At 44.1% G+C, this 72,089-nt stretch overlaps 1 protein-coding gene across 1 annotated transcript; it reads left to right on the forward strand.

The window, feature by feature from the left end:
• The first annotated feature begins 24,882 nt into the window (after positions 1-24,882).
• On the forward strand, positions 24,883-41,792 carry LOC306932771 (C-type lectin domain family 4 member M-like). The gene is made up of 6 exons (XM_079514691.1): positions 24,883-24,947; positions 36,045-36,134; positions 39,239-39,391; positions 39,495-39,628; positions 39,809-39,912; positions 40,731-41,792. Exons 3-6 carry the CDS (start codon positions 39,250-39,252, stop codon positions 40,888-40,890), a joined length of 540 nt encoding a protein of 179 aa, XP_079370817.1. The 5' UTR covers positions 24,883-24,947; positions 36,045-36,134; positions 39,239-39,249; the 3' UTR covers positions 40,891-41,792.
• Positions 41,793-72,089: the final 30,297 nt, after the last annotated feature.

Consider the following 72,089-nt stretch of genomic DNA (forward strand, 5'->3'; position numbering starts at 1 on the left):
CCTTTGTCCTGCGTTTGGGTCCTAACCCTCTTGATTCACACCGTGACACCTACACACTATTATGTATGTTTTTCATTTATACTGTGCATCCATTGCACCAACAATCCATAATTGTTATATTACTAATGTTGCCAAATAATTCACATTTTATTTTTATGATAATTTTTTTAACCATGGAGGCCCAGGGCGGAGATTTCCGTCAAGTTCAGGGTCATGGTCAAGTGCCCAAGCCGGAGATTGATACATAGGACGGAGATTAATGATATCAAAACCGATCGCTTCGCTCCACAGCCTATAGGAACGCTTGTTGCCCAATCCGATGACGTGACAAACAGTGACACGTCCTCGAAAATGTTCCCTGCCTGTTTAGCTGACGAAAACGAAAATCTTAAAACGATCATAACTCCCGATCTAAATCATCCCGTCAAATTCTGAAAAAAGATCCTGTGTTTGACGGCCTTCCGTGGTCCAGTCGCTAGTCGCGATAGATTTATTCTTACCTCCCGTTGTCGATCGACTCTAGAGTGGTGTGGCTATTGTTAGCTGCTACACAGACATGCACAACATCTAAGTCTCACCTGCACAACCCAATAATATGTTGTTGTTTCAAATGTGGTGTTTTTAAAGGTGCAAATAAACAATAAATGAAAATAATCCTACAGGTTAACTGAATTAATATCCCACCTGCCATGGCTGTATTGTCTGCAAACTGGCACAGCTGTGCCCAGGGAAAGGCCCTCTTCCTGGCACACACTGCAACATGTCATGGAGGGCGTGGGCCAGAGCATACACAGCCTTGTATATATTATACTGTACCCTGAGATCAGACACATCCAACAGGGTCGTTTCTGCCGTTCCCAGGTCCTCTTGTCCACTACACACCCTTCCACCAGCGTCCACCCACTCTGGTGGAAGGGGTGAAAATTTACACCGAAATGTGTGTTCCCAAAACTGCCTCACCTGAAAGAACACAATTAGCTCACAAGTATACCGGTAAATACAATGAATTGATTAATGTATTTATTATTCACAGTTTGCAAACACTACAGTGGTACAATTATACAGTGGTGCAAAAAGGATAACACAAAATGTCCTAAGGGCTTGTGTCCATTGTGGTCCTGTGTATTCAATTAATTGAGACATTTAAAGACATACAATTAAATAAATATCCAATCAAATGGAACAAAAATACTTACTATGTTATCCTCATGGTCATTGTCAGGACGTATTTTTAACAAAAAGTCCTTGAGACCTGGCATCTCTCCACGACGGATGGCAAAACCCAGGGTGCCTCTGAGGTATGGCAGGTAGTGAGGAGCCTGGAGATAACCGTCTCCCCACCAAGCTGAAGTGGCAGGTAAGATCCATAGCAGACCTGTCACATTCTGCTTAACCACCTGTTCATCGTTTCGAAAGAAATGAAAGGCATGTCTTTCTTTCAATACATTCTCATTTTAGATTCTTCTAATTACGAATCCCTAAATTAACATCCTCCACAGATGTATCATAACACAAACCTCATCCAAGACATTATGAATATACGGCCCATATCCAAACACAAAGACAACACGAGCTGTGGACGTCTTCATCACAGTGACAATCCTCTGGAGTTTATCCAGGTCATTGTGGAAGGGCAGAGCCTCTGAATAAGCCACACAACCCAGCCCAGACTGGTCCAGGCCAGACTGGAACAATCGGGCGGCGTCACGGCCAGCATCACCATCACTGAACAACAGTCCTACCCAGGTCCACTCGAACCACCTCATAGTCTGGAGCATAGCTCGCACCTGAGTGGACGAAGAATGGACGGAAATGTACTTAGGTTAGATCATACAGTACATGGGCAAATGGCGGCCCAGGGGCCACATGCGGCCCCCGTGTTCACTTATGTGGCCTGCAGGTTAATATTGGAATACTGTTATATTATTGATTTCAGCTCTTACAATTCCAAACACGCAAACATGACCCGCTTTAATTATATCTATAATGGTCAATATTAGTAGCATAATTACAATTTCAATTGTCTTTTTATGTCCAATGTATTTGAATTTAATTATGTTTAATTTAATTTAAGTATAAATACATTTCTTTTCGAAAAAAAAAAAAAAATGTTAGGCCTACTTTTCAGGATTCCAATTAATCTTAGCAAAAATAGCAAATAATAATTCAGGAGTCTGTTAAATAGCTAAAGTAGAAGATCACAAACTCAAAACGTGTCGTGTGTTGAGCTAGAATGGAGATAAGATATTTCTACCCAACGGTATACGCAATGTGGCCCTCTGGAGTCAGTGCGGAAATACAGTGGCCCTCTGGAGTGAGTGTAGAAATATAGTGGCCCTCTGGAGTGAGTGTGGAAATATAGTGGCCCTCTGGAGTGAGTGTAGAAATATAGTGGCCCTCTGGAGTGAGTGTAGAAATATAGTGGCCCTCTGGAGTGAGTGTGGAAATATAGTGGCCCTCTGGAGTGAGTGTAGAAATATAGTGGCCTTCTGGAGTGAGTGTAGAAATATAGTGGCCCTCTCCTACATCAAAGTTGCCCACCCCATGGGTTCGAGTATTCCAGTTTGTGAAACATGAACTATTAGATACCAACACATCAATATTGTTATAGAAGTTCACCTGGAAGACAAAACTTGGCATTGTTCTGAAGAAGGATGGGAACTGAGTCCGGTCGCTCAGACAGGAACAACCAGCAGAGTAACTTATCTGTAAAAATAGAATAAAAACAAATACAAAATATCTATTCTGTAATATGTACTAGATCATAGGTATTCAACAGTGCGTCTGGTACCCTCAGGGCAGTGCCCGCGGCCCCTGCTTAATGTATCTGCGGCCAACAATGAAAATATAATATTAGTTTTGAACAAGATTTTAGTTATTGTATTGTAAAAAGTTGTATGGCCTGATGTCAACTTAATATTAACTACTTACTTTATCACCTGTGATAATCTGTTAAACGTGCAATATTTAAATACGTTTTTAAATATTCCTAAAAGAAAGAGAAATGAAGTTGGGAACTTCTCCTTTGGTCCGCCCATTCCTAAGTGAGAATGGATTTTTCTCTATCACACTATCACTAAACACGGTGAAATTCACCCGAACACCTGCCTGTAGAAAGAAAATCACACCTGTGTGAACTGAGTGGTGCAACTCCCCTCTCCCCTCTCCCCCTGCCTCTCTCTCTCTCTCTCTCTCTCTCTAATTAGCACTAGGCAACAGTGCAAAACTATCTCTCTCTCTCTGTTTCTGGCACAACAGCGCCACTTTTGCCCCTACTGGTACTCATAGTCACATAGCCACACACATAGCCACACACATAGTCACATAGGTTAACACGGACATTGCTGTTGGTTGCACCACTCAAAAACAGGGATGTGGGCAGGGAAACAAACCTACCTTCTATGATGTCACTGAGCATCATGAAGGCACTGAAAGACCCACACACCTCAGACATCAGCAATATGAAAATTGCAAAAATATAATCGTCCGGGTGAAAATCACCCGTGTTTAGTGTTCTAGGGTTAAAAGAAAGAATGCACTGAAACAGGACCTAGAACTGTCATGAAAAATGATGTCATGGTCATGGCCATAATTTGATGACACTTTCAATAGCTGCTTTTAACCCTCCACTGTGTGGATTCAGAATGACCAGGTCATAAGCGTACATAAGGTGATTAATGATAGTTACCTATAAGACAGCCTGTACACAATGTGCTTAGATATGCCACAAGCAGCTTCTGAAACAGTTTATCCTGTCAAAAGCTCAATAAGTTTCAATTTAGCTCCTTAATTGCAAAAATGCATAACACTGTGCCGGGTTTCTTTTTTAATCTGAACTGGTTATCTGCAGAAGTCCAGATGTACAAACATGATTCTTTCTAATACTGTGGAGAGGATTAGACGCTGGCCAGAGAGATTCGGGTTTGAGAACTTCACATGTCCTGCCATTGGCAATTCAGTAGAATGCAGTGCATTGTCAGAAACAGAACAGTTCAGTAGATTGATCAGTGCATTGTCAGAAACAGAACAGTTCAGTAGATTGTCAGGGAATTAAACCTGCAGGGAAAACATGCATTTTCAGAAACCTTCAAGAAAAGATCAGTAAAGTGTGTAGAGTTGGAATGGCACATCTGTAGGTCTGTTTAGTTTACCTGCCTCGTCTTTAAGGACAGGCTCTAATTGTACAGAGGTGATTGACTCTGTACCGTGAACCAATAAGACATGTAAAACACAGGCCAAGGGCAGTTACTTACCACTTTCACTTAAAACAAAGGAGAAAAATTGCAGACTACAAGCTCAGAACATGTTACACTGTGACCTTGTGTTGATCGGCTGTGTTTGATACTTTTGTCTAACACTAGCATAATGAAGAAATAGGGCATTGAAAAAGCATTACAAGTTGAAATACGGAGACACAAGGTTTCTTCTCGACAGCAACGATTATGCTCTATGTCTTTCAAACGGCAAAAAATACCAAATTTAATATTTATCATATTATAGATTTGCAAATAGCCAAGTAAGCAAAATTAAATAAAATAGGCTATGGTGAAAGGGGATTGGAAACTTACCATGGGCACACTGTATACACCTAATATTCTAGAGAGGGTAATTGAACTTTTTGAGCTACTAGGACCCACAATTCCAAGTACCGGAGGAGACCCAACACAGCTCTGATCCAGTGTAAACTGCTCCTCTCTCCCACTGATCAGTGACAGCGCTGCAGGGACTGCAACTCCAAGCGTTAAACAGGTGTCATAGCAACGGTATCCCAGAGTCACATTGGGGAGCAGGCTGGGGTCTCTGTTGATCTCACTGATGGTAAAAGGCATGATCTGTGCCATTCTGAACGCTGGAATGGAAAAACTAACACACACAATTACACTGTAGCCTTGAATGTCATCGCTGTCGGGCAGAAACCTTGTAACTCCATATTTAAACGTTCTGTTTTTGTTTAATAAATTACTTAATTTGTCATACTACAGTGTGACAAAAAAAAAGTTGTGCTATTTTTTGAAGAAAACATTTAAGTGAAAGTGCTTGTGACTAAATAATAACTACCCTAGATCCATCCAAACACATGTTCTGAGAAGGTTTCCACCCAACATATATCATGTTTCTATACATCAAAACAAGGTTGGTGTTGTCTTGCTGGCTATCCGTGATACCCACCGACTGCAGGAGGGCTTCTGTTCCTTGGACTGTGTGAACGTCAGCTCGGGGAACACAGAGGCCAGGTGGAATGGAAACAAGCCACCCAGAATCACATCTCCAGCCTTGTACATTCTGCCGGGATTAAACGGTGCCTGTAACTCACAAGAAGAGGAAGAGGATGAAGACAAAGGAGAGAAGGAAGAGAACATCATCAAGTATGGAAACAGTTGTATGTCTAAAGAAGCCCTCATGACTGTCCTCCTCTGTCTAACAACCCCCCACCCCCCACCTTCTCCATCCATTGTCCAGTTGTTAGGTTTTATACACAGTGCAGTGCCATCCCCTGTGCCAGATATACGTACGACATTATGTAATCTTTCACAACACCGATCTGGGCACACACAGAGGCAGGGCTTAACATACATAGGTATCAGTGGTGGAAAGTAACAAAGTAGATGTACTGAAGTACTGTAGCCTACTTAAGTTCAATGTTGAGCATTTGTCATTTCCAATGCTTTTACTTCCACTCCATCTCGAATCCCAATATTGTACTTTTACTCCTCTACATGTATTTGGAAACTTTAGTTACTTTGTAGATTTTGATTATTATTACAAAACATGCATTAACCACTTCAGCCTTATATACATTTCGGCCATTTGAAAATAGCTGATTGCGAGTACATTTTGATGCCAATACTTTTGTACGTTACGAGAGACAATGAGATCTGCAATAAACTTGCAAATCGGTTCGCAACATGTCGCCGACATGTCCTGTTTGTGATTTTCATGGACAGGATCTCGAGGCGAAGTCGTGGCGGAGAGGGTATTCGGCGCGGTGACCTAAGGGTTGCATCACTGCTTTTTGCAGATGATGTGGTCCTGATGGCACCATCGGTCCAAGACCTTCAGCTCTCACTGGACCGGTTCGCAGCCGAGTGTACGGCGGCTGGGATGAGGATCAGCGTCTCTAAATCTGAGGCCATGGTTCTCAGCAGGAAACCGGTGGATTGTGCAGTCCGGGTAGGGAATGAGCATTATCCCAGGTGAAGGAGTTCTAGTATCTCTGGGTCTTGTTCACGAGTGAGGGGAGGACGGAGAAGGAGATCAGCCGGAGAATCGGAGCGGCAGGGGCGGTATTGCAGTCGCTGTACCACACTGTTGTGACGAAAAGAGAGTTGAGCCAGTAGGCAAAGCTATCCGTCTACCGAGCAATCTTCGTTCCTACTCTCACCATGGTCATGAAGTGGTCATGAAGTGTGGGTCATGACCGAAAGAATAAGGTTGTGAATACAAGCGGCCGAAACTCAGCTTCTTCTACGCAACGGTAGAGTCTGTTCTCCTATACGGCAGTGAGTGCTGGACACTGAAGCCTAAAGCCAACTCTGCAGAAGTCTCTAGACGGGTGCTACACCAGCTATGCTGCATGCAGTACTTAACATCAGTAAGAGCACACATGTTACCAACAAGAATCGAATGCCAAGGGTGAGCCAGAAACTAGCAGCCAGGAGAATGAGACTAGCAGGACACTGCCAAAGACACCAAGAGCTGCCAGCCAGCAAACTAGTGCTGTGGGAACCAACACACAGGCACCGGTCACAACGACGTCCCAAATTAACATGTGGATGTACTCAAGAACGACGCAGGAGCACCAAGGAGCACTGCAAAGCACCAACGAGCTGGCCAGATGTATGGAGAACCGGGATGACTGGAAGCAACAATGGAGGGCTCGTCTGAGGATGACCTAGAGATAGAGGCAGGTTGGCGGTCAGTGGCAGGTTGGCGGTCAGTGGCAGGTTGGCGGTCAGTGGCACCTGGAAAATTTGGGCACCGTAAAAACTGTTAAGCTCTGAAGTTGTTAATCAGAGCAGTGGTCAGTCCTCCCCACTTCTCAGGTGGCCACTCCTGATTACCACTGAAGTGTGAGGGAAAAACAAGAGAAAAGCCCAAGGCATCTTCAACTCACCAGTTGTGTCCCAACTCCCAAATGACAGTGCCTTAGTTGAGTGGTGTCATGCACGCAGGCCGGTAGGCACACAGGCAGGCACACAGGCAGGCAGGCACGCACGCACACACACACACACACACACACACACACACACACACACACACACACACACACACACACACACACACACACACACACACACACACACACACACACACACACACACACACAATGATGTTATTTAATTAACACAGGCCTTAGAGGCAATTAAAATAATACAAGGTTGAAACATTGCAATAACACCAATTAAATGTCACATGGTTCAATGCCTTGGCAAGTTAGCTGATCTTATCGTGTGTTTATTTGGCAAGACTGTCAATCTTCAGACAAGCGTAAATTGAATGCCTTTAATCCTGATGTCCAGTTTCCCAGTTTCCATGTCACAATGATGTGACATGAAGAGTATAATAATGTAACTTTATGTTCACAGTAAATGCATGCATGTGTTTTCACATACACACCAATTTGTCATTTTATGATAATGTAATAATAATAATAATATCTGGGATTTATATAGCGCTTTTCTTGACACTCAAAGACGCTTTACATGTGTTGGGGCCAGGGGGGGAACAAGAAAAGGACAACTTTATTAGAAAAAACAATTAATGAACTGGTGAGCGTGTCTTCATTTGTTAAAATGAAATTTTAACAAATACTGTACACTTTTTTGAAAAAATTATACCTCCTTATATAACAATAAGACCTGATGATCTTGTTTTAGTGTGGAAAAAAATCATGGCACTCCATATTTAAATAGGGTTCGCTTGCCATCCGTTTTGCACCTGCTTGATGATTTTCTTCTTGTCGACCCTCCCAGCGATAATTTGGGCGCTTCTCTAGCCAAACTAAAGTCCTCATTCGCATATCTGGGCATCCCTCTGTCAGATTAGAAAACTACCGGCCCTGCCACCTGCCTCGAATTCCTCGGCATCACACTGGACAGCCGCGATATGAAGGCCTCTTTACCAGAGGAAAAGTTGCAGAGCATTCGAGAGATTACCCAATCTTGCACTTCCAGCGCTTCAATCTCAAAACGCCAACTGCTATCCCTGCTAGGTCATTTAAACTTTGCCATCCCTCAAGGCCGTTCTTTTATTTCTAGGCTGTTGTGCCTGGCCTCCTCCGTGCCCAATCTATTTGACTCTGTACAGGGCAGTATTATGCGTGTCTTAAGTACCAGGTCTTATGACTTAACCTAAGACCTGGAGGCGTGGTCAATGCCATTTGGCTATTCTGAGTGGCCAAATGGCATTGATCACGCCTCCAGGTCTTAAGTTAAGTCATAAGACCTGGTACTTAAGACACGCATAATACTGCCCTGTGGGCCCAATTAAGTAGGTCAAATCATATTACAGTTTTAAGAGGTGGAGGCCAATGTCATATTGCAATTATAGGCACGGTAAGAAGCGCTTTAGACACCCGTGGCGTGCGCAAAACGGCCTTGAATTAGTCAAGGGAGTGTTTAAGGAGTGTTTAAGGCGTACCCAATCAACATGTCCGTACTATTCTCTTTGCAGTCAACTGATCTCGCCCTTTGCTGCGAGTGGTATTACATTTATGCAGGCATGGGAACCATAGACATGACATGACTTTGTCACATTTGGGTTAATTATTCCTATTGCACTGCATGCTGTCACCTTTATGCCTCAAAAGAACAGATCCACAAGCTGTCACAGCCATGATGTGCATAGCTTGTAGGCCTATGTCTCTATTTTGTTAAGTAACTTGCAGTGTTAATTGGAAAGTCATTACAGCGGCGCAGCCAGCCATATGCTATACAAGGGAGGGAGATATACGCACATCATCACTTCATTTGTTTCTGTTCCAAGCATGAAAAACAGCTGTAATCTTGTATTCTTTATTCTAGTTCATTCATAAATGAATAACTAAGCCTTTGAAATGGCACCTATCTATACCTTTCAGATCGGAATGGAACTACGAGTAGATACGCAGCATATGGCTGGCAAATTGGCAATCCATGTAATGTACCCAGAATCGTCTAACCCCCGAACATACAAGTTCGTTTGATATTGTTTTATTCGATAACAATAGAACCATGTACCATACAGCGAATGAAAGCAAGATTCCTAAGGAATATGGAGATTTGAGAAACGAGAGAATTATGGACATCCTAAATCTCAACAGTTTTATGTGAGACCATACCACTACATCCCGACACTCAGGACAGATATTGCTGCACGCATGCATGCACTGTTGCACACACCCTCTTTATTTGTTTCTATTGAAAAACAACAGGAACGGGCGCACACCAGTATTGGTGAGGTGCTGGCCTAAGGCAGTAAATCAGTAAAAATGAGAAAAAGGCCGCACACACGTAGCCACGATGAAGACCTCCTAGGTCGAAACGTTGGATTCTTGTCAATAAATATACAGCATCGTGGCTACGTGTGTGTGGCTTTTTTCTCATTTCTATTGAAAAACACCAGTAAAATAACGTTTATTGTATTTTATTTAATTCGGTGTTCTAGTTTGTCTTCAGACCCTGTTAACACCTTGGAAGCCCAGGTCGGAGTTCTCCGAGACGGAGATTGATGAAATATCCGTCCTATTTTTATTTATTTATTTTTTTGAAAATCCACCAGAGGGCGCTCTTCCCCTTCGGCCCCGTTTAGATCCGACACCTGGTTCATACGAGAAAGGCCAGATATCACGTGATCAACCCAGCAGCCCCCAATCCCCCCCCCCCCAGTGCCCCCAACCCACCCCTGTTCTCTGTTGGGGAGGGGCGGTACTCTGTGGTGTTGTGTGATCGCGCCGGTGACTCATGACTCTCTTTGAGGGAAAAAAAGAAAAACAAAAGACAAACCCCTCCCTAAGGTTTGTTGACACCAACGGGAGTAACGTTACATCGTGGGGCTGTCCTCTCCACCATCAGGAAGTGATTTCGCTGCCGTCTGTATTATTATTGTATTATTATTATATTATTATTATAATATGGAGCCCCCCCACAGACGGAACAGTCACCACAGTCCACACAGACAAGGAAATTGTACGATCGTCCTGATCCAGTCCAAGAATAAAATAAAAGGAGAAAAAGAAAAACAATTCATGGAAAACCACCCATCCGCCCGCCGTTGGATTATAATCCCCCCCCGTTCAGGTATGTGATCCATGTATGTACTTTATTATTATTATATTTTATTTGTAGCCTTAGTTCAAACACGTTGTCACAGCGAACGCTCGCCAAGTTGCCTAATTTGCCCTGGTCTATTGGGATAGATTCCCCCGAAATTGAGACCCCCAAGGCGGGTTGGGAAACACGGGACAGTCCGCTGGATTCGCCGAGGTCGTATCAAGCCGTTACCCCGGAATCGGGACTCTATCGGCGGGTTAGTAAACATGGTTAGTCCGCTGAATTGGCCGAGGCCGTAAGCCCCGGTCTCGGGCCAGAAGTAACCCCGAAATCGAGGCCCGCAAGGCAGACCGAGACATCTTGTCAGGGCGCTAAAAAATAAACATCGCCACATCTCATTGGCGATGTTCCTCCTTGGATGGACAGACCGTCATCATTCACTGTCACGTCATCATCATCATTCGCCGTCATGTTTTTTTTAATATGTATGGCCTATGTATAACGTAATGTTACGTAAGGTTTGTTCAATGTAGGCTATAAGAACTATTATCTTTGTATAGTCGTGTATATCGACACGATGAGGCTGGCCAGTGGTCCACTGGCCACGATCGCAGCCATTAGCATGGTTTAGCCATGCTAATGCTGCAACGATCACAGCCATTAGCATGCTAATCTAGCTAATGGCCAGAGGAGGGATGTTCCTCCTTGGATGGGATTTTAGCCAGCTCATCACGTGGGCTGGCTAAGCCATGCTAATGGCTGCGATCGTGCAGCATTAGCATGGCTAAACCATGCTAATGGCTGCGATCGTGGCCAGTCGTGTCGATATAAACAAAGATAATGGCCCTCATTTATCAACCGTGCGTACGCCAAAATATGGGTGTACGCCGAAATTACCGCAATTTTCGGCATTTACGATTTGCGCCAAAGCATGAATTTGAACTTGAGCCAGGACAAAAATCACGTCTGGTCGGGAGCTGTCGTACGCTTTGTCCTCACCTGTTTTTCTGTCGTAGAACAGCGGAGCAGCATTGTCTGAACTGCTGACACGCTGTCACACGACACAGGCATCTAAACATATGTTTTCACTCCTAAAATGTTAATATAAAACTGTATGTATATACATGTAAAAAAAATAAAAATAAAAAGAGAGATTTCCAACTTTACAAGTAATTAAAATCGCGCAATTAAAAACAATATAACATGTTTACAATGTATTAGTTTGTGCTTAATCAAACAGTGCTTTACTGGCCTTGTTACTGGCCTTGTTATGCGAGCGCACTTGTGAGATGATTTGGGAGCGTATCGCATGCGGCATGAGCGTGACATCAGATGCCTATAGAATCACTGTGATATTATTTAAAAAAAAAGGCACATGGACTGCACGCCTTTATTTCCAAGTGACAATGACAATCATACAGCTTGCCTATTTGCAATTGTAGCAGGCTATAGGCATAAGGGGCTTAATCATTCACCATTGAAATAAGCGCTTTGACAGTTCAGATAAAAGCAAGATCATTTTCGGGGGTCGGGAGGACGGGGCCGCGGCGTACGTCGCCAGCCCAGCACATACCAGCACACATGCAAACCTTCATCCATATGTTTATGATTCGTTCATAATGATCAAATCACTCCATAAACGTTGATTATGACTGCCTTGACGACATGGTAGCCTATCTCTCATGCAGGCATCACTCACCCACAGGACTTATCACAGCAGTGCGCAGTCTCACTGATCGCCTTCGCCGTGCACTGCGCACGAATGGGTAAAATTATTATAGGCCTACAAACGTATTCCATTCATGGCGATGCGATGTGTCATGTAGCCTTGAGGTGCGTGCGTGCGTGCGTGGACATGACAGAAAGGCAAGCGAGGTGAGAGGGAAACAGACAGGGTAGGAGGCCTACAGCTTTATTTAATTCATGCAGGTGTTCGTTCTTTATTTATTTAAGATACAACACACCAGTTAGTTGGGCTTGCAAGTTGCGTGTGTGTGTGTGTGTGTGTGTGTGTGTGTGTGTGTGTGTGTGTGTGTGTATGAGAGAGGGGGGTGAGGCGGGCAGCAAGTTTTTCCTGTATCCATGGTTTCCAGGTCGTATTGCAGTTGTTCATGTCGCAAAAACGAGGGCGAGGCTTGATTTCACAGGGCGTGCCAGATTGATTTCAGCCGTCACATTTATTACTGCTAGGAATGAAATTAGGAAGGATCAGCTGTCTGCGATCACTTTATAAATGCCGACCCGACGTGGGTGTACTACGAAACCTACACTCGAATTTGGGGCAGATTTTACACTCAATTGATAAATGAGGGCCAATATTTCTTATAGCCTACATTGAACAAACCTTACGTAACATTACGTTATACATAGGCCATACTGTAGGTGGGCATTAGATACAGCATAGGTGGGCATTAGGGACATCTGGGCACCATATTTGTGAGAAGAAGTGGCCACCATATGGAAACTTTTTTAGTTAAGATATTTTTTTCTTCATTTCAGAGCGGTGCCAACTGCTCCCATGACTGACTGAGTTTGTATATCTGTATGTCTCCATGTCTGAGCACGACCCAATGACCCATTGACCCCTGCAGATGATGCTGGTCTCTCTCTCTCTCTCTCTCCACACACACACACACACACACACACACACACACACACACACACACACACACACACACACACACACACACGACAACTAGTAACCATCCATGTCATGTAGTCAGGGAATATTATCAGTATTATCAGTATAATCTGGGAATACATTTCTTACCAAGAAACTGCCAAACTAGGGGGTTTTCATCATGATTCTGAATCCATTCCAAGCATTAGTTTTGCACGAAAAACACTCCTTGGGCTAAAAACGGCCATAGACACTTACCCAAATGTGCCCAAATGTGCTGACCTCATCACATTTGTGGCTATGGCCTTTTTAAGCCCAAGGAGTGTTTTTCGTACAAAACTAATGCTTGGAATGGATTCAGAATCATGATGAAAACCCCCTAGTTTGACATGTCACATGCTATTTACAGCATAATTAAATTTAGAACATTTTGCCATATATTGGTTGTTAATGGTACCCCAACTTTCAGCAGCTGTCAGAAAATCCCCTAGGGTGGGTTAGGGTTAGGGTTAGGGACACCTTTACAAACACATTGGTGAAGAAAATTATTGGTAAGAAATGTATTCCCAGATTGTATTAATGTCCCCTGATGTGAGTAGCAGCATCCAGGCTATACATAGGCATATTTCATGGAGTTTTAAGTTACGATGGGTTTGTATAGGAAGTTGCCAATGTTCAAATTAATATCAAATATCAGACTGAATCAAGAAACACACGCTTCCTACTAGTGTAGCTAATCTAGCTATCCGGTCAAACTGCAACTATCACTCAAAACAAAATAAGGTTTTCTACAGTTGCGACAGTGTGGCGGTCCTACGTCACATGCATTAACGTTGGTCGCTGGTCGGACATGGTCCAGCTGATTTATTTTTGTCTAATGCGAAACAGCGTGGCTGTCCATACAAGGAGGAGGAGAGATGATCTACCCTACCGTATCTATCTAGCCCACCAAAACAAACATGAATGTACTTTTGCGTCGCATTATGGATAGCGACAGAAAAATACCATGGATATAATGAAACAATTGTTCCCCTGTGCACAGCACACACTGTCTCCAGGTAAGAACAAAAAACTGTTTCTGAAGCTGCACTTTCACTTTGTGTTGACTTACTGTATCTCCAGAGTCCTCAGTCCTGCAGCGGTGCAGCCCCACAATGGAGAAATTATCTTTTTTGTCACTAACCTCTCTACAATGCCATGTTATTCAATGTATTAGTTTAGCACAAAATATAGGCTTTTCTAAACCAAGCCATTATTCAAAAGTTATGTAGGCTGTCATTGTATTTTCTGTGAATTAACTCACAGTTTAACCCAATGATCCTCAGCCATTTCAAGTGCAAGGACCCCCAAATTAAATGTATATGAATTAGCCTAGGGTGATAGCCTCACAGCCTGACAGGGTCCTAGGCCATTTCATTATGATTTTCATCTCTGGCCTGGGACCCCAAAACATGTTTACAATATTTTACAACAGGCTACTTATATTTTGTTATTTAAAGCTGTGATTATTTATTTAAGAAGCACTGTTCTGAACCAATGTTCGCCTTGAAATAAAAATAAAAATATGTAATCATCCTTAACCTTTAAGCTAAAATAATTATGACCGGGGACTTGACCATACTTGACCATACTTGACCATACTAAAGGCCAAGTGGCCTTGCCCCTAAAAGGATGAAATTCCAGGCCTGGAACTATCCCTTTAACATGGTGTCCAAAAATGTGGAGGGGGGGTGACTTAGGTGTGATGCTAATTGGCTTGCTCAATTAACAAACAAAATAAAAGGTTGTGAAAAACACACACCTCTGTTGGAAGTAGGAGACAAGGAAGCAGCTAAGTTAGCATTTAAGAAAGTTATAGTGAATATCCTGAGGAACTATGGAGCCAAAATTATATTCGAAGATAATGGATTATAAACTCTACCAAAAATATCCAGAGCCTGAAGAAGGCAAACCAGCATTACCAAAACAAGACAGGTGGAATGTGAAGAGGAGAGATGAGAATTATGTGCTTGAGGGTATGTATGCTCTTACACTGTCAATCTCCATAAGTTGTTTTATAAGATCAGAAATTGTATATTTTTGCCATCACATTTAAGGTTGAATTTTATTTGTACTAGATGGTGTGCTGAAATACTGGTGCAGACGCAAGAAGAACCAAGCGCCACATTTGGCTACGGTAAATGTATTTGTTACTTTTGGTGCTCAAAGACTTTAATTACCCCATGGGTAACAAACGAGGAATCTAAGTATCTGTCTATCTCATCTCTATGCTATCTACCTATGTAGGTTGTGTTATCGGCTGCGGAGGCATCAGGATATTTCAACGAATTTCACAACAGTGATATTGGAGGTCACTGTGGGGCAGAGAAAACCCATAATGCCATCATCCAAAGATACTTCTGGCCTGGTATGGAAAAGGACATCCGAAAATGGGTAAGAGAGAGAGAGAGAGAGAGAGAGAGAGAGAGTGTGTGTGTGTGTGTGTGTGTGTGCGTGTGTTAATGTGCATATCATTTGACTTAAGGTTGCAGAGTGTCCACGTTGCCAACTAAAAAGGAGCAACCTAAAAGGCAAAGTGCAGTACAACCCCATCTCTGTGAGTGTTGTGCAACTGAATATCCCATCATGCATCTTAATATGCTAAGATAGGCTACCACCAGCAATTATACAGATCTCTGTATAATTGCTCTTTTTAAACAAACTTATTTTCAGGTCAAGGAGCCCTTTGAATTGGTGGGAATGGACCTGATGTCCCTGACAGAGACAGAGGAGGGCAACAGATACATATGTGTCATAGTCGACTATTTCACCAAATGGTGCTGCGCTAAAAGACCCAAACATGGGACAAACATCTGCAGGCCACCATGTTTGCCGTGCGCACCAAAAAACATTTCACAACATTGCAACCCGCCATATATGAGGCTGTTCGGGGCAATGTCAAAAAACAACAGGACAAGGTCAGGAAGAGGAAGCTGGAGCAGGGCTGGGATGACGACTTTGCAGTTGGGGATGTGGTCCTGAAAAGGAACATCAGAACCCACCATCCACAGGCCTCTCCACAAACCCCCCACCTGCCCTCCACAACCCACCATCCACAGGCCTCTCCACAGACCCCCCACCTGCCCTCCACAACCCACCATCCACAGGCCTCTCCACAAACCCCCCACCTGCCCTCCACAACCCACCATCCACAGGCCTCTCCACAAACCCCCCACCTGCCCTCCACAACCCACCATCCAAAGGGCCTCTCCACAAACCCCCCACCTGCCCTCCACAACCCACCATCCACAGGCCTCTCCACAGACCCCCCACCTGCCCTCCACAACCCACCATCCACAGGCCTCACCACAGACCCGGAGATGACCCTTATATGGGAATTGAAATCATTTCACAACATTGCACTCACCATACTACCTCATGTTTGGGAGAGAGGCGATGTACCCCTCGGAGGTGCTGGTGGACTATGACGTAAGTGGCTCCTTTTGTTAGCACCAAGTCACGTTCAAACCCTGTTATACATTTGCTATTTGTTTGTTTTTTTTGGGGGGGGGACATGACTACAATTGAGGACCACTAATCCCACCTGGCGTTTCTGTACTTTAGGTGACACCAGAAAGAATGGAGGAGTTGGTGATACAGGAGGAGGTCTTTGAGGGGCTGAAAAAGCAACCCACCATATATGAGGCTGTGCGGGGCAATGTCAACAAACCCCCCACCTGCCCTCCACAACCCACCATCCACAGGACTCTCCACAGACCCCCCACCTGCCCTCCACAACCCACCATCCACAGGCCTCTCCACAGACCCCCCACCTGCCCTCCACAACCCACCATCCACAGGCCTCTCCACAAACCCCCCACCTGCACTCCACAACCCACCATCCACAGGCCTCTCCAGTCTCCACAGACCCCCCACCTGCCCTCCACAACCCACCATCCACAGGCCTCTCCACAGACCCCCCCACCTGCCCTCCACAACCCACCATCCACAGACCCCCCACCTGCCCTCCACAACCCACCATCCACAGGCCTCTCCACAAACCCCCCACCTGCCCTCCACAACCCACCATCCACAGGCCTCTCCACAGACCCCCCCACCTGCCCTCCACAACCCACCATCTACAGGCCTCTCCACAAACCCCCCACCTGCCCTCCACAACCCACCATCCACAGGCCTCTCCACAGACCCCCCACCTGCCCTCCACAACCCACCATCTACAGGCCTCTCCAAAAAAAAACACCTGCACTCCACAACCCACCATCCACAGGCCTCTCCAGTCTCCACAGACCCCCCACCTGCCCTCCACAACCCACCATCCACAGGCCTCTCCACAGACCCCCCACCTGCCCTCCACAACCCACCATCTACAGGCCTCTCCACAGACCCCCCACCTGCCAGATCAGGAGAGGACCATAAAGATGGTAAATACCTTCAATAATGTGACATCCAGAATAATAATGCCATGTACAATTTTGAATGACTGAAATGTTCTGATTTTGCAGTTCTCCACGCTGTATGGAGAGGGCAAAAAAAGGCCAAATTCTATGGTCCAAGGTGCACCAATTCAAGGTCTTGACTATGGATATTCAGAGCCTTGCCCCAGGAACAATGGTCCACTGCGAAGTAAGTGTCTTGTTTTGTGAGCAAGTGTTGATATGTAAGTGTTTTTTAATTGTAACTTATTGGTCCTCATTCACAAAGGAGAAATACGCAAGAGTGTAACGGAAGCGTAACGGAAGCGTGAACAGATGCGGGAAATTCCGTCCGATCACGCAACGTTGTTTTGCCGTGCAATTCAAAGAGCGGTGTGTACCACAGGTACGCAGGTGTATGTTGTGAGGTACGCAGGTGAATGCGAGCGGGTGCCAAATTATCGGAAAATCACCGGATAACTTCATTTGCATTGATCCACGCCCCATTTCACACCATAAAAGGCCTCAAGCATGACTCAGCAGTTTGTGAGATCACCATGGCGGCGAGAATAAAGAAAAGAAATTACAGCTTTGTGGAAATTGAGGTCATGTTAGACGGTGTAGAACGCCACAAAAATATATTATTTTGCAGTGTAAGCAGTGGCTTCACCAATTTTAACAAATCGGATTGTTGGAAGGAAATCACCCAGCAAGTGAACTCCGTCAGTGCTGTGGAGAGGTATGAATATGAATATAGGCCTACAGCCCGTTCTTTTAATTTGATACACGCATGGACCACAAACAAGGCCTATAGGGCTTTTATGTATATAATTTGCACCATTGTATTATCGTAGGCCTAGGCTTATTTACAAACCGACACTGTTTATTATTCAATCTATTAAAGGACAGCGAAGGAGGTAAAAAAAAATGGAGCGATTTAAAATTGGATTGCAAGAGGAGGCTGACCAGGCAGCGCCAATCCATGAGTGCTACCGGGGGGGGGGACGCACCACCACCTTCGCCCATGGACGAGCGAATCCGTGCCATAATTGGTACCAGTCTACTTTTTTATATCCATATACCTTTACATTTGTGCATGATTGTTGTTTCTTTTCTATATGCCTACATTAAACAATACACAATTCTTATAGGAGAGGTGTCGTTGTACGGCATAGAAGGCGCGGTGGGGATGGACACCGATGCGCTGGATTTGGATCTCCAGCTGGACGCATCTGATGGTATTTAAACTATTAGACCTATAGGCTTGCATTTAATCAACACATTATAGACTTGAACTGTCCTGCTTCTCCTTTGATATTGAGCACAACACAGGCTACACACACTCGATTCAAGCAGCATTGCTCCATAACTAAATGTAGATAAAATATACGATGTTGTTAAATAAAGAAAAAGGCACAATAAATAATTGTAACTGATTTTTAATGGGGGAAAAAGGCACATCAAATGATAATCTTCATTTTTTTTTAACAGATGATGATGCTGCTTCCGTGGCGTCCGCGTCCTCGCGGCGCTCCAGTGCCTCCACCACCTCGCAGGCAGCTCGGTGCCACACGCTGTCCTCGACCACCACCACCACCTCCCAGGCCTCGTCTGCAGGGCCATCCGCTCAGCCTCGGGCTCAGCGCTCCACCACCACCACCACCACCTCCCAGGCCTCGTCTGCAGGGCCATCCGCTCAGCCTCGGGCTCAGTGCTCCACCACCACCGCCGGCTCTGCCCCTGCTGCTCGCAGGCCTCCACCAGACAACGACGAGGTGCCCTCTACCTCGGCTTCTGCTCCTGGTTCTGCAAGAACCAGAGTTAGGCGAGCCTCGGAGCCTGCCCCCGTGGCTGACCGGGACGCCCGGGTGGAAGTTGTGTCAGCCGAGGTCTTGCAGAACCAGGGGCATTTGCTGAGGGCGGTGGAGAGGGTCGCGTCTGTCGTGGAGGAGGGTGTGAGGGCGGTGGAGAGGGTCGCGTCTGTCATGGAGGAGGGTGTGGGGATTCTGGGCAGGATCGCCACAGCCCTCGAATCCATAGCCTGCAGGAGAAATGAATAAATTCATTCAACGAAATGTTGAATTTGCTTCATTTGTCTATTCTTCAAGGTTATTATATAGTTAACTAAAACTAACGAAGTAACAAACTGAAGGGAAAAAAATGTCCAACGAAAACAACCGATATGAAACTGTATTGTGTAACTATTACCATGTGATCAAGAAACAAACTGGCTATATCAAATCCGCTAAACTATTTAAAACTAACTGAATTAGAGGGTCGAAAAACGTAAAGTAAAATGATAAATTAAATTAAACTATATTCATCCTTACTTCAAAAACGAGCGATCAGTTGTCGGCGCAGGGCCATTCCTGGCCTGTTGGCCTCTGCGCCAATGGGTGGGTCCACCGGCATGTCTGCAGGTGGGGGCAGTGCCAGTCCCTCTGGAAGGGGCACACCATGCCGTTCGGCGATGTTGTGGAGCGCGCAGCAGGCCATCGTGATCTTGCAAACCTATAGATGGGAACAAATTAATAGACTGAACAAAACCTGTTCTGTTATAGCATGCCTTAATGCCTACCGTTTTCAGCTCATGATGGTCTAATGTGTGTGTGTGTGTGTGTGTGTGTGTGTGTGTGTGTGTGTGTGTGTGTGTGTGTGTGTGTGTGTATTTTTTGAAAAATACCTTATAGGGCTTGTAGAGGAGCGTCCCTCCAGCCGTGTCCAGGCATAGCCAACGGACCTTCAGCCTCCCGATGGCACGCTCCACAACTGCACGTGTTCTGACATGGCAGTCATTATATGCCCTCTCTTGTTGGGGCGTGAAAAGTGGCGTCATGAGCCATGTTGCCACGGCATATCCTTTATCACCTGGTATAGAGATAGATATGGTTAGCCATACAATTCTGTCAATTTAATGTCCATGAGCCAAGTGAGGGGGAATGGCACTAAATATATACAATTGAAAAAACACTCACCAATGAGCCATGCGTCTCCAGCAGCCCCCTGTGCGAGACGCATGCCCACACTGCTGTTTTGCAGGATGAAGGAGTCATGGCTGCCGCCCCCCCAACGGGCAACTGCATTTAAAATAATCATTTGTGCGTCACAAATCAACTGCACGTTGATGGAATGGTAGCCTTTTCTATTTAAAAATGGGTATGGTTCCACAGGTGCCCTGATGCGCACATGGGTACAGTCTATTGCCCCGATGACGTTTGGAAATCCTGCAGTGAAATGGAAGTCCTGTTTTATTGGTCGCTGTTGTTCAGCATTGTAGGGGAATGAAATGTATTTTGGAACCATGTGGCGGATGATGCCATCCAGCACCTTGGGGAGCGTGCGGCTGAGGGATGGCTGAGAGATCCCGGATCTATCGGCTACTAATCGTTGAAAGGATCCAGTGGCCAGGAATCCTAGCGTGCAGAAAACCTGCACATGTGCAGGGATGGGATGTGACCTATAATAATAATAATAATTAATAACGGCAACAGGCTTCATTTATTTTATATAATGCATTGTAAACAAATAACTGCTGCATGGCATAGGTCTAAATCTGGGCAAAAATAATTCAATTGAAACCATTTTCCGTACCCGTTTGTTTGTCTGGTCAGCTCTGGCTCCAGTGCATCGCACAGCTCGACCAAACAGTGCCTTGGCAACCGAAAGCGGCACCGTAGCCACTCGTCATCCTCCTCAAAAAAATTAGCCCGGTCTCTGAAGATGCTCGGTTGGCCAAATAATCTAGCAGCAATAAATCAGCCATATTGTTGATTGTTCACACAGGTTTTATGCTGCTCCCCGGGGTCCTTATATAGTGCCATTGATCACTTAGAACAAGCTGGTCCTGATTAGCGGCACATTTTTGATTTATTTTTTATTTTGAGAGAGGCTTCCGAGAGTGAGCATGCTAGAAATATCCTAATAAATAAATAAAAAGGTGTCGAGCTTGCGGGGCAGTTTCTGTATAGGATCATAGGTTAACTTGACCAATATGCCTCTAGAATGCATGTATCTGAGGTTTGGGGACTTTTAATTGATTCAGCATGAAGACTAAAGCCTTCAGAATAAATCTACGCAAGCCGTACACTACCCTCTGAGGTGGCGCAGCTTTTAGCGGAGATTCCGACCATCCGACGTCACCGTCAAGTTCACGTTCAAGTTCATGAATTCCCACGTAATGTGGGAATCCACGTAAATGCCTGTCCGCTCACGCTCCGCTCACGTTACGTAACGGTATGAGCGTAAACGCCGTTGTGAATGAGGACCATTGTGTGTGTGTGTGTGTGTGTGTGTGTGTGTGAAGACAGAAGGAGTATAGGGTGAGGGGAACGGAGAGAGAGAGAATGGGAGGGAGACCAAAACCCACTGATTAATATGTTGTCAGGGCAATAACCCCGTGAAGGCACTTACTAATACTTTACTTTATATTTTATATATATTTTTGAGTGGTGCAACCATTCCCTTACGGAGCTGTGTGTGGGTGGCTGGCTGGCTGGGTGCGTCTGAGCACAAAACCAGCATGGTTGTGTTTCACCACCTGTGCGCTACCTAACACACACACAAACACACACGCACATATTAACTGTATATATGATGATTTTGCCCCGGCACCCTGGGTGCGTTCCTGTGGGTCTGGAGCTCCTGTGGGTCGGAGATGACCCTTATATGGGAATTGAAATCCAGCGGTGTGAAAAAAGTAAGGATAACGTTTGCTTTTAAAAGCGTTAGTGTTACAATCACACCATGTTCACAAATTAAATGCTCAATTGCAGATTGATCCCCTGGCATGGGATATAATCATGGGGGCAGTGTGCAAAGATGGCCACTACACACTAGTAGTAAGTGAACTTTAATGAATGCAAATTATGCAGCTATATTTACAACTTATATTTTGAAGTATTAATGTATCCTATCTGCTGAAGGTCATGTATCCCAGAGAGAACAAAAGCCTTTTTGTGGACCCAATGTCAGCTACTCAGACGGTCTCTCATCCTCGCCAAAAGGGAATGCGACACCATGTGGGGTGCTTGTATGCAAAGTAAGTAAAGTAATTATGTTATGTACCTGGCCTAGGGGGTGCCAAGATACACAACAAAAAACAGGGGAGACGCAGTTTACCAAAGAAATTGAATTTATTGATTAACCAAAAATAAGTAATCAAATGATAAATCAGGAATAAACAGATGAAGTGTGGAGTATTCAGTGGTGTAGTGCGTGTATGCATGAGTGAAATGTATGTGGGTGTGTGTTGTATGTATTAACAGAAATGTTGAAAAGTGTGCATGGTGGAGAAGGTACAGGAGGCAAATGAAAAGAACAGAACTGGGGAAGGACTGGGGAAGCAGGCATTTATAGGGCGTCGACACCCGGGCCCAGGTGCGAGCCACTTAGGGCCGATTCATACTCCTATTTTACCGCTGTTTCGGCGCTGTAGTGCCGAAATGATTTCGGCTCGTCAGAAACTTTCAGTAGCACCGAAGAGCCGACTTTAGGACGGTACCCGCCCCCCCGAACCTCAAATGACGTCAAATTGTAGGCTCTACAGAGCCGAACCGACTTTTATTCGGCTCTAAAATAGGAGTATGAATCGGCCCTTAGGCTGATCATCATGAGTAGCTCTGCTCCCCAATCCTATTGGATAAAAAGAACAGAGGTTACTATAGGGTAAACAGTACATAAACCAAAACCAGACAACCTGAGAGTAATATATATACAATATAGGGAACCGTCACAATTATATAGACTATAATTTATATCCTAGTAACAATTTCATACATTCTAAAAGAACACAGCTAACACTAACCTGTATTTTAAGATTGCAGAGCAGCTGCTCTTAGGGACTACGGGACTGTGCAATGACGACGTCAATATGACAAGGGCCAACATTGGCATTGCGTTAATGGAGGACTCTGGTAGGCTGCATATACATATTTGATTTGTATTAGCCTCACCAAAAGCAAAACGTTTGACTTCACTTAACTGATATAGATATGACCTGGCAAATCTCTGCCGCTTTTGTGGGGAGGTCACCACAGGGAAGGCAGGAAGGTCAGCTGCTGTGGATGACTGGGTAGGAAACCTTTAAAGTTCTTTACATGTGGAGAGCACATTCTTTCTTTAATTTGATTGATTGAAGTAGGCCTATTTGTGACCAGATTTGACTGAGAGACTGCCATCGCGCAAATTCCAGCTTTTCACCAGAGGAGAAACGTTTTTTTTTTGTTTGTTTTTTTAAAAAATGAGTTAATAGCACAGGCAGACTCTTCACATACTAGAGCATGTCTGAAATAAGTGTCAGAGCTGAAATCGACATGTAAATATGAAATAAATGCTTAAACATGTAGCTAGGTGTAATGTTAGAGACCACAGAAGTGAACCTTTCAAGCCTGTTTTCTCAATTCGCTTTTTTCTGCAAGACATTATTCTATAAGCCATATCTCCAAAACTGGTGGGTCAAACTGAACAACCAATATGTCAATTTGAAGCTATGATTCCCTGATTTCACATGACATGAAAAAACGAAAATTCAAAAAAATCCAATGGCAGTCCCTCAGTCAAATTTAGTCACATTTGTTAACAGTTTGCAGAATTACAGTACATTTCAAGCACAACTCAATACAAAAACCTAACTGTGAGTGAACTTTAACTAAATACATGAATAACAATGTATCCATGTTCTTTCAGATTCAATGCTGATCTTGTGCCTTATGGTATCATCAAGTGTACGTAGGCATTATCAACCATAAGGATGAGGAATATTTGTGCCCAGCCTGTGTTCCCTGCACATGAATCACTGCATCTCCCTCGATCCACTGTTCTGTTGGCCAGCCATCATTTTTATTTTATTTTTGTGTTTAAAAACACTGCTCGCTCCTCATGCATTGAAGGATATCAGCTTGGGCCTTATTTTTTGTTTAAAAACACTGCTCACTCCTCATGCATTGAAGGATGAGCTCAGTTTGGGGCTCTCTCCAGGTTGGCAGAGGGTGAGTAGCTCCCAGGATTACATCTTAAGAAATTGGCACTGGGTGTAAAATGTGTTACAAAATCGTGGGAGAAAAGAAAAGATGACCTGTCTTGTTGCTCTTGACCTAGTCTGGATGACCATGCATACTTCTGCAAAGGTTACAATTAAATTGAGATGGAATGCTATTTAGATACTAGGTTCATTATTTATATACTATCCTATAGTTTCAATGTGTAGATTATTTGTTATCCTGGTTTACTGAGGCAACATTTGTCTCTCTGGATTTGATGCATGTTTACCTTGCTTACTCTGGATAAGTTAAAGCTGCTAAATGCCTAAATGATAAGTTCAACCCTACCAACATCTATTATGGTGAATTTCTACCTGAGAGTCTATCTGACTGTTAGTTCAGTCAGATACATTCGAGGGGGTTCTTGCCATGCCCATGGGCGCATATACACGTGTATTACTAAGGTACTACTGTCAAAAGGCCCATGGAGACTCACTGCCAATCAAGCAATCAAGGCTGAGTGGCTGGCAGCTTGCTCACTGCACACAGGTGTGGGAGGCTACAAGTAGGACTAGCTGCACTCATTTTATTCATGCATGCTAGATCACCACACCAGCCTCTTGTCCACCAACCTCCAGAATATACCATCTCTCTCCACCCTCGGAACTGTGTGCGTCCAAACATCAACGTAAGTTGCAAACCTTTGATCCTAACCTGAATAGTGGATCATCTAGCCACTGTTTGTTCTCCCCTACAGCGGGGGTGAACAAGCACATTCAAAGGACAATGTGCCACCTTATAAGCCTATCTCACAGAATTTCCCCGCCCCCTTAATACGCCCCCTTTCGGGGTCAGTGGTGATAGCGTGACGTCACTCCATAGACACTACATGTTAACAGAGGTAATTTAAGAAGTCTACAACTTTTGTTTTCTCAAGGTAAGGTTTGTTCTATCTGTTCGAGCTGATTTACCATCTTGTTTGCTTCATAATAATATTGGTCTGTCACATTTTTACATTAGAAAATGTACTTAGATTCTCCAGAGAAAAAAACGTGTAAATGCTAATGTTAAATGACACCACTATTTACCGGAAGTGGGCGTGGAAAGCGGGCTGTGAGATAGGCCTATTATGGACTCCACAAATTATTGAGCTGTTGAATACATGAAGCGATTCACACCTGTTCACTCGCTATATGAAAGGATAAGCAGTGCCTTAAGTTCTGTTATTTAACTTATTTCCTTTGGTTTATGGAAACTGGAATGTGGACTAATCACACCTAGTGTTTGGCCTGCCTAATTGGGCATCATGTTTATATATATTTGACACATTATATTTATAGTATGTTTATATATTTCATGAACTTGATGCTTTATTTATATCCATTTGGCCTACATTATTACTGATTGATTATTTGACATAGTTATATAGTTTCTCATATTTAAGTAAGTCTTATTTGATGCTTTAAGTATTACATGATATCTGATATATGATTGATGATTATGAATGTTTGATTTCATTGTGAATATGATGTATTATCTTGTATTGCCAATCTTGAATATGGATTGAGTTGCCATTCATGATTTGTTTGTTGGATAGGTTTATTGATGCCAAATATTGTATATTTGTTTCCTTTGTACAGCACACACCGTGTGTCCCACACACACACCTATTAAAACCCTGAAGAGGAATTCCTCTGCCTCTGCCTCTTCGGTGGTCAGCCTGGCCGGTGGCCTTGCCTGCTCACCATTACTGTCCATTACAAACCCGAACTATTTCTGAGTGCCACTCTTTCAACTACAGTCAGCTGACCAATTGTCACGTTATTTAAGCTCACCTCAGTCTCTGTTCTTCCTGCTGTCATCTCCCTGCTGTCATTGTCCCCGGACTGTTGGTATGCGCCTGTTTTCTATAGCACTAGTTAGCCTTATCGTCGCCATGTCCTCCGCTCATTCCGAGTCGGACGACGACAGCTTACTAATCGATCCTGATCCCGACGCTATTCTCGATGGCCAAGATCAAGATGCCGGTAACGAAATACCCACAACGCCGTCGCTAGTCACGGCAACGGCGGTCGAAATAGTAGAACCGGCTCCAAGACGCAGCTCCCGCCTGGTGCAAAAGAAATTAGCCGACTGGCCTGTCGAACGCATTTTGGAAAGCCTTTATGCTCGTAGCGTCCCCGCCCCCATAGGCCTGAGCCACGAAGATCTCCTGCAGGTTCTGGTTAACGCAGAAGAGGCTCAGGTACAGGCGAACCGTGCCGGCAGGCAAGATCCCTCGCAAGCCACGGCACCCACCGTATGCCGGCCAAGGGAAAGGCCCCGTGAAAAAACGCTCAGCAGGCCGCCCCGCCGGTCCCGCTGCAAAAAAGAGCAAAAGTTATCCATCCGTGTCTGCTCCAGCGACCAGCAGAAATAACGATGACATCATTGTGGCCACCCTGCTAAGCCTCAAATCTTCGTTAGATCTAGTGAACACCAGGATCAGCGCACTCGAGAACAGCAACAACAGCCCAGGGCCGTCCGGGCCACCTACGCCGCCCACAGGCTCTCTCCCAGCGGCAACTACAGCTTCCCCAGCAGCCGCTAGCATCACCACGCCTTTTCAGTTCCAACCCGTCAGTCCTGCTGCTCCGACTCCTAGCTCGTTCACCGGCGTGTGTCCACGCAAAACCTGGGGAACAGCCGTTCCGGCCCCCTTCGCAGGCTCTCCTTTCATCCCTCCAGCTGCCGCTATCTCCGAGAGCCTCAGGAACCATATACTCGCAGGTAAATCATTGAGCTGAGCGATATTTTAGCTGCAATAAGCTATTGTGTATTAAGGCGCGCCTCTAATTGTCCGCTTTTCGACAGGGCTTGACGTTAACCTGGTCAAGATCCTCATTAACGCAGATGCTTCTGATAGGAGACTGGTGGAATGCGGAGATATCTCCTTTATGTTAAAGGACTCGGATCCTAGGCTGACCAAATCCCTCACCCTAGCCGAATTTGTTTCTGCTTTTGGTGTCTATAGAGACTGCATTTGCGATGTATTTCCCCAGCGCAGAGAGGAGCTGGACACCTATCTGGCCATTATTTCAGATCCAGCTTTAACCTATGGCGGGTCCCTGTTCTACGAATATCACAAATCCTTCTCCGCCAAAGCAGCCATGCATATTCAAAAATGTAACCAGCGTGTGGACTGGGCGGTTATTGATTTGGCTCTAATCAGTAGACATTTCACCGGCCATAAGATGCTAGCTTGCCCCATTTGCGGTTCCTTTAACCACTCGGCCAACCTTTGCCCCAGAACCATGCCCGCCAAAGAGCCAAAGGCGGAGCAGCAGCCCCAGGCTTGCAGTAACAATTATACTTCGGATAATTCTCCCGCAAAACCCTGGACCTCGAAAAAACAGGTGCGTTATACGCCAGGGATGCACACGACTATTTGCAACAACTTTAATGAAAATGTATGCTCTTTTAAGAATTGTAAACATATGCATATTTGCAGCTGGTGCGGGGATGCCCACCCGAGATCTGTCTGTCCGCGGAGAGCCCACCAGCCTGTAAAATCAGCGAAATGCGCATGATCATCGACCTATCCGCCCCTCATAATAGCTCAGTTCCTAGCATTAACGAGTTAATTCCTTTGCACCCATTTTCCCTCTATTACGCCTCCATCGACAATGCTATTCAAATGATCAAATCCGCAGGCCCAGGGGCCTGGCTGGGTAAAGCAGACATAACGGATGCTTTTAAAGTCATGCCTCTTCATCCTTCCCAGTGGCATATTTTCGGGGTGAAATGGCGTGGGAAATTCTTTTTTGCTATTAAACTAACTTTCGGTGCCGGAGTAGCCCACGTATTTTTGATTCGCTGTCAGAGGCTTTATGTTGGATCCTGTCAAACACGTTCAAACTGCCGTTCGTTCTCCACCTGCTAGACAACTTTCTGGTCGTAGATTTCGCTCTTTCACCTCCAGCTCACTGCATCTCTATTTTGAGGGACCTATTTAAAGCGGTAGGAGTCCCTCTGTCAGAGGAAAAAACAGTAGGCCCTCGCACTAGGCTAGAATTTCTCGGCATCTCACTAGACAGCATCCTTATGCAAGCTTCTCTGCCCGTCGAGAAATTAGTTCGCATCAGGGAATTTCTAAAAAAGAGTTCAGAGTTAACTTCCATGCCAAAACGCCAGCTTCTTTCCCTCCTAGGCCACCTTAATTTTGCTATGCGAATCATTCCCCAGGGCGGGGAATCCCCTGTTTCTCACCCCCGGCGCAAAACCTATGACGAGGTCCTGGTTCGCAGGAAAGCTGAAGTTGCTGTGCCAGTTCTGTGGTCTGTCTCCCGAGCTCTACTCTCCTCATTCCCTTCGCATTGGAGCGGCCACTACAGCATCCCTGAAAGTGCCGGTCGCCACCCTAAAGTCTTTGGGGCGGTGGTCCTCGGATGCCTATGAACGCTACGTGCGCCTAAACCGGGCAGAGATTGTGCTGGCCCAAAACCTAATGAGTACAAGTGTTCCGTAATGTTCTCTTCTGAGTATAATAAATTGGCTTTTTGCATATATTATGGTGGTCGCTGGGTGGAATGCATACAGGTCGTTATCTCAAGCTTAAATGGCTATAGTATCATACCGGTTTCTCATCTCAAGCTTATGTTTATAGCGGCTCTAGAGAAACAGCGGGCGGATGGCGTTCCTCATGCTGGCATAGAGGACGTCGGCGTAACGGTGAATGGTTGCACTACACGTAAGCCCTGCGAAAGCAGCTGTAGAATATTCCTCTATAGTGGCAATAGAGGAATGGCCTATCGGCGAGCGCAGCCAATCATGCCTTTTTCAATTTAAGCTTAAGGTTAGTATGCCCCAGCCGATCCCAGATGGTTGTCTCACGTGCTGGGGGGGAAAAGGATGGGATATCGGCCGGGGCCCCAAATGGGTTTGAGTTCGGCTTTCACCCCACACATTATTTTTCTCAGAGGTAAGCCTCACGGCTGGGCGTGCAGTCATGGCTACACATACAAAGTTAAAATATCCGTGCAGAATCCAGAAATGCATAGCTTGCATTTGTCACTATTCTCAGTGGGACATCTGCCCGGATGTGTATCGGTTGAGTCTTCCCGTAGGGCGTTCTGGTGCTGCTTTGTTGGGGGGGTTAGCATATCCGGCAGGTTCCAGAAATGCATATTTGCATTTCGTCACTGTGTATTCAAACTATTCATAGTGGGTCACCTGCCCGGATCGACGGTGAGAGTTCACCGAAGGTATGTGTGTTGGGGGGGTTATTGTATATCTATCTCCCTGCTCTTAATGTTTTATGTTGTTGCTATTTGTACGTCTCTAAATGTTTTGATGAATTGAACATGGTGGACCCTGTTGGAAACAAGTGTAATGCTTAATTGGGTCGTCCACTCACAGTTAACAGCCTTTGTATTGAGTTTGTGCTCGAAATGTACTGTAATTCTGCAAACTGTTAATAAATATTCCAATCAATCAATCAAAATCGTGCCGAGCAGGGAGAAAGTCAAATATCATATTATGCACACTTGTTCTGTAATAAATATTGGTTAATCTATTCGTGAGTTGTCTGACTGAAATGAGACGTAGCTCGCGGAGTTAGTTCAGTCAGACAGATACACTCGAGGGGGTTCTTTCCATGCCCACAGGCACATATACACGTGTATTACTAAGGTACTACACTAATGCTCATTCCTACCTGCCTACGTTGACGTGGCAGTCAGCTGACCAATTGTCACGTTATTTAAGCTCACCTCAGTCTCTGTTCTTCCTGCTGTCATCTTCCTGCTGTCATTGTCCCCGGACTGTTGGTATGCGCCTGTTTGCTCCCACCGCCTCTCCAGCACCACCAGTGGGCTCTATACATCGGTGCGGTGGTGGCTCAGGGGTAGAGTGCCTGGAAGGTAACCGCAAGGTTGCCAGTTCAAACCCGGGCCCCCCCAGAGTTACTGTCGAAGTGTCCTTGAGCAAGACACTGAACCCCTAATTGCTCCCGATGTGCTGGTTGGTGCCTTGCATGGTTTCCGTTGCCATTGGTGTGTGAATGGGTGAATGTAATGCACAATCTCTGTAAAAGCGCCTTGGATAAAGGCGCTATATAAATGCACCATTTACCATTTACCCATGGGGGGTTATTGTATATCTATCTCCCTGCTCTTAATGTTTTATGTTGTTGCTTAATCGTGCCGAGCAGGGAGAAATCCAGCAGAGCCGAACGCCAAGTCAAATATCATATGCACACTTGTTACTCATTCTGTAATAAATATTGGTTAATCTATTCGTGAGTTGTCTGACTGAACTGGGATTCAAAGTTCAAACTTGGGTCTCCCATGTTCAAAGTCCAACATCTTAACCACTAGACTAAATGGATATCCCTGGAAAAAAATGAACTAAACTAGATGAAGTGCCCCTCGGGGCACAGGTCTCCACCAGGTCAGGTTGTGGCCTCCTGGTGGCGTTTTAATAGGCCAATGTGAAAATGGTGCCATTTCTTCTTACGCCTTGGATGGCAATTGGATGATTTGAGGCATTTTGTTCATATAGGTGGTGCTATAACAGGCCAATGTGAAAAGGGTGGGATATATTCCTCAGCCTAGTAGGACAGTTTGTGAAAGATTTCATGTAAATTGCAAGCTGCGTTCATGATTTGAGGCTTTTTGTTCGAAATGGGCTAATCCTGCAAACTTTGAAAGTCAATGTTAGCCAATTAGGATGGAATATGAAATATCGGACAGATCCGTCTTGAACACATGACTATACTGTAGATAGTGTGTAACGATTTGCGGGATTTTTGGACAGAATCTGGAGGAGTAATATCCAAAAATGTGTTTTACAAAACTGGCCTCCTGATGGCGCTATAACAGGCCGTTCTGGACAATTTGGGGCAGAGGTTCATCATTGGCATCCAGGGAGTGTGTGTGTGCAAAATTTGGCATCGACCAGGTTAACGGTGCCGGAGATTAGCTGTACACAGATGGACACACACACACACACACACACAGACGGACGGACGGACGGACGGACGGACGGGCACGCACGCACGCACGCACGCACGCACGCACACACACACACACACGGGCGGAGTGCAAAACATACTCTCTCCCCATGCCTTCGGCCTGGTGGAGACAAAAATATATATATAGAACACACCACTGATTATATACTGTGAGAGAGAGCTGTGTGGGACTTTGTTCATGTAAGTTTTGCTGCTAATAACCCTGTATTAGACATGCTAGGTCATGATCTCATCTAATAACCCTGGGTCGTCATCTCACCTTGGCCTCCGCAACGCGAGGTGATAAATCTGGGCAGGCCGGACGTGCTGTTGTGGATCTCAGGATGTTTGTCCTGGACAGATAAGGGCTTGAGGAAGGATGTGTAATTTTCTGTATCAGAAAAGCAGAGTATTTCTTGGACAGAGGAAATCGAGGGTAGATCAGCTGTTTTCAAAGGATCTTTTAAATGGGACATACTGCATAATTAGTATACTTTTACTTTTCGTAAGTACATTTTGACACCAATACTTTTGTACTTTTACTCAAGTCAATAAGAGTATTTCTACATTGCAGTATTGATACTTTTGGTAGTGGCGATTCCAGGAATTACATTTTGGGCAGGCAAGATTAATTGTCGTCTCCCTGTGCACAATCGTAGCACTAAAGGTTTTCAAAGAGATATACCTGCCAGACGAGTAGGATACAAAGGCTGAAAGGCATGCATTTACATTCCAATGGGTGATTGAGGGCCGCGCTCTATACCGCAATGGCCAATCAGCTGTCCACTAATAGTTCTCAGGTCTTGTTTTTGCCCTCTCTTTTTTCTCATTGTATGGATTTTGGCCAGGCAGAAAATGTATTTGGACAGGCGGACGCCTGCCCTCGCCTTATTGTAGATACGCCTCTGGCTGGCCTACAGGGTCCATGTCCCCAGACTCCCCACTAGACAGAGCCGCAGCCCTTCCATATAGACGGAGCGTATTTGACAACTATCATGTCACATATGGGTAATTAATTGTCCTATACGAAGTGGGCGGCCAAGGTGTGGGATTTAACCCATTCAGGAAGGGAACCCCTTCTGGTGTTTCAAGCATTATGTTATACTTTAGCTGTTGAAAAATAGCAGATCGACATGCTCACCGAGTGCCGCACTATGAGCTTGTAGATCTGCTATTTTTGAAAAATCGTGAAAATGTGGCGCAAATCTTTGAATATATATTCTTTCAGGGTGAACATTTTTAACTTGAATCTTTGCTTTAACAACATATTTTCAGATGGGGGTCGGTGGCCAATTACATACTGTATAGTTTTTGGGGGTCCTTGACATGAAAAACTTTGACAACCACTGACATAGAAACATAGTTTTTTTCAGAAAACTGACGTCATTAATGCAATGAGTAGTACATGTGTGGTAGGTGCTAGATAGGTCCAGAACCAAACAGATACAGTACAGTAGGATGTTTTAGGATGGAACAGGATGGAACCCACTAAGAAGCCCATGGCTGCTCAGAATGAGAGCGCAAGGGCAAATGAGCTTAATGAGTTCTTCATGCGGTTTGAGACTGATACTGTCAGAGAATGCTGGAATGTATTAAATGCTCTACCATATAATGATGTCGGGTTAACAATAGACCCAGGTTCTGTAACTAAGGTGTTTAAATCTATGCAGACCAACAAGGCAACAGGTCCGGATGGAATGTGTGCTTTTTTATTAAAAACATGTGCAGAGGAATTAACTCCTGCATGGCAGCGTCTATTTCAGCTATCCTTGGACACCTATATACTGTGCCAGAAATCTGGAAAAAATCTATTATAGTTCCAGTCCCAAAGAAGCCCTGTCCACAAGAGAATAATGACTATCGGCCAGTAGCATTAACCTCCAATGTGGTCAAATCCCTGGAGAGAATCCTAACTGAGGAGCTCCGAGTATGCGGCAGGGCGGGTCCTTGGGGTCCAAGACAAATTTCTCCCTTGGGAGACAAAATAAAGAAACCTTGAACCTTGAACCTTGAGGATGCGAAGGAGCTCTTTGCATGCATACAGTAGGTGCACTTGGATCTGTTTCTCTCTATTTTGTAGTCTGCAATCTTCAATAAAGACTTCTCATGCATCTTTCTACAACACTTTGCCATGTCCGCCCCAAACGACACCACCTACCCTGTTTTCCTCCCTTTGTGCAGACTGTGTGTCGACCTTTTTTTGTGTGGTCTTATCTGCGTGGTCTTATCTGCTTATGGTTCTGCCAAGTGTGTGTGTGTGTGTGTGTGTGTGTGTGTGTGTGTGTGTGTGTGTGTGTGTGTGTGCGCGTGCACGTGCGTGCGTGTGTGCGTGCATGTGAGGGATGGCTTTTTTATTGCTGGACTTTGGGTGAGCTATCAATGTAACTGTGCTGTGGTGTTGGGCCAGTGTGTTGTGAAGAAGAGGTGGATTGTATATCAGATACCTGAGAAGAATTAAAGACATTAAAGGTATACAGAAATGGCTCTAGATGGACCTTATGACCGTCAGCGTGATCTCCAAGAGATGCATGAAGATCTGGAGACCAAGACCAAGAAGGAGAGAGCTCTACAGCAGACACTGCAGTCTGGTAAGAGATGTTACTTAAAATGACTGAGAGGTCATTTTGACCGTTTTTTTAAGATTTTGAAGTTAATTATCTTTGCCCATGAAGCTTTCAGAAGGTTCCCCTTCCATGACCATCATCCATGGTCAGCAGATGACTCCCAAATATACATGCCCCTAAATAGAAATAGCAACAGCCCCCTATCCCCTCTCTTTGAATGTTTAGAAGATATTAAAGCCTGGATGGCCCTACATTTTTTTAAATATAAATGAAAGTAAAACTGAGGAGGTAATGTGTCATTAACGCTCCTCCCTTAGACCTGGGCCCACTTCAACCCTTTGTGGTTCCCATGGTCTCCAATTTAGGAGTTAAAATGGATAATGCTTTTAAACTTGATACACAAATAAATAAAATCAGTTTTATCTTTTAAAGATCTAGAGCGAGTGATACACGCTTTTATTACAACTCGCCTTGATTATTGTAATGCCCTCTACGCCGGCATCACCCAAGCCTCCCTCTCCCGCCTTCAACTTGTTCAGAATGCTGCCGCACGACTTTTAACAGGAACCCGGAAATATGAACATATCACTCCCGTTTTAGCTGCACTCCACTGGCTCCCAGTATGTTTTAGAATCCATTTTAAGATTTACTGTTTGTTTTTAAATCTTTAAATGGATCAGCGCCAGTTTATGTTTCCGATCTCCTAAAACCCTATGTTCCATCTAGATCACTGAGGTCAGCCAATCAAATGCTCCTTGTCATCCCCAAGGCAAGGTGTGAGAGAAGAGGGCACCGAGCCTTTTCAGTCATGGCTCCTAAACTGTGGAACCAGCTTCCTAGCCGTGTCAGGCTGGCTCCAACACTACCTGTTTTTAAAACACATCTTAAAACTAATTTCTATTCCCTGGCTTTTAAACCATGAATAATGTGTACTCCTGAGTGTTTGATTTTATTGTATATGTTTTTATTACTGTATTGTATTATGTTTTATTACTGCTTTGCCTAATTGTACAGCACTTTGGTCAACTTTGTTGTTTTAAATATGCTCTATAAATAAAATTGGATTGGATCCATCATCATTCCATCATCTCAGAAATGTTTGACATCTGAAACATTTTCTAAATATGAATTTAAGCACATGCTACTTATTGTCTCCACCAGGCTGAAGGCATGGGGAGAGAGTATGTTTTGCACTCCGTCCGTCCCTCCGTGTGTCCGTCCGTCCGTCCGTTTGTCCGTCTGTGAACAGCTAATCTCCGGTACCGTTAACCTGGTCGATGCCAAATTTTGCACACCACACTCCCTGGATGCCAACGATGAACCTCTGCCCCAAAATTTCCAGAACGGCCTGTTATAGCACCACCAGGAGGGTCGCTTTGTGCAAATCAAGTTTTTGGACAGTACACCTACAGATTTTGTCCAAACATCACGCAAATTGGTACACAGTCTCTCTAGAGCCATTCAACGAAACTGGTCTTTCAGATTTCTCAGACTCCATCCTGATTGGCTAAGATTGGCTTCCAAAGTTCGCAGGAGTGCTCAGTTTCAAACAAAATGCTGCAAATCATGAACACATCGTGTGATTTCCGTGAAATTGCGCACGCACATTCCCACTAGGCAGAGGAAGAAATGCCACATGAACATTTTCAACTCAGCCTCATGGTGGCGCTATAACTGCCCGAAAAGTGTTTTTACCTCCAACTGCATGGATGTATGGATACCTTTGTATGCCAACTCCCTAGAGGCCAAGGAAAAACATTTGCCTGGAATTTTTCACATCTGCTCTTTATAGTGCCACCAGGAGGCCGACATATGTAAAACACATTTTCTAATATTACTCCTTCAGATGTTATCCAAATTTCACGCACATATCATATACTGGCCCATTTAATATTAGATTCATTGCAAACGGACCACTAGGGGGCGAGCCCAACTCGTTTGCGATGCTTTTTGAAAACCTTATAACCATACCTAACACCATGCCAAAAATCAAAAACTTGTCACCAAGTGCACGATTATAACGAATTGGGACCCAGCTATCATGAGCTAGCTGCCGTATGCCTGTTCAAATTGTGCACGTTGTAATTGAGTGCTATAGCGCCTCCCTTTGGCGAATTGTCTCACATGTTTGCCATTTTGCATGACCCTCTCTACCTCTTCTGCCAAGGTTCGTGAAAAGTGACTGCACCGTGTGCGTGCGTGCGTGTGTGTGTGCGTGTGTGTCCTCCAGACATAAGACGGTACAAGCGGGTTGCAGTCGGGGTTGGATTGCTCTGTGCTGTTCTAGCCCTCCTCGTCGTCGTGGTCCCACTGTCTCTCTGTAAGTCACGTTTCATAATGCATTTTATTACAATGTTTTGTGATACCTACATTAGCATATCGTTGCTGTCGGGAGGAAAACACTTTTTTTAATTTATTTTTTGCATAAATCAGTGCTATTGAACACTGTTGAGATGTGATCTTTATTATATTGAATGCTCTTATTCTGAAGTGACCAATGCTTAACAGGAAGTGCCCATTAACCTGTGTGTATATATTGGCTTTATAAACGCCTCTCGTCAGTTCTGTTGTGTGTCAACAAGCTGACGAGTGGATGATGTGAACTGACGCTGCTGCCTACTGTGTGTTATTTATTTCCTCTGTATATACCGACCAGTCTCCATAGCTATCTACTCTTCCTATCACTGCAATGGTAGCTCTGCTAACAGGTTATGGGACCCAGCAGGAAGAATATTGGAAGCCGTGGAGTAGGTTATGTTTGTTTGACGGAGACGGATGCCATTTCCAGGTATGGCAGACGAGATTTCTCGCCTACCTGAAGCTGCGAGGACTGAAGAGCACCATATTGAATGCGCCTGACAACTGCGACAATATTGACGCCGAAAGAAATGAGGAGGCATATGCTGAGCTAATTCAAGTGCTCGACGATAAAAGTTTGTCTTTGATTGTTGCGCGATGCAGCAGATGATGGGAGGAAGGCGTTGAAGATTCTGAACAATCACCATGCTGGTAAGGGAAAACCAAGAGTGATTAGTTTGTACACAGAGCTTACGTCGCTCCAGAAAGCTGCTAATGAGACAATCACTGACTATATTATGCGAGCAGAAGCCGCTATCGCAGCGCTGGGGAAGTTGAGGAATGCGGAAGAGACTATAAGTGACGGCTTGTTGACAGCTATGATTCTGAAGGGGCTGCCGGAGTCATATAGGCCATTTTCTATCCACATTACACAAAGTGATGACAAGATGACCTTCGCTGAGTTTAAGACCAAGCTGAGGAGTTACGAGAGCACTGATAAGTTCAGTGGCAAGTGCAACTCCGTCGGTGGAGACAGTGTGATGAAAATCGGAGACGAAGCCGTGAAACTGTTCTGTTACAACTGCGGCCAGAGGGGGCATAAAGCTTTCGAGTGCGAGGATGCTGCTGGTCAGAGAGAACGGAGACGGTGGTGCAGTTTTTGCAAAAGTTCCACGCACAACGATACCAACTGCAGGCGGAGAAGACGGAGAGACAGCGTCAACGTGACGCAGGATGAAGAGGAGCACACGTTCGCCTTCAAGGTGGGCCAGGTGAACCGCGACTTAGACGGCGCCGGGGGACCGAAGCAGAGACTCTGTCAGGGCATTGCTCTGAGCAGAGGGCTGATGGTCGACAACGGGGCTACGTCACACATTGTGACCGACGTGAAGAAGTTCCGAAACTTCGACGAGAGTTTCAAGCCACGAAAGCATGTTCTAGAGTTGGCTGAAGGAGTGAGGGCCTCTGGCATAGCGCTGAAGAGAGGTGCTGCAATAGTTTGCCTGAGAGATAACAAGGGTCGTGAGGTGGAAACGATGCTGAAGGGGGCACTCTACGTTCCATCCTTTCCCCAAGACATTATCTCAGTCAATGCAGCTACAGCTAACGGAGCCACAGTCATATTCAAAGAGGGACAGAACAAGCTCATCCATAAAAACGGTACGACATTCAACATTAAGGTACATGACAGGCTGTTTTATTTAAACACTGTAGAGAGAAATTCTGATGTTGATGAATGTCATGGGTGCTATGATATCAAAACGGGGCATGAAATGAAAGTAATAGTATTTGAGAAATGGGTATAAGTTGATGTGATGACAGATGTAAAAGAAAATGCTTGTCATGATAGATTTTGCACATATTTATTGAACATTTTATTGGTATTGAAATGATTTTATTGTTTTTGAACAAAGGGATCATTGTGAAAAGATGATGTAAAATATGTCGAGATTCAAGGTTTAAGTTTAAGCATTTTATTGTTACCAATATGCGATCAAGTGGGGATGTTGAGATGTGATCTTTATTATATTGAATGCTCTTATTCTGAAGTGACCAATGCTTAACAGGAAGTGCCCATTAACCTGTGTGTATATATTGGCTGAATAAACGCCTCTCGTCAGTTCTGTTGTGTGTCAACAAGCTGACGAGTGGATGATGTGAACTGACGCTGCTGCCTACTTGTGTGTGTTATTTATTTCCTCCGTATATACCGACCAGTCTCCATAGCTATCTACTCTTCCTATCACTGCAATGGTAGCTCTGCTAACCCTTTACATAATGTGTGTGTTGTTTCGAAAATATTGAACCAATGGAAAGTAGTAACAAAACCATTGGACTCTCAAACTGTCAAGCAACTAACTCCACCACCTCTCCCCGATCATGGAAGTAATTGACAATATATAAATTCACAACACCAACTTTGTTAGCGCCCCAGCCTGTGTCCTCCGTGAGGAGGAAGCCCAACAAACCTCGGCGAGGCCTTTAGGAGGGCCATCCACCACTCCTGAATGGAGTGCCTGGTGCTGGGAGTCTGGAGCAACGCACAGGTCCTGGGCCTGGTGAGAGCAGGAGTGGACCTGGTGAGACGTAGGAGGGGCCCGGACAGGAGTCAACCCACAGAGCCTAGTCCTTCCACGCGCCAGAATTTGGTTCTCCCAGTCCCGGCAGAGTAGTTCCGGAGCAACGGATTGTGTGGCCTTGCTCATTCCCTGATGGACTGATCGAGGGTAGCTACTGGGAAGTAAGTCGGGATTTGATCAACCCCGGCTGGGTTGCCTGAGTGAGGGGTATGATGTTGGTAGACCTGAAACCCTGTTGACCTCAGGAAACATCACTGAGGATACGTCACAGGTGCATCCATGCAATGTATTTTTTAGTGATGAGGCAGTATTGCTTTAAAAATATAAGATTCTCTTATTTTCCTGAAAAAAAATATAATTGGATTGGATTTAGGTGGTTTCTTCCCCGACAGCAGAGATATGTGACGCGCCTACTCCATAAAATATATTAGTAATAGTTGTAGTAGCACCAATAGAAGCATTGGTTGTTGGACATAACACTTTACTTACAAAATGCTGTAGGTGTTTTATAGGTGTTTTTATACAGTGGGTCCTATCGTTTTTACAGATCACTCCAACATGGCGAAGACATACCACCTGCAGACCAGCCTCGACCAGTTAGAGGCCAGATATAAACTACTGGCCGGAGAGCGTGACCAATTACAAACCAGCAACAACAACCTGACCACTGAGAGAGATGACATTAAGAGGATCATGTGTGGTCAGTAAGACATGGTCATATCATGTTGTTTATCATCTGTCATCAATGCAAAAATAGAACAAAAAAATATTGTATCAAATTAATATTGATTTGTTGTTGTCAGAATCTCCTGGATGGCAGAAGGTTGACAGAGGTTTGTATTACATCTCTACTGAGAAGAAAAACTGGACGGAGAGCCGACAGTGGTGTAGAGACAGACAATCTGACTTGATTGTCATTAAGAGCAAAGAAGAACAGGTACCTATGATGTGTGGCTGTGCGTGGGTGTTCATGCGTACCTTGCGAGTTGCGCGCACGGCAAGTGTGTGTGTGTGTGTGTGTGTGTGTGTGTGTGTGTGTGTGTGCACGTTCTGTAACCTTGGTGGAGACACATCTATTGTTTGTAGTACATCAGTAACCATCAGTTTTTCTGTCCAGAACTTTGTTGAACGTGCCAAACAGAGAGTGTGGCTGGGTTTGTCCGACAGAGAGGTGGAAGGATCATTCCAGTGGGTCGATGGAACACCACTGACCACACCAACGTGAGACTTGTCATCTTTATTTTAACTTGATTAATCTAAATGGTATTATATTACCATACAATACAAACCCACAACACTGCCACAAAGAAACGATGTGTGTTGTCTACTACAGTATGCTTCACTATCTATTTAATTTGCATCTAACATCTAGCACACTTAACTTGAGACCCAAAATAGAAATGTAGATGTCTCCCCGAGACCCAAACTAGTGAACATAGCAGATCTACAAACACACAAACATGTAACGATGTGACACGTTGTGAGCTTGTAGATCTACTATTTTCACTACTTCTTTAAAACATTTATTTATAGAACTATTTTGATTATAGCCTACTTTAGTATTTATTAGTAAAAGTTACATTGAAAAATGTTTGAATTTGTTTTTATTTCTGACATTTTGTTTTGTTTTTAATCTTTTGAAATTATAAAAAAAAGAAAAATGGAAACATTATTATTATTATTATTAACCCATTTTGGGTCGGGAACCCCTTTTGGTGTTTTAAGCATTATGTTATGCTTTAGCTATTGAAAAAAAGCAGATCTACAAGCTCATAGCGCGGAGCTTGTAGATCTGCTATTTTTGAAAAATCGTGAAAATGTGGCGCAAATCTTTGAATATATATATATTCTTTTTCGGAGTGAACGTTTTTAACTCAAATCTTTGCTTCTGGGGGGTCCCTGGAACAACATATTTTCAGATGGGGCTCGGCGGCCTATTGCATATTTTCATGTCCTTGACATGAACATGTTTGAGAACGACTGAACAAAACATTCTTGTAAAAGTGTATTATTGTATTATTGCCCATATACTTCTCCAGCTACTGGCTGCGTGGGAACCCAGACAACCATGGAAAGTGGTACGGAGTTGACGAAACAGAAGACTGTGTGGAGTTCAACCGTGACCGTGATCCTACCGGATGGAACGACGCGCCGTGTTCCTTTCCCAACTACTGGATCTGTGAAAGAGATGTGTGCTGAAACCATTTATTACGTCGGGTAAAATATATCCGGGTTTTAGTGATGGTGTGACAAAGTTTGGGTTTAGTGTTCTCAGGTATAAGCACAGCTCGATATCTTATAAGTGTCAATTGAATAACTACCTTTTTAACAAAGATTGTAACTAGCATTTTATGAGATGTATTGCTCAGCACCTTTCTTTTTAAACTATATTTAAAGGTATATTCAGTGATTTGACTTAATTCAAATATCACTTGTTTTTTCTTTTTTTCTGGATAATCCTCCCTACTATAGAGTGTGCTGACCATATAAGGAGTTCCTCCCTGTCCCCAGTGAGCCCCTGGGGTCAAAAAACCCTAGTTTCAGTTTGTGGCGGGTGGCAAAGCCTTCATCCAATCAGGATGAGAGGGGCCTTCCTCCAATCATGATCGAGTGGGGGCGGGCCTTGGTGCACATGCTGTTGGCCTGTTGCACTTCCCCCCACTGTAGAGCGTGCATGTGCACATTTTGTTACCGGGGCGGACTGGGTGGTTTTCCAAATCACCCAAATCACTGAATGCTCCTTTAAAAAGAAACATTGTACTTATTCTGGGGGAATATTCACCATAATTGTAAATTGTATCAAGCAAGTTGGACTGGCAGCCACATTCCAATTCCACAATGCACTTATCAGAGGGAATACTTTTTCAGATTATTCCCTCTGATAGATGCACGCGCGCACGCACGCACGTGGTAAACATTGACCACAGCTAAGAAGATTCACGGGAGTAATGTCTTGCTGGAACAGAAACGTCCTATTGGCAATTACCACAAAACAAAAAAACATAAAAGAAAATACAACTAGCGTAAATGTGTAATATGAAGTGAAATAAACTATCCATGATATGCATAATACTATGGCAACAGTATTACAATGACAAAGTCATAACGTTCCTTTTTGGTGTGTGCCAATAAAGAAATGGAAATGTGAGTAGCCTACTTTGTCCCCCATTTATTTAATTTTTGGATGTGCTACCTTTTTGGAATATTTTAAATTCATTTTTTTTATTCATATTAATAATGGTATAGCCTACCTGTACCATGACCACACAAAATATGTGCTTGTGAAGTTGTGATTGGCTAACAAATCTCTGTTAATATTGTATAATTGGACACATCAAACAAAGACCTGACCAAAAGTTTAATTATGTCTCTATTAATACAGATATTAAACAGTTTAATCACCGCTCTGATTGTGTCAGGATGTGTTGCCTTGTACCTTTATTTTGTAGAGTTTTCTGTTTTGCCTAGTTGCTGTTGCCTGCCTTGTCTCACCTACTCCTTGATTAGTCATGGTCTCCAACTGTGTCCTGTTGTGGCCCAGCCTATCCCTGTGTCGATTGTCAGTTGTGTTCACCTGTGTATGGTTTCCATGTGTGTATTTAAACCCTCTCTTCCTTTCAGTTCATTTAAGTCCCTGCTTGAGTATAGATGTTCCAGTCCTGCTCGTTATGGAGAAATCAGTGTTCATTTGAGCTGCTCTGCCCCTGTTGTCTGTTCTGACAGAATTGCTGTTCATGACTGTAGGAAGATAGACAACTATTGTCTAGTAAATTTAACATGAAATGGCCTTCGGCACACTGGCATCCAGTATAAACAACATTGAAAGTCCATAGACTTGGCTGCAATATGACAGCATTTCCGAAAGTCAGATGTTGGAGGGGCTATACACGCCCCTCAAAAACAACTAATACCTAGAATACGCAAATGCAATAAAAACAGTATTAATTAGTCAACGGTGACCTCACGGTCCACGCTTTGTGAGCCTATTCAGAAAACCCTAGACCAGAGAAAATCCACTGAATGTTTTTTTGGGTGCTATTGAGATTGGAAAACCTTAAACAAGAAGAACTTTAAGAATATGACACTTTTTTTCCCCTTATTTTTACTATGACACTACTCTGACTTAGCCTGGTTAATAAACCAGACCGAATCAGCCGTTGGCAAAAAAAAGTTGCCTACCAGCGGATTACGGTCTGGCGAGGCTCAGTAGCACGCCTCTTTCCTACAACCGAGAACAGGTCGGACCAATCGGGACACGGTATGCAATATGGGCGGGCTTTGGTACAGTGACGTTCAATGCTTGAGACCTTTGACTGACAGTAGCTCTGACCAATTGCGTCAAAGAGAAAATGTGCCCCGGGAAATGAAATCCAAGTGGAGCCAGCCCAGACTGATATACCGCGACAGTGTTGTGTGATATTAGTCTGGCTTATTAGCCAGGCTAACTCTGACTACCGCATGGCATAATATTAGGGCATATTAGTCCAACTATAGTTCCAACTTGGGAACTAGTGGTTCCAAGTTCCCAAATGGACAATTACGGGTCCCTTATGGGTCCATTTGGTTCCATTTGAAGGGCTAGCTCTTTATGTATTTCTGGTAATGTCCACTCATGTTGTATGTCTGTGGAAAAAAAAAAAAAGACAAAAATGTCCACCACAAGCCAGCATGGTGATTATACCCCTGCTTCTGCCTGATATTTACAGTAGTCAGAGATCCAGTCACCCATAATTTGAGAGGACCTGTGATGTCATGCTATAGCCTATTTAAGGTATAGCCTAGTAGTTAACTAGGATTAGGGGGTGGAGGTCGTGCTGAACTGGCAGTCTCTGAAGCAGAGCCTTGCGGCAATACCATAATTTGAATCCTCCAAAACACCTTTGATGTGGACGATTCAACCAATCTCTCGAACTACCATACCAGGCTCTACTGGCCCTATGAGAGTTGACCCACATAACACCTTTGATGTGGAAGATTCAACCAAAAGAACCCTTTCCTTTTGTATTGAGGGACTCCCCTGTTAGACCTTGGTGGCCAGTGTGGCCACCAGTCTTAGGCCCAGGCCACACTACTCTGGATATTTTGCAAAACGGATATTTCCGTCCTCCGTTTTAGAAAAAATCCCTGCCCATACGACAGAGATATCTATGTCCACACACAAACGCAGAAACGCATTGGACACAGGATAAAATCACTGCAGTAGCAGGTTTCAATTGTAGGCTATATTATATTTGATTTTATATTTACACTTATGAGGTGCCAATCATATGTTTTAATGAAGGAATAAGTACCACATTTTAAAAGCCACCTAAATTGTGAGTGGAAGTGGAACATGTTTCTTTCATTGTCTGTCAGCATGTCACAATGTGCGTAAATCTCCAAATCCCGACTCGACTTTTCTCTCCATATAATACAAAAAATGATAGACACTTTACCATTTCTCTTGCGACTTGGCAAGTCCTGCACAGAAAATAACAGCAGAGTCAGACCTATAGAAGTGTCAAAGCGCACAACCAGTTGTGAGCTTGTAGAGTGGCTATATTTTCCAGGTGTATAATAAATGTCACGTTATAATGTAGGCTAATAAAAGTTCACACGCGCACATTGTCGGAATGCAGTCAAGGGTGCGCCCTTTATTACCAAAACAGGAGAGAGATGTGCCATATGCGCACGGCGACCCACTGTATGTATACTTTCTTCTCACCAACCACACTATTTGATGCGATTCCATTCACACCTCTCTCTCTCTCTCCTCGCATGACCATGACCATGAAATGGAGAGCACGATATAGTTTCACATGCGGCTATGCACGCACCACAGCACGCATAGACTTGTTGGTGTAGGCTACTGCGCAATGGCATTTGGCCTGGGTCCTTATTGGTAGGTTAATATCCACAGTTTATCTGTAGCGGTCCGCAATTAACCTTTTGTTCAAGCTTCGCACTCGGCACCAATACAAATTAAATCACCACTCCGCACTGGAATAGTAGGCTGATATATTTATTATTGGATGCAGCAGAGCAGAGCCTTTGCTCGCTGCAGTTGATGCAACATATGATACGTTTTAAAGTTGTTAACAGTGAACAATCGGATTGATATCATGTAGTTTCTATGCAGGCACAAGCTGCATTTCTCACCTAATTATAGTAAAAATGATATGCGCTAATAAGCGGTGACATCGTTTCTCAAAAGCTCCGTTTCGCATGACTACACAGCTCCACCGATCCGGATATTTTCGAAAATCTTCACTTATTTATCCATTTCAAAAAACCTCTGTTTGAGTGGCCGAAAACGCTGTTTGCGTGTGGCTGAAAGGCCCAAACGCACAAAATAATTTGCGTTTAGCAAAAGATCCATATACGTGTGGCCTGGGCCTTAGTGCAACAGCAATCAGCCCCCGCTATAGAGAGTATGCACATGCATGATTTTCCCATCAGGACACGCCCCCCTCATCTAGACTGAGTGGCAAAACATTGAGCAGCGTGGAGTGTTGGAGTTTGGAAGCGCTCGTTGGAAATCACTCAACCGTCCTGTGTACCACCTGTTTCTAAATGCAGTTTCATCCTGGTGGTGCCCTAGGACAATTAGAGAGGATAGTGCACGGAGGTGCACTATCTCCTGCGGGAGGTTTGCACATGCTCAGTGTAAACAGGAACTGCGATGATGGAGTGTTCCAGCAGAGGTGCTAGATAGAAAGCTCATAACTTTCATGTAAATAATGAGATCCAGAACAGTTGAGAATTAAACAGCAGTCACCCTTCCCTTGTTGTTTTATATCATCCACAGCACTTGAATGAACAGTATCCATGTTTCTTTGTCATTTCACAAAAATAAAAGTTTGACACATGTAACATGTAAAATCCACAAAAGAAAATATACAAAAACATTAACAGTTAGTAATTGTACTTGTCCTTTATCTTTCAGTCTGTTATACACAACATTTTTTCCACAGTTATGAAATTGATATACTTTTTAAAATAAAAACAAAATCAACTTTGTACTATTCTCTTTTTGTGATATCCTTTTTATTATTTCAGTTCAGGGTCAGCAACTCTCATGCACCTCTAGCACCTCTGCTGGAACACTCCATCATCGCAGTTCCTGTTTACACTGAGCATGTGCAAACCTCCCGCAGGAGAGTGGGCCGCACCTCCGTGCACTATCCTCTTTATTTGTCCTAGGTGGTGCCTAAATCAAGGCTGAAGCTCAGAGGGAACGGGCTTTTGCAGTGGCAGCTCCCAAGCTCTGGAATGAGCTGCCTCTGCACATAAGACAAGCCCCCACCCTTCAGGTGTTTAAATCACGCCTCAAGACGTATATTTATTCTTTGGCATTTCCAAGCATAGTATGAGCTGTTTCTGATGTTGAAAGTGACACTGTGTACTGTATGTTGTTTGTTTTTTAAATGGAGTTGTGATTTTTATTGTAAAACACTTTGGTACAACTTTGTTGTTATTTAAATGTGCTATATAAATAAAGATGGTATGGTAGGGTATGGTAAATGTCACATAATGCAGGAGGCAGCAAAATGTTGTGTTATTGAAAACAAGCACTTCCAAACTCTGACACTTAGAAAAATAATCAATTGCAGGGCATTTCTTGTCAGAAAGTAGCTCATAACGTTTCTATGGTGGATTTTTATGAAACAAAAACTTTGCAGATAGAAAGAGGATAATTCAAGCTTTTCGTACAGCTGCAATGTTGGTGAGTTTTTTTATTTTTTAAATGTACATGTTCAAATGTTCTCTCTCACTTCCTTCATGTTCTTGCGTATTGTGGCGTGGTGTTAACTTTATTTCACTGCCTCCTGTGCCCAGCTCTTCATCCCAGAGGTACTCATGGGGGACAGGACCTTGGTGGGCTTGTTGACCACCAGGTAGCGATTGACGTGGCTCTCCTCCTGACACTTGTCTTCCACTCCCACCAGCTTGTCTGCCTGGTTGGCCCCGGCAAGCCGTGACCAGTTCATTATATAAAGATAGTAGGAAATGTGATGGAACTCATTCTCATATCATTTGTCACAGTACGTGCAAATCTTCCCAGTTCTTCCATTACTCATCAATACCTGCCAGTCTAAATGTGCAATTTTATTGAAATAAATTCAATCTCAATGTGCAATAAAAGTCATTTTGGAACTTGAACTTGTGCATTTTTATAAACTTGGGCTTATTTTTCTGAACTTGGGCTAAATCTCTGAACTTTCTATATAGTAAAGGGCTGGGGCGATATGGACAAAAGTACTTAAAATTCAAAGGTTTTTCAAAAATAGTGAAAGTAGTTGATATACTGGTACTAGCTCCTGTGAGAGAGGGTAGCATGTCCTGGATAGCCTTAAAGGTATATTCAGTGATTTTACTTAATTCAAATATCACTTATTTTTCCTTTTTTTCTGGATAATCCTCCCTACTATAGAGTGTGCTGACCATATAAGGAGTTCCTCCCTGTCCCCAGTGAGCCCCTGGGGTCAAAAAACCCTAGTTTCAGTTTTGGTGGCGGGTGGCAAAGCCTTCATCCAATCAGGATGAGAGGGGCCTTCCTCCAATCATGATCGAGCCTTGGTGCACATGCTGTTGGCCTGTTGCACTTCCCCCCACTGTACATACACACACTGAGCATGTATGTGCACATTTTGTTACCGGGGCGGACTGGGTGGTTTTCCAAATCACCCAAATCACTGAATGCTCCTTGAAGATGTTCCCCGTGCGCTCTGCAGTTATGTATTTACGTAGGATGTCTAACATGTCCATGTACTGGATCCAGAGCTGACGTTCTAGAGGACTTCTTGGTTGACTCTATGTGCTTCAGGTGGCGGTTTTTGATTCCCATCCATCAGCTTCTCATAGATCTTACAAGCTTGATCTCTGCTCACGTCTGTTTTCTCATGATCTGGCTGCCTTGCACTTGCTTCGGCTGACGCTGCCTCTCCATCCCGGTCTGTATTTCCAAATTGCTGTGGTAAATGGACATTGAACATTGTCGCTATAAAATTGTGAACAAAATGCATATTTAGCCCGCATGTTCGAATGCCCCCTGTCAAAAACAGCTACAATCCCTAAAACGAAAGAAAGCAGCAAATGAAAAAAAACTTTTCTTAAACTTAACTTAAAACATGAACCTTGGTTGAAAAAAAAAACTAAAGTTGTCATTTAAACAGGGATTAAGAGTTTGTCCTTCTTCATACACCTGATTTTACTCTTCACCTCCTCAGATATAAACGCCTGGAGAGATTTCGCATAGTCGATGAGTGTCTCTCCTGCTCGTGGTGGTGGTGTGACCTCGGGGGCAGCAATTTCAGCAATTGCTGCTGTGTTGGAGACGGTCGCTTTATCTACGTCGAAGTGCTGGTGCACTTTTTAAAGTACCTCAGGTGGATCTTGTAGCGCTCCTGAACACCATCGACATCTATAACTACAAGAATGACAATAGGACAAAATGAATCACTGAGACGCAAAGCAAAGCAACCCATTTTAAACTTTTAGATCAACATGTTAAGAATGTACAGAAACCATGGCCACAAATCTTAAAAAATTTCAGATCAGTCTCGACAAATACATTTTAAATTAAGTGTCCTAGACATGAAGTTTGACATCCACTCTCCAAAATGATGTAAGCAACACAGCCACAAAGCACAGTGCAAACTGCTTAGTGAGAAAGAGCCAAAAGGGATGCAAATGGCACATACCTCTCTTGGGGAAACGCTTCCTTTCTTTTTTTCCTTTTTTCCCCTTTTTCCCCTTGTGTTTCTGTGGCGCTGATTCACTGGAAGAACTCCGTCTGCGCTGGTCCCTCTTTCTCTTGTGAGCTAAAGAGACATTAAAAGGCATTTAGGGCCAAAAGAACATTGGCGACTTGTCAAATATTGTGTGACTATATGCCTGAATATGCATGAATGGAATATGTACCGCCTGTTGGACAGACCTTCAACAGTGAGTGAAGCTACATGTAGTCCAGTAATATCTGAATCCATTCCAAGCATTAGTTTTGCATTAAAACACTCATTGGGCTAAATTTGGTCATAGGCACTTGCCCAAATGTGCCGAGTTTGATAGTGTATTTTCCATAGATTTCCTGTACTAATGTTCACAGCAAGTAATCACAGTCATCATTAACTGACATCTGTCAAAGGTAGGTCATCTGCATCCTAGTCATCCACATGCAAGTACAGAATCCATGCATGAGTCAGTAGTAAAAAATTGTAACCGACAGCCTAGGTGTGTTCTGTTGCCATCCCCATGAAGGAGCAGAATTAATATAAAACTCACTAATGACTCACTTGATGAATTATGCCGTCTTGTTTTGCTCCGTTTGTTCCGTTTCCTCTTCGGTTCACTTGAGCTGCTGTCATCGGAGGAGGAGGAGGAGGAGGAGGAGTGGAGGACTCTCTCTGTCTGGCCACTAAAAGTAATAGCATTACACATACAAATGAGACACTACGGTCAAAAAAGCATACATTAAACTTGTTCACTAAGCTTCCAGTGCCCCTGGAACTTGTTGATGTTGTAAAATAAGGCTGACAAAAAGGGGCTTGAACTTGTCAGCCTAAACCACACCAAAGGGTCGGGTGTGGTCTATCTTAAAAAAAACGTTTTGTCCCGACCCTTTGGTGTGGTTAGGTCCTAAGAGTGACTCAAAGTGCAGACATGCTCAAAGGTTACTGGATAACAAATGTGTTATTGAAATAAAATATACCTGGTGATGTTGCAGTGGTTTTGGCTCGTATGGCGTTCAGGAGTTGAACTCTTAGTTAATTTCTCTCTGATTCCAATGAGAGGTTTACTTTTCGCTGTCGTTCGATAGCCTCCAGACCCGTTGGGGATAGGGGAAGCTGCTGCTGTGGAGGCTTGGTGTTCAATCCTAATGAATTTAAAGATAAATACAAATAAATGGTTTCCAAATGCACCGTCTGTAGTCATTAATTTCAAAAGCACTATAGTTAAAATGATGAAGCCGATTTAATTGATCAGGATATTTCTGATTCCATCTCTTCTGTAGCCTGCACAGGGAGAAGCAGTTGATTGAGCCTTTACGGGCATTTATTATTGGCTGGCTTTGCTGTACATGCAGGGCGAGTGGAGGCTTATGTATAATAGCCTCTGCTCATGTCTGTAGTTGTCTCCACCAGGCCGAAGGCATGGGGAGAGAGTATGTTTTGCACTCCGTCCGTGTGTGTGTCCGTCCGTCCGTGTGTGTGTGTGTCCGTCCTTCCTTCCGTCCGTCTGTGTACAGCTAATCTCCGGCACCGTTAACCCGGTCGATGCCAAACTTTGCACACACACTCCCTGGATGCCAACGATGAACCTCTGCCCCAAATTTTCCAGAACGGCCTGTTATAGCGCCACCATGAGGCAGCTTTTCACATTTATACCTAAAACTGTACCGATCTGCGTGAAACGTTGCATGCACACTCCCTAGAGACCAAGGACAAACCTTTTACCTGCATTTTCCGCATCTGCCTTTTATAGCGCCACCAGGAGGCCGACTTTTGTAAAACACATTTTTTGATATTACTCCTCCAGATTCTGTCCAAAAATCTCACAAATCGTTACACAGTATCTCTATGGTCATGTGCTCAAGTCGGATCTGTCTGATATTTCATATTCCATCCTAATTGGCTATAATTGGCTTTCACAGTTTGCAAGATTGCCCCGTTTTGAACAATAGCCTCAAATCATGAACGCAGCATGCAATTTACGTGACATCTTTCACACATTTTCTTACTAGGCTGAGGAATATATCCCACCCTTTTCACATTGGCCTGTTATAGCGCCACCAACAGGTTGATTTTTGCAAAACACATTTTTGGAACAAAATGCCTCAAATCGGTACACATGATCTCTGTAGTCATGTGATCAAGACGAGTCTGTTGGATTTCTCAGATTGTACACTGAGGAGTGGCCCGTTTTGTACAAAATGCTGCACATGTCCTGCTCATCCAGAATTCTATCCTCAGAGATGCTATGAGTGATCTGGCTCTGCATTTCCTCAACAAAATGAAGAAAAGAAAAACATTCTCCTAAACATTTTGCCAAACATCACACACACTCCTATCCTCCTGGTGGAGACCTGTGCCCGGAAGGGCACTTTTTCTAGTTTCCTTTGGGTTTGTCAGTTTGATTGGCTCAGCAAGTCAGCAGTAGCCTGGTGAAACCACTCCCCCTGCTGGACAACATTTGCATTCTGCCAGTCCAATTCTGGCCTGAGCGATATGTGGCTGTATGAGGCCGCTAGAGGCGGGATCAACACGAGACTTATGACATATTGAAGCGCTGCCACAGCGCAAATGTAAACACAACCTAACAAGACTACAACTCGAAATTATTATGGAGATATCAAATGTTTGTCCCGCTGCTTCCAGGTTCATCGTTTCTGCTTGAGAGATCCCAGATGCAGGCAGGAGGAGGGAACTGGTGAACTCAATACTGCCGCAATCTGGCGAAGTCAGGTTAAGTCAGCAGCAGCTTTGACTGGAAACACTACAAATAGCCAATCTACCAGCCAACGACACGTAGTAACGCGTACTGTGAGATTACAGATCAGATCGTTTGAGATAAACAATGTGGGCTTCATAAACAGTTTTAACCATACAAACTAGTGTCTCTATTGCCTACATACCTGCACGTTTGCCCATGAGCAGACAAGCTTAAAAATTGTAAGTGGACTACTTTAGATAAAGACAAATCAAGGTTGTGCCCTCACTTCTTACCTTTAATGTCTGTAGCACGTTTTCGCTCCTGGAACTTCTTCGGGACACCTTTGGTCCTCTTTGGCCTAGCAGACGCATCGATGATGTCAAATTCTGTTAGCAGGAGCCATTGAGACAGAAAGAGTACCATCAATAAGGGGTCAGAACACTACAAATTAATTTAACATAAAAAAAAAATCTAGCCTTAACTAAGCATTTGGATTTCAGGTTGTTTTAGTCATTTAACAATAAAGACAAAGACTACAACTCATAATACATACTTAATCCATTGAGACCTGGAACGCATCCATGTCACGTTAGCGTTTAACCACATTAACCATTAAGAAAGCCCATATGGTACCATTTCTACATATTTTAGGCTAAAGGTTATCAGTGCTCTTTAAATTCACAAATTACATTCAAGACATTATTGTTCATGATCACATGAGTACATCATTATCAGACTTAATTTCATCCTTTTAACTTCTTGTTTATGCTTTAAAATGACTGGATTCAGTATTGTAGAAATATTATGTTTAATCATTGTTCAGCTATTCACTTGTAGCTAGGCGCTAGCCAGTCTACACGTGATCCTACACACGTGACACCCAAGCCCCAAGAAGGGCATGCCAATGTTGAAGCACTCGGCCCTATGATTATATTCCGTTTGTGTCCGAGCATAGGCAGAGACACGCCCCGCTTTGCCCACCTGCCTCTGATTGGCCAGAGCTCGTTGTTGTCAATGTCGAAAACTGTCAAAGATGGCAACGCCCTATGACAGATACGCTAGTTGCGTACACCTGACAGATACAGCGGCAGCGTTACTTTCTTGTAGAAATATAGTTTATGCGGTTTTCTTTGATGATTTGATCGGGGTGTTCTAATAAATAAATAGTTTGTTTATCGCGGGTCCGTCTCCATTTATTTATGCCCTCGTCGGGTGCTATGCTTTTACAGTAATGGTCTGCAGTTTTCCATGTAAATTGTTTGTTTATTGCGCGTCCGTCTTCATTTATTTATTTATTTATTTATTTATGGTCTGTGCAACGCCATATTCGAACTATAGAAAACTAATATTATACTAAAAAGGATAAAGATGAAGGGAAGCGGCCTTTGTACTCTACAATAATGTTTCACGTTTGTTGAGATCTGCCCTACTGGTTAAAACGTGGGACTGCAGGCGGGCCCGTGCATTAAGCACAAGGAAACCCCGTTCACGGTTTTTGCCTACTCCAAAATAAGGGTTTAACGGCATCCTGGCAGCCAAACTACAGCCGCGATAATAATCAAACGCTACGAATTTAGTGATCGAATTATATCGATTCGTTGTTGCAGCCTTCATTATAGAATGTTATTATCTCTTTATATGATATGCTGTTGCAGTGAAATAAAGATGGGAGTGAACAATGACAAACTCCTATCTCAATAGGTATGGTCATAACCAAAGCAAACATTCAAACAAATTACACATAGGTTGATAACTTTCTCTTACCGTCATCACGTTGGACAGTTTCAGCTTTGCCCGGCGGTTGCTTCTTAGCCCTTGCCATCTCTGGAAAATAAAAAATAAAATTATGTGCGATGATATGGGCATCTCCGAGTCCGGAGAGCAATTCAATTTAGCTAATCGTTGTACTGTATTAGTACGCGTCAAACACAGCCTAGCCAAAACACTCTCAGCCCATGAGCTTTCACCCATGAGATGTAAAAGGCCCATTGCCAAAACTTAATTTAATCCCTTTTAAAAAAAATAATGTCCCACAGCACGAAAGTTAATTTATTTTGCATACTATCAGCAAATGATAAATACTACGCCCGACATTAGCCTCAGTTAGCCTTGCTAGCTGTTCAATTGTGCGCGGGGGACTAAATATAATATAGACACAGTATAGTCATGTTAATACACATTATAATATATAACGTACACTTACCTTCAAATATCTCTGTTGGGTTAGTTGTGTTGTGTTGTGTTGTCCGTGGCTGCTTGGTTCAACGTGGTGGTGCATAAAGGATGTGAAAGCTAGTAGTTAGCTAAATTCTTCTGCATACTTGTGATTATTTCTATTGACACCACCTGTGGTGTCAATTCAACCATAATCACATTGGTACGTATAGCACAAGGCGGCCAGTGAGGCTTTCCAACGTTGAGGCGCTCGGCCCTAGCGGTAAGAGGAGGGACTGCAGGCGGACCCGTGGAAGTATGACGAGGAAACCCAGTGCAGCTGGGCTTTATAACGTTTTTAACGTTGAGCGCGTTTGCACTTCTGCATTTTGGGCACCAAATTTTGGTGCCCAAATCGAAAAAAGGCGGAAGTATAGACGGTCCTTCCAGGTGCTTCAAAACGCCACTGAGCAACTTCCACTGACATGAATAGCGCCAGATCAGTCTCTATCCTTTTATATACTCTATGGTATAGCAGCGTTGACTCCTCCCATTGCAACAATGGAATGTAAAATCATCAGGCATGTTTTTGTTGTTGTTGTTCCAATTACCTAATGTTTTCCCATGTCAATGAATAGGAGAAGATTGGATCTGGTTCTCCATGGATGAACTCCAATCTCCTCCTTGTCCTACCTCTGGGATAGGGGTATTCTACACAACAGAAGTGGAAGATATATAAAAGTACAAGGGCAGAGACAAGGCTTGTGCTATGTTACTCTTTTAGTACTATCATGGTTGTCAAAATGTATATTTGCTATATACATTTGCTATATACGTATGTTATCTGTAGAAAACTTCACATACCTAAATGGCAAGCTTCCATTGTGGATCTGCCAATCAAAGCCACTACCAATTTTGTCCACATGGCCAGATGCAGATTTCTTTTATTGACAGATGCCAAGGGCACACAGTGAGGAGATGACCCTCTGGGCACACCCATATCTCCACAGTTCTAACCCTACACAGCTCTGAACAAAATGTATTGTGCTCAGCTTTGCTGTGTAGAGCATGGTGGACAGCACCACTCCAATCCTTTTATTAAGCAACCTTTTCTCCACAAGGTTGAATAATGTGATGAAATGTTTGTTGGACTCTGAAGCTTCCACCAGGACCAGATTTAGGCAGTGTGCTTTGCAGGGCCTTGTCATTGTGTGCACGTATTCTGGCTTGAAGACCGTTATACATGCCACTCATGTTTGGCTGCTCCATCGTAGCCTTGACCACACAGATTATTCAGCTGGCCATTCTTCTGAAGAAGCGAGAGCACAGTATTCTACAGCTCCCGGGCTGTAGTTGTATCAACTGTGCACACCTCAATGAATCTCTCCTTTATTTGCATATCATGCAAGTGTCGCACCACAAATGACACGTGTTCTTTGTGTGAAACATCAGAGGTTTCATCAAGTAGAATGGAGTACATTTGAGCCTTTTTCAATTCATCTTGAATCACCCTCCTGATGTAAGTAGCCACTGCTGTAATGATGTCATTTTGGCTTCTATTGGAAAGTTACTTGACGGTTTTCACGTCTGCAACTTTTTTCAAATGCATATTCAGCACACTGTCATACATCTACTAGTGCAAGGAAGTTGCCATGGTTGTCACTGTAGCTGCTCTCATGATCTCTGAATGCTTGTCCCTGTTGTGCAAGGTATAAGGTCAGATCAATCAACCTGGTTATGATTTATCTATTTGTCTGCCTCTCTCGCTCTCTAACTTCCACCCCCTTTACATCTGAAACATCGAATGCAGACTGGAGTGCCTTTTTTCGGTAATTGGTCCAACTAACCATGCTTCTCAGGTGCATCTCTGTATGTGAGTGCTTCGTTTTTTCAAGAGCAGTGTTCCACTTTCTTAGGCCTTCAGTCGTTTTTTTTTTTGCTTTGATATTTTCCTTCAGAGTGGAAAAGGCGACAACTAAAACAGTGAATTGAATCAGCAGCAGGTGAGTACTCCAGCCACGCATTTCCAGAGAACCATTGTTTTTGGAATGACCGCCCGCCATTATTTTTGGGATATGCCACCTATACTGCAGCACATGGGACTATAGCTGTTGAAATGCTTTTACAAGGATCTGTCGGATATTCCAAAATAGCTATCTTTGCAGTTGTCTCATCTCTTTCACAAACAGCTGGTTTTTGCTCATGGCTTTCTTCTTGTTCTATGGAGGATCCTACTATCATCTCTCCTGTTTCTGAACATGGTGCTGGTCTGGACTCTTGACAGGTCATCTTCATCCGTCAATGTGTCTGAATCTGTTATCATTTCTATGGATTTGTCTACCTGATCTTCCATGGAATCAACTATTGCAGGACAACACAGACTAAAACTAGACTAACACTAAAACATTCCAGGTGACTAAAATGTGACTAAAACTAAATTAAAACTATTCAATAGACTACGACTTTCACTAGTAAGAGACCACACCTTCGCTCAAGTTTAACAGTTTATTGAATGATAAAGGGGGGAGGAGGATGGGGAACCCGGGATGGGTGAGACTCAGGGTGGGGGAGTAGTCTCGGGAGAGGATGCCGTGGATGCGTGCTCAGAGAGCGGACGTCTCTGCTCCGGAACTGCCCCCAAAAGAGCTGGCTGGGAGACGAGTGCGGGACTGGAGGAAGGGACGTGATTGAGGACCCTCGGGAACGGGGAGATGGTTAACAGGCGGCCTAGGTGGAGATGGGCGTTTTGGACGTCCGAGATGTTGGTCCTGATGTAGGACTGGTAGGCTCGGGAGGACCAGCGGCCGAGGATTCGGATGAGCTGGTCCGAGAGGCCTCGCCTAGACGCGGTGGTGGCTGCGCTGATGTGAAATGAGTGGCCGGAGTAAAGCTGGGAGGGGAGGCCGGACAGCGTGAGGATTCGACGGAGGTGCTTGTGGAACCAGGAGCGTGTGGCGATGGACCCCGTCTCGGTGATGAACAGTGGGTCGTGTGGTGAGGCATTGAGGGAGCGTCTCGTGGAGACGTAGCGGAGGATGGGTTCATAGGGGCTGAGAGGAGGATCGGTGTGATGTGGGGGTGAGTGACGGACGGGCATGGGGACCCGTGGAGGAGTTTGAAAAATAAATTGAGGCCGCTCAGGTAGACTTGCGTGGTGGAGGTGCGAAGACGGAGGTGGGAGTGGGCGTAGGTGACGAAGGCTGCGATGACCGGGAGGTGGGTGGAAGGGAATGTGAAGCTGGAGATGGAGTGGAAACACTTGTGGGCGTTCCAGGCGGAGAGGTAGGTCGAGAGGGTAGCCGGCGAGAATCTGTTGAGGATGTGATGTTGGGTTTGGATGGTGAGGTGAGGTCGTCGCTGAAAAGGGCGTGGGGTGAGGGTCTGCCTCCGGAGCGAGCTGCCAAAATCTCTGGAGGGAGAGACGAGAGAGGGATTCAGCGATTAGGTTGTGGTGACCTGGGACGTGTGGAGGATGAAACGGTGTGAAACGGAGGTCCAGGTGAGACGGCGGAGGAGGGGCGAGATGTCGGGGAAGTTGGAACGACCTTTGTTGATTATGCCGACGGTGGTGGTGTTGTCAGAGTGGATGAGGATGCTCTTTCGGGACCATTCGTGGCCCCAAAGAAGCGTGGCAATGACGACGGGGTAGAGTTCGTGAAGGGCGGAGGAGGGGTGGGTGGCGGAGTGTGATAGGGTGGTGAATTCGGGAGGCCATGCCGAGGCAAACCAGCAGCCTTGGTAATAGCCGCCGAAACCGGTGGAGGGGGCTGCGTCCGTGTACAGCTGGAGGTCGTTGGGGTGGGTGGTGTCGTAAAAGAGGGTGATGCCATTCCATTTGGAGAGGAGGTGGTACCACAGGCGGAGGTCGGTGCGGCATGAATCGGAGATGGTGACGAGGTCGTGCAGGGAGTGTACGGAGGACGCTGTGGTGAGGAGGTGGGATAGGAAGGGGCGGCCTTGGGGGACGATGCAGAGGGCGAAATTGAGGTGACCGAGGAGGGACAGGAGTTGGCGTTTGGTGCAGTGGGGCGTGACCAGGTAGTTCTGCAGGAAGAGGGTGATTCTGTCGAGTTTCTCCTGGGGGAGGGAGGCCACGGTCTCCAGGGTGATGCTGAGGAATTTGAGGGAAGTAGTGGGGCCGATGGTCTTTTCCTCCGAGAGGGGGACTCCGATCTCGTCCAGGAGGTGCACGAGGTGGGCTATGGGATGGTTATTGGTGAGGATCCAGCATAGTGCGTCTGAAAGGGAATTAAAACATTTTGGGCTTCTTTTGCACCCGAATTTGAGGCGGACTGCGAAGTAGAAGGAATCCTTCCACTGGACTCCGAAGAGGTGCCAGTAGTCGGGGTGGATGGGGAGGACCTTGAACGTGTTGGTGATATCGGCCTTAGAAAGGAGGGATCCGCGGCCTGTGAGGTGGATGAGATTGATGGCGTGGTTGACGGTGTGGTACTGCATGGAGAAGTCGTGACTGGGGATGAGGCTGTTGATGCTGGGGATGTGTGAGTTGTGGGGGGAGGAGAGGTCCACGACGAGGCGCGTCTTCCCCGAGTATTTCCGGGTGGTGATGCCGATCGGGCTGACGCGGTACACAGGGAAGGGAGGCTCTTGGAAGGAAGGGCCCCATCATAAACCCCTCCTTGACTTCCTAGGGGCGCCTATATAATGTGAATAACATTACATTACATATAACAGACATCCGTTCCATTTTAATACCATGTTTCATGTTGTATTCTTACAACAGTCAAAACTTGACTATTGTAACTCCCTCCTCACTGGCCTACCGGCATGTGCACTTAAGCCTCTCCTACTGATCCAAAATGCCGCAGCTCGCTTGGTCTTCAACCAGACAAAATTCTCACATGTCTCCCCCCTGCTCCGCTCCCTGCACTGGCTCCCGGTCGCTGCCCGCAAATAATACAAAACTCTGATGCTGGCATTTAAAGCAACCAAAGGTATGGCTCCCCCATATCTTGCAAGCATGATGGAACCCTACAAACCCTCCCGCGCACTCAGATCAGCCAACGCAGGGAAGCTGGAAGTACCCTCACTAAAAACGCTGGGACAACGCTCCACACGTCCCAAACTCTTTTACCTTCTGGCCTCAAAACTGCAGCATCACTCCCGATCTTCCGCCGTAGTCTGAAAACCCACCTTTTCAGACTCCATCATGGCCCATAGCACTTACCCTACCCCCTTAGACAGCACATCATTATCGTGATGTCTGTAGGCATTATAAACGCACTCATCAGACAATGCCCTTATACATGTATGTTGATAATCATGCAAGACAGCTTATATCAATGTTTATTAAGTATAGGTATTGGGCATATTGCAGATTATACATGAGTGCTATAGTCGTGTTGAATTATTATTATTTTTTAACTCTGAAAACAGAAGTATACAGAATTACTGTCTCATGGAGCTTTGTTAACAACATGGACATGATAGAAGTGCTCTAGCACCACCTTGTGGTGGTTGAATGTTTCACTAATTTAGATAAAAGAGTTTTACAGAGAAGGTTTATTCAAAGAGAAGTAATTTATGGTGAAACTTTGCAAATATATTCCCAGTAGTCTGGTAGGAAGGAGGGGGTCCCATGCACCCGAAATATATATTTTTCTAACCTACCTTTTTATAATCCTTAAGGTGTCTAGTTAATGAATTTTGATGTTCCCCGAGCTAATTATTGACCCATATGTTTTTTGAGTGGTGTAAACCACTCCTACAACTGGCTTTGTTAGTGCAGAAAAAATGAGCATGGTTGCTATGTTCACCCTGTTCACCCGGGTGTGATTTAATTACGTCAGACATTTAGTGCAGAAAAAATGAGCATGGTTGCTATGTTCACCCTGTTCACCCGGGTGTGATTTAATTACGTCAGACATGATTTCATTACGTCAGACAGGCTATACCTTACACCACTCAGTTCACACGGGTGTGATTTTTTTAACCATATGTTGTGTCCGTCCTGGATTTTCGGCTGTGAAAAATAAAACCTTTAAACCAACATAGCTCCTGAACTATACACCCGACAGAAACCATTCACTCCATCTTATGTTCGTCTTTGCACGATTAATTGATTGATATGAAGATTGGCCATGGTTCCATCATGTGTAGTGCATACAAATCCAAATAAACACAAAAGATGTAAAGATTTGCCTAAACTGGATCACAACTCCTCCCGGTCGCTGCCCGCACATAATACAAAACTCTGATGCTGGCATTTAAAGCAACCAAAGGTATGGCTCCCCCATATCTTGCAAGCATGATGGAACCCTACAAACCCTCCCGCGCACTCAGATCAGCCAACGCAGGGAAGCTGGAAGTACCCTCACTAAAAACGCTGGGACAACGCTCCACACGTCCCAAACTCTTTTCCCTTCTGGCCTCAAAACTGCAGCATCACTCCCGATCTTCCGCCGTAGTCTGAAAACCCACCTTTTCAGACTCCATCATGGCCCATAGCACTTACCCTACCCCCTTAGACAGCACATCATTATCGTGATGTCTGTAGGCATTATAAACGCACTCATCAGACAATGCCCTTATACATGTATGTTGATAATCATGCAAGACAGCTTATATCAATGTTTATTAAGTATAGGTATTGGGCATATTGCAGATTATACATGAGTGCTATAGTCGTGTTGAATTATTATTATTTTTTAACTCTGAAAACAGAAGTATACAGAATTACTGTCTCATGGAGCTTTGTTAACAACATGGACATGATAGAAGTGCTCTAGCACCACCTTGTGGTGGTTGAATGTTTCACTAATTTAGATAAAAGAGTTTTACAGAGAAGGTTTATTCAAAGAGAAGTAATTTATGGTGAAACTTTGCAAATATATTCCCAGTAGTCTGGTAGGAAGGAGGGGGTCCCATGCACCCGAAATATATATTTTTCTAACCTACCTTTTTATAATCCTTAAGGTGTCTAGTTAATGATTTTTTATGTTCCCCGGGCTAATTATTGACCCATATATGTTTTTTGAGTGGTGTAAACCACTCCTACAACTGGCTTTGTTAGTGCAGAAAAAATGAGCATGGTTGCTATGTTCACCCTGTTCGCCCGGGTGTGATTTAATTACGTCAGACATTTAGTGCAGAAAAAATGAGCATGGTTGCTATGTTCACCCTGTTCACCCGGGTGTGATTTAATTACGTCAGACATGATTTCATTACGTCAGACAGGCTATACCTTACACCACTCAGTTCACACGGGTGTGATTTTTTTAACCATATGTTGTGTCCGTCCTGGATTTTCGGCTGTGAAAAATAAAACCTTTAAACCAACATAGCTCCTGAACTATACACCCGACAGAAACCATTCACTCCATCTTATGTTCATCTTTGCACGATTAATTGATTGATATGAAGATTGGCCATGGTTCCATCATGTGTAGTGCATACAAATCAAAGTAAACACAAAAGATGTAAAGATTTGCCTAAACTTGATCACAACTCCTCCCCCATGCACCCTATTGATATATTTGTTCTAACATTTACATTTTTACAATCTTCAAGATGTATAGTAAACAAATGTTGATGTTCCCAACTTGAAATATTGGCACATGTATGTTTAATCTGGCATATTGGTTGCCATAGTGAATTTCCACAAATACAAAAAAGAGAATGTAAAATCTACATAAGGTCTTAATTAACTATACATACTTCTGAGACAAATGTCCAGTTTTTCAGTTTCATTTTGGCATGAGGCATTGAGGGAGATGGATAGTGACATAACAGGAACATTTATGGAACATTAATGCTCAATTAAATGCAAAAATGTAGGCAAATAGGTTGGTGAAATTGGGGCTCCAGGAGGGGTCCACGTGCACAACCTTTAAGTTTGTTATTTCTAGTTTGGATTTTTGGCATCCATAGGACCTCTAATAAACAGATGTTGATGATCCCAAGAACAAAAATGGTCCAAAGTGTGTTTTTGCAACGTTTTATTACCCGTATGCTATGAGACCTGTGAAATTGCTGGCTGGAGCACCGGCGAGACTGCCTTTATGAGACTGTGGCATGCTCAAATTTAGAGATAGACCAAATATAGAGATACCATTTGATTCTAGATGGGACCAACCTTGTCATGCCACCTTGTTGGGAAGGGGGGTAAATGCATAATTGATTCAAGGTTTGACTACATTTTGGCAAGGGGAAAATGGCCATAGACATGTTTCAAAAGGTCCCTCTAGCTGTCACTTCAATATAATGTGAATGCAAATGGGTTAAATGGATACCTACAAGCCTCCCATGTACACACATGCCAAATGTATGCCAATCTCATGCAGTTTGGGGCAAGAACCATGCCGTTTTATACATGCAGTACAAATGTGTACTTTCCGCCTATTGTAAAAATGAGACCACTTTACTGTATCAATAGCTGTACTTTATACCTCATACTAAGCATTTAAAGTATGAGGTATAAAGTACGGCAGCCTTGTGTTCATAAAACAGAAAGATTGGGTATTGGGTAAGACTGACGTTATGTATGTTTCAGGACCTTTCACTGCTTCGTCTCAAAATGGCTCTGGTCTCAGCTACCGCGATGGATATTCCGTTTTTAATTTTTTTGGAATGTTGCCACTATTGTTGGAGCAGCCATAAACTACACAGGTTCATCCCGATGTTCTGGGCATCTTTGTAATGTTAGTGTTAGTAAAAAGCAGGTAAAAGAGTAACGTTTGAGGCAGACTAACATCAGTCACTGTACCGTTCACTGTAGTAGAAGAGATGCGCCTGGTGAGGGTCTAAACCCTGCAGCTACGTCGAGTCCGCCTACAGGAAATACGTAAACTGCGACCATGAGACCCGTTTCTGAATTTGTCTATAGGCATTAGGCAGCTTTACTCAAATGATAAGCATTGTATTCAAGCAGGGACAAATGTTCTTTTAGCCAGTTGACACAATGTTGCAGTATATCTTGTGGATCCAACATTTTCACATCTGCACTGCAAGCAATCATGGAAGAGCCTGAACTGGGACTTGAACCCTGGACCCTCAGATTATATGTTTTATGCTCTACCGACTGAGCTATCCAGGCTCTGCTTGGAAACCCAAGCAATCTAATTAGGAGCCACATGTGCATTACAAGAATGCACAGAACAATTGAAGGGCTTTTCCTTTGTATGACTCCTCATGTGTCCCTTTATTATGCTTTCTAGTCCACATCCTTTTGACCACAAACGGTGCAACTGAAGGGTCACACCATTAGTCTGACGATTGGCCTGCTGTTGATTGAGCTTCTGATACACCTGCACTGAAGGGGAATAAGCCTATCTCACAGAATTTCCCCGCCCCCCTAAATACGCCCCCTTTCGGGGTTAGTGGTGATAGCGTGACGTCACTCCATAGACACTACATGTTAACCGAGGTAATTTAAGAAGTCTACAACTTTTGTTTTCTCAAGGTAAGGTTTGTTCTATCTGTTCGACCTGATTTACCATCTTGTTTACTTCATAATAATATTGGTCTGTCACATTTTTACATTAGAAAATGTACTTAGATTCTCCAGAGAAAAAAACGTGTAAATGCTCATGTTAAAGACACCACTATTTACCGGAAGTGGACGTGGAAAGCGGGCTGTGAGATAGGCCTATTAGCTCAGATTGTAGAGTGCTCGCTTAGCATGCGAGAGGCTGTGGGATCGATACCCACATTCTCCAAGTCATCATTTACCATGGCGATGCCTCGTCTCAATTTTATTCAAAATAGCCTTTCACAACCATGGAGCCCTACAAATTACGCTAGATTAGATTAATTATTCCCAATGTGTACAAATATTGTGTCATTTTAATGTCACAAGTATAGCTGAGGTTTGTTGCAATACAATGAAGGTTTTTTTGTTCAAAGGTAAGAATCCAGCAAAACCTGAATGTTCTATGCACAAGTCTGGTTTCTCTTTTCAGTGGAGTCAGTCAAGCACTGGGTCACTATGCATAGGTTTAGGCATTTTACTCAAAGGCAGGACAACTTAAATGATAAGCATTGTATTCAAGCAGGGACAAATGTTATTTTAGCCAGTTGACACAACTTTGCAGTACATCTGGTCAACTTGTGGCTCCAACATTTTCACATCTGCACTGCAAGCAATCATGGTAGAGCCTGAACAGGGACTTGAACCCTGGACCCTCAGATTAATAGTCTGATGCTCTACAGACTGAGCTAAAGCTGGGGAAAACTAGACTGTAAGAGGGGGGGAAGAAGAAAAATGGAGGGGAAAGAAGGGGGGAGAAGAAAAAGAGAAGAAAGAAGAGAAAAGGAGAGAAATCTTGAGAAAAATCAAGGGAATGGATGCAATTCTAATTCAGCTTCATGTAAAATCCTGCTGGAAGCGATCATTTATGCAAATAGATTCAAAAAGCACTGAAATGTTTAAAACTGTCGTTTCTGGGAAGGGGAAGTATGGACCACAAGGTCGCCAGTTCAAGCCCGGCTTCTTCCAAAAGTAACCTGACCATAAGAGGTGCTCATGCTGTGTTTTTGATTATTTTACACAATGACAAGTTTGATGTAAAGTGTAGAGGCCTGTCCCTCCACACCAAGAACGATAACTGTATGTTTTTCTATGGCAGAGATATACCACAACTAATGGTAATGACAGTAGACATTGACAGTGGTGAACGGCAGTCGCTGGCATCTGTTTCAGAGTAATTAGATGAATGCAAACTCTTAACAATCAAATTCTGTATTGTGTAGGCCATTCTGTAGCTCATTATTAAATGTGCCAATTGTTGGCACATTTATCATTGGCATGATAAAACATACGTTTACATTGCCAAAGCAGAAAGCACAATACAACAATACAGCAATATCACTTAATCAAATTAAAGTAGCCTACCACCATTATGACTTACACTAAAATACAGTAGCATACACATACCCTATCCCATCATATTCACACAGGAGGCAAATCAATTCGAATTACTATATAAAATATATGAACCATGTTAGGTTATTATTAATACAAGTAAACTTTATATGGACAGGGTTTGAGCCACTGCAATTTCCTGACATTTGGACATTTAAACATCACCCTCTAGTCTAGTCCTAGAGTGTCCTAGGAGGAGGTGAAGACATGGTGGAAGACCATCTAGAGGTCCTTTGTTGTCTATTCTGCCACCTGCCACACAGCCTCTTTGGACACAGTTTTCAACAGCTTCAGTGAAATTGTTCATTTGTTTAATGGACAGTGTGACAATGAATTTAGACAGACAGCAGTGCAGGGATGTGACCCTGATTCTAGCTATGTAGAATGTACCAACTACCACTGCTTGTTTTCTGACATCATCCGTACTTCATGTCAATACAGAAAATATTAAAATAGTGAGGAGTAACCTGTGTTGCAATTAAATAATGAACCGCAATACTATAAAATCCTAACTCTAAGAGTATACAAATGGAACCAAATTGATCTGCCCTATCTTCTACAGAGCATAGGAGCAATAAATAAATAAATCAGGTACAGTAAACATATCTGCAATTTGCTGGTACAGCGATTAGAATTGCTGCATCCCACGTTGTTTAATAAAAAGCATTTTTATCCGAGCGCCCCGGCTACTTTTCTCAAACGGGGTTCGTTTGGGAAATACAAAGTTGCACACCGGGAGCGCACTCGCCTATTAGTCTGTATTGGCAGTGCGGTCAGTGTGCCTATATCGAACACACCCAGTGTTTCAGAGTGCCACACTCCGACCGACCGACAGGGGCGCGCAGTTGAAAGCCAATGGCAAAAAAACAGCTCGGATAAAAATGCTTTTTATTAAACAACGTGGGATGCAGCAATGCTAATCGCTATACCAGCAAATTTCTAACACCCGTGGGACAAATTGTGAGTACTTTATATTTGAAAACGGAATGTTTTATACACGTTTGGACTGTAAATGTAGCGATCGCGTAAAACAGGCTGCAGTTGCGTCATGACTGTCATGATGATTATCATGGCAGTCATGTTTCAGGGCTAACAAAACACAACACCTAAAATCGGAATGTTATTGTGACCTATTGAGCACAAACAAACCATCATGATTTGCTTGCTGGACCTATAATTAATTTATTTGCATTACATTTCCACTCGCCCATATAAATAAAAAGCAAGATGGCTGCCGTCAAGGCATTCCAGCTTCATTCCATTGGCCAGTTAATGAAGCCGGGATCTTCCCCAGCTTCCGTCATTGGTCAGTTAATGAAGCCGGGAGAGCTGTGAATGGTCAATTAATGAAGCCTCGTCCTGTGATTCGTCAGTTAATGAAGCTCAAAGCCCCGTGAATGGTAAATTAATGAAGCCTCCTTACAGTCTTTCAGGGGCTGGGACTAGGCCTAGGCCAATAGCTAGCTGATTTGGGTTCTCAGTTTATATTAGAAGGGGAGAGCACCGTGCAGATAATGGGAGGACAATCGTATCTTGTTCATAAAAAGGTATAGTTACTTGAAATTAATTAATCTCGGTGCAGGACAGTCATTGTTGTAACGTTATAGAGTGGATCGGGCGCATAGTAGAGTAGCAGAGAGAGACAGAGGAACAAGAGCTGTTACTCGGCAGAGAGAGGTATGAGTAGGCAGGCAGAGAGAGAGAGAGAGAGAGAGAGAGGAAAGAGATCTCCCTGTACAGTTTCAATCGTATCTTGTTCATAAAAAGGTATAGTTACTTGAAATGAATTAATCTCGATGCAGGACAGTCATTGTTGTAACGTTATAGAGTGGATCGGGCGCATAGTAGAGTAGCAGAGAGAGACAGAGGAACAAGAGCTGTTACTCGGCAGAGAGAGGTATGAGTAGGCAGGCAGAGAGAGAGAGAGAGGAAAGAGATCTCCCTGTACAGTTTTTCTAATGGAGAAACATTTCTTTTACATTTTTCCCACCTTTGGAGTTACAGAGAGAGGAACGACGAACGAGCACACTGTGTGTGTGTGTGTGTGTGTGTGTGTGTGTGTGTGTGTGTGTGCGCACGCGCGCGTGTGCGCGTGAGCGTGTGTGTGTGTTTCCATATGTGCAGCAGAGGAGCGCCTCGCAGGGCGTTGGAGATAACTTAAGTCACAGACTAGGCATGCCACGGTATGAGATTTTACAGTACGGTACGGTGCCGGTATTGAAAACCTATACCTCGGTATTCCACGGTATTTATATATAAAAAAAAAAGATTGCCCCCCCCCCCCCCCCCCCCCACACCTATGTCTAGTGACTACCCCCACCTCCTTATAACCCCTTCTTTGTTCCCCAACCTGTAGGCCTACATATCTTATTTTTTTATTTTTACCTTTTATGATAATTTGAATTTTGTTATTTGTCATGTGACTTGTCATGATTATGAATTGATTACCCAGGACCGAATGGAAACAAGACTGCAAGGACTTTTTTCAGTGATCCCTTTGGACTTGTGTTTGACTGTACCCTATACTGATTACATTTCTGCCAATAAAGTATTCAATCAATGAATCAATAGCTATTCCCCACTGTATTTCACTGTACTAGCGTGCAGGGTACAAAACGGCCATTAGGGGGAGCCATCCCCCTAATGGCCGTTTTGTACCCTGCACGCTGGAGCAGAGGTAGTGCAATCTGCGCATGCTCACAACTGCGTGCCTCTGTGTTGACACTTGACAGTTCACACTTTTAGTTCAGTACATGTGGAAATATGGAATATACAATTGGATCTGGGTGTCTTTCAGCAACACTAACTCAAAGGTAGGAAGCAACTTTTCAATCTACTGCAGCTGTGTGGTGAAAATAAATGTTTTGCCTTAGTCTGGGAGTGGCGTTGCACTGCATGCGCGCAGCATGCGCCGCCCACCAACGCTGTATTAAAATACCGTAAGCTCGGAAATCTCACGGTATCAACACCGTGGCTGTTCCTATCGCGGTATTACCGAAATTCGGTAAACCGCGGCATGCCTATCACAGACTCAACTCGAAACACAGACTGACAGGCAGAGTGATGTAAATAGTTTTATTGAGGGAAAAAATTATTATCAATTCTTCATCAATCAGGTAGCTTTAAGGTACGGTTCACTTCAAGGGAAAAGGCCCCGCTCAACTCAGTACATCTTGTACACTTTGTCATTCTTGTAATTGAATGTGTCACGCCGATATTTTCTCAGTTTGATTTCCAATAGTTCTTTGTGGTAGCTCTCAAGTAAAGTGTCGCACCGCTGGTCTGTTTCTTTTAGTTGTTGGGCTCCATACTTTGCCTTGATGTCTGTCTCCACTTTTACAATTTCTTCTCAGGTGGTAGTTATTTCTTTCTTCTTCTTCTTCTTCTTTCGGGCCAACTGTTTCCTATATTCGGTATTCTGTTTCGGCCAAGATATTCGCTTTCGGTGCATCCCTAATTGTTAGGCTTCTCCAGCGAGCCAACGCTGCTCTAAAAAAAATCCACAAATGTAAGGCAACCCACTCAACATTCTCAGCGGTCAAATATCGGCGAACAAGATGCTGGAGAAAAAGCTGCTGGAGAAGAGCCGTCATACATTGCATAGAGATGACTTCCGGTAGGCCTATATCTACCACACAGTGGGGACCCTCGGCAGACTTAGCCCTGGCGCGAGATGAACGGGTCTTGGGCTTTTCCCTGGCCCTTCCTCCACCCTGGTTTTTCATATATTTTGTATGTCTCGTATTGCCTCTTCCACTTCCAACCATGGTTGCGTCCAATGCCGTGTAGTCGTGTGCTTCACATATGCCACCCAGCACCGCTTTAATATCTTCAATCCAAGAGTAGCACAGAATTTTCAGCGAGGACTCCCGGTTCTGAGGCTATGATGCGATTCACATATATGCCACCCAAGCACCACTTTAATATCTTCAATACAAGAGTAGCACGGAATTTTCAGCGAGGACTCCCGGCTCTGAGGCTATGATGCGATTCACATATATGCCAACCAAGCACCACTTTAATATCTTGAGTTCAAGAGTAGCACGGAATTTTCGGCGAGGACTCTGGGCTCTGAGCAGTCGCAGCACGGGCTTTTCTGCCAGGGCTCCGAGGAGCGACAGGACGAGCTTTTCTGCGAGGGCTCCGAGGAGGCGAATATTGTATTTGTTTTTTGGAAAAGTGGTGTTAGCAGTGGGATTTGAACTCGTGAGGTCTGGTTTAAAAGTCAAGTGAGTAGTCCACTAGACTAGGCCAATAGCTAGCTGATTTTTGGTTCTCAGTTTATATTAGAAGGGGAGAGCACCGTGCAGATAATGGGAGGACAATCGTATCTTGTTCATAAAAAGGTAAAGTTACTTGAAATTAATTAATCTCGGTGCAGGACAGTCATTGTTGTAACGTTACAGAGTGGATCGGGCGCATAGTAGAGTAGCAGAGAGAGACAGAGGAACAAGAGCTGTTACTCGGCAGAGAGAGGTATGAGTAGGCAGGCAGAGAGAGAGAGAGAGAGAGAGAGGAAAGAGATCTCCCTGTACAGTTTTTCTAATGGAGAAACATTTATTTTACATTTTTCCCACCTTTGGAGTTACAGAGAAAGGAACGACGAACGAGCACACTGTGTGTGTGTGTGTGTGTGTGTGTGTGTGTGTGTGTGTGTGTGTGTGTGTGTGTGTGTGAGCGTGTGTGTGTGTGTTTTCATATGTGCAGCAGAGGAGCGCCTCGCAGGGCGTTGGAGAGAACTTAAGTCACAGACTCAACTCGAAACACAGACTGACAGGCAGAGTGATGTAAATAGTTTTATTGAGGGAAAAAATTATTATCAATTCTTCATCAATCAGGTAGCTTTAAGGTACGGTTCACTTCAAGGGAAAAGGCCCCGCTCAACTCAGACAGTCTTGTACACTTTGTCATTCTTGTAATCGAATGTGTCACGCCGATATTTTCTCAGTTTGATTTCCAATAGTTCTTTGTGGTAGCTCTCAAGTAAAGTGTCGCACCGCTGGTCTGTTTCTTTTAGTTGTTGGGCTCCATACTTTGCCTTGATGTCTGTCTCCACTTTTACAATTTCTTCTCGGGTGGTAGTTATTTCTTTCTTCTTCTTCTTCTTCTTCTTCTTCTTTCGGCCAACTGTTTCCTATATTCGGTATTCTGTTTCGGCCAAGATATTCGCTTTCGGTGCATCCCTAATTGTTAGGCTTCTCCAGCGAGCCAACGTTGCTCTAAAAAAAATCTTCAAATGTAAGCCAACCCACTTAACATTCTCAGCGGTCAAATATCGGCGAACAAGATGCTCGAGAACAAGCTGCTGGAGAACAGCCGCCACCTGGGTATAAACTCCAACAGGATGAGCATTACATTGCATAGAGATGACTTCCGGTAGGCCTATATCTACCACACAGTGGGGACCCTCGGCAGACTTAGCCCTGGCCCGAGATGAACGGGTCTTGGGCTTTTCCCTGGCCCTTCCTCCACCCTGGTTTTTCATATATGTTGTATGTCTCGTATTGCCTCTTCCACTTCCAACCATGGTTGCGTCCAATGCCGTGTAGTCGTGTGCTTCACATATGCCACCCAGCACCGCTTTAATATCTTCAATCCAAGAGTAGCACAGAATTTTCAGCGAGGACTCCCGGCTCTGAGGCTATGATGCGATTCACATATATGCCACCCAGCACCGCTTTAATATATTCAATACAAGAGTAGCACGGAATTTTCAGCGAGGATTCCCGGCTCTGAGGCGATTCACATATATGCCAACCAAGCACCACTTTAATATCTTGAGTTCAAGAGTAGCACGGAATTTTCGGCGAGGACTCTGGGCTCTGAGCAGCCGCAGCACGGGCTTTTCTTACAGGACGAGCTTTTCTGCGAGGGCTCCGAGGAGGCGAATATTGTATTCGTTTTTGGAAAAGTGGTGTTAGCAGTGGGATTTGAACTCATGAGGTCTGGTTTAGAAGTCAATTGAGTAGTCCACTAGACTAGGCCAATGGCTAGCCCATTTCGGTTCTGAGTTTATATTAGAAGGGGAGAGCACCGTGCAGATAATGGGAGGACAATCGTATCTTGTTCATAAAAAGGTATAGTTACTTGAAATTAATTAATCTCGGTGCAGGACAGTCAGTCATTGTTGTAACGTTATAGAGTGGATCGGGCGCATAGTAGAGTAGCAGAGAGAGACAGAGGAACTTGAGCTGTTAGTGGAGCCAGATCTTCTCTGTTTCAACTGTTTCAACTTTGTTTCAACTTCTAGGCCACCGATTGGATGGGCTGTTTAACTTGCCCGGATCATGCGGTCTCCCATTGGCCTGTTTCACTTGCCTGAGCCAATGGGAGGCCGCCCCTGTTTCACATCTGGCCTTTGTCCCGCCCCTCTCTTCTCCTCTCATTCCTGCATGGCGGCCATTGCTCCTCAGTGCAGTGCCCACATAGCCTGGCTAATAAGCCAGACTCAAATCACACTGTCGTGTGGTATTTGAGTCTGGAGATGCTGTGTATGGATCTTGTTTCCCGGGGGGCGGGTTCAAACATTTAATCCGCCGGCAGGCAATTTTTTTTTGCCAACGGCTGATTCGGTCTGGCTTATTAGCCAGGCTAGAGCCCACACACACAGACTGACAGTGGAGGAATTATTCGTTTGTAATTCATTTTAGAAAATATTAGGAACATAATTAGTGTCTTTGTGGCTCTCCTTAGGCACCAATAAGGAATCGACCGGCTATTTGGAACGTTTTGGGATTTATTTGGCATACTTTTTGGACGTCATCTTCTATGGATCGTTCCAAGTTGGGCTGGTCGTTCCAAGTTGGGAGAAGACAGGTACGATTAATTTAATCATATATCATTACTCAGTGCACCATAACAGTGAATTAAATCGTGTTTTATCCGCTTAGGGTTAGATAAAGACTTGACTTGTTATTTGATAGCTTTGGGGACATTTCTTAGGTTAGTAATGTTATAGCCAAACAGATGTTAGCCACGTTAGCTCTGCTTTGTTTACATCGTTTGCATGGGCTATTTATTATAATCTGTTCACCCATGTAACATCACAATACAACGTTTTTGCACTCTTATATCATGTGTCATTAATCAGCACAGTGGATTCATGTTTAGATTAATCTGGGATGTGAAATCTGTGTAATAGTGTTGGTCAGTCAAATAGTGCTCAAGCAGACAGCAGGACAGATGTGGGACCCATACAGCAGGACAGATGTGGGACCCATAGAGCATAACTATGTGTACATCTTTTTAGCATTCTGTGGTTATCACACTTTACTATAGGTAGAAGACACCTAGATTGAGATCTCGAAAGAGCAGTAGCTAATATTCACGCCAATCATACTTTAGGACTACAGAGTGTATTTATAACTTTATTATCAATCATTGGTTTCAACAAACATTTAGTTAACACATCTATAAATGGCTTATCTGCACAGACTGCCTGGTTTTAGATAAGTATGGTAACAGATTAATTGAGCTATTAAAGACAGTGAAAAGTGTCTATCATGACCAATTATAGTAGTCTTAATTGACAGATGTTAGTGTCAGGTATGGCTTAGTGGCATAGATTATATGCTGGTGGCATAGATTTTAAACCTGAAATAGATATAGAAACACAAGAATATACATTTGTATACGTTCTAATCATTTGTATTTAACAGAGATAGTAGGCAGAGTATAAAACAGTAATTACCAGTTCCCCATCCGAGTCTCTCTTCTCCATTCCTGGAGAGGTATGGATTCATTCCTTGGTTGCTGAATCTAACCTACTAAAACTGGCGCAAGGCCATTTAAAACCTCTGTTTCCTTAGACCTGCCCTGTTGGGCAGGTTCACATCAGCTAACATTCAATTGGCTGCTGAGCACCATGGCCTTACTATTGGTTGAAAGACCAGGAAGTATTACAACTGACATGTGCTTTGACAGTGGAGACAATGAGGTGCTATCTCTCTCC

This window comes from Electrona antarctica, assembly GCF_951216825.1.
Source record: "Electrona antarctica genome assembly, chromosome: 11".
Classification (NCBI taxonomy): domain Eukaryota; kingdom Metazoa; phylum Chordata; class Actinopteri; order Myctophiformes; family Myctophidae; genus Electrona; species Electrona antarctica.

Bases quoted from the DNA above. Each gene is read 5' to 3' on its own strand.
- LOC306932771 (XM_079514691.1), top strand. From the start codon at position 39,250: ATGGCGAAGACATACCACCTGCAGACCAGCCTCGACCAGTTAGAGGCC. The intron at 39,629-39,808 runs GTACCTATGATG...TTTTCTGTCCAG, and splicing joins TTAAGAGCAAAGAAGAACAG to AACTTTGTTGAACGTGCCAA. The intron at 39,913-40,730 runs GTGAGACTTGTC...ATACTTCTCCAG, and splicing joins ACACCACTGACCACACCAAC to CTACTGGCTGCGTGGGAACC.